General features: G+C 33.2%; 3 protein-coding genes and 1 pseudogene across 7 annotated transcripts; 1 reads left to right on the top strand and 3 right to left on the bottom strand.

Moving 5' to 3' along the window:
• The window catches only part of LOC112039074 (hydroquinone glucosyltransferase-like), a 2,374-nt pseudogene extending 1,841 nt beyond the window's left edge, over positions 1-533 (top strand).
• Positions 534-16,740: 16,207 nt separating this feature from the next.
• On the bottom strand, positions 16,741-24,621 carry LOC111991589 (putative E3 ubiquitin-protein ligase XBAT35). 4 transcript variants are annotated; one of them, XM_065772657.1, is made up of 12 exons: positions 24,499-24,621; positions 24,233-24,414; positions 24,014-24,128; positions 23,300-23,380; positions 23,069-23,157; positions 22,865-22,956; positions 22,583-22,664; positions 20,316-20,418; positions 20,140-20,214; positions 19,746-19,831; positions 17,496-18,197; positions 16,741-17,059 (listed from the first exon to the last, which is right to left on the bottom strand). In XM_065772657.1, the coding sequence occupies exons 2-11, from the start codon at positions 24,332-24,334 to the stop codon at positions 17,529-17,531; spliced, it is 1,494 nt and encodes a 497-aa protein (XP_065628729.1). In that variant the 5' UTR covers positions 24,335-24,414; positions 24,499-24,621; the 3' UTR covers positions 16,741-17,059; positions 17,496-17,528. The 4 variants fall into 4 exon arrangements, with proteins under 4 accessions (XP_065628729.1, XP_023879136.2, XP_023879140.2 ...); XM_024023368.2 differs by lacking the exon at positions 16,741-17,059 and having other exon boundaries at positions 17,350-18,197; XM_024023372.2 differs by lacking the exons at positions 16,741-17,059; positions 20,140-20,214 and having other exon boundaries at positions 17,350-18,197.
• A 10,332-nt stretch (positions 24,622-34,953) lies between these two features.
• Positions 34,954-43,862, bottom strand: LOC111991602 (PH, RCC1 and FYVE domains-containing protein 1). Of its 2 annotated transcripts, none has more exons than XM_065772655.1 (9): positions 43,340-43,862; positions 41,596-41,682; positions 40,754-40,855; positions 40,547-40,633; positions 40,347-40,451; positions 37,653-39,725; positions 37,368-37,514; positions 35,918-36,336; positions 34,954-35,468 (listed from the first exon to the last, which is right to left on the bottom strand). In XM_065772655.1, the coding sequence occupies exons 1-9, from the start codon at positions 43,385-43,387 to the stop codon at positions 35,201-35,203; spliced, it is 3,336 nt and encodes a 1,111-aa protein (XP_065628727.1). In that variant the 5' UTR covers positions 43,388-43,862; the 3' UTR covers positions 34,954-35,200. The 2 variants fall into 2 exon arrangements, with proteins under 2 accessions (XP_065628727.1, XP_023879156.2); XM_024023388.2 differs by having other exon boundaries at positions 40,754-40,843.
• Positions 43,863-48,787: 4,925 nt separating this feature from the next.
• On the bottom strand, positions 48,788-53,672 carry LOC111991596 (uncharacterized). Its single transcript, XM_065772654.1, has 6 exons — positions 53,329-53,672; positions 53,152-53,247; positions 52,913-52,996; positions 51,582-51,742; positions 49,636-49,753; positions 48,788-49,232 (listed from the first exon to the last, which is right to left on the bottom strand). The coding sequence occupies exons 1-6, from the start codon at positions 53,545-53,547 to the stop codon at positions 49,047-49,049; spliced, it is 864 nt and encodes a 287-aa protein (XP_065628726.1). The 5' UTR covers positions 53,548-53,672; the 3' UTR covers positions 48,788-49,046.
• Positions 53,673-72,089: the final 18,417 nt, after the last annotated feature.

Below are 72,089 nucleotides of genomic sequence, written 5' to 3'. Positions count from 1 at the left end.
CTTTAGCGTTCAAAGCATTAAGGACCCCTTTGATTTTCTTCCCAAGGGGTTCTTGGAGAGGACCAAAGATGTGGGGCTAGTTGTGCCCTCTTGGGCTCCTCAAATACATGTCTTGAGCCATGGTTCAACCAGGGGGTTCTTGAGTCATTGTGGCTGGAACGAATCCTAGCAGAGCATTGTCAATGGTGTGCCATTGATTGCATGGCCACTCTATGCGGAGCAAAGGATGAACGCTACATTGCTAGCTGATGATCTTAAGGTTGCATTTAGGGTCAAAGTGAACAATAAGGGCTTGGTGGGACATAAAGACATTGCAAACTATGCGAGAGGCCTAATTGAAGGAGAAGAAGGGAAATTGTTTTGGAACAAAATGAAAGAGCTAAAGAATGCAGCTGAAAAGGCATTGAGCAAAGATGGGTCGTCTACAAAATCACTGGTTGAGGTGGCTAAGTTATGGAAGAGAGAAAAAATGATGTGCTAGCTTACTAGAAAATGATAATAAAGGATTAGTATGATGTGATTTCTTTGTGCTTTGTCTTGAATTCATTTCAAAGTATATGTTTTTTTTTTTTTTTTTTTTTGGGTCAAATGCTAATACCTGTCTTTGCTATAGCTTCAACACCCAAACACACAGATAGTTAACCTAACGGCCAAATGGCCAGTTTGGATCGAAGGGGAGAAAGAGTGAGATAGAAAAAAAAAATATTCCTATTTAAATAGTTTTTCATTTTATTTACTTAAGAATCCGAAAAATATCAATTGATGTCGTTTTCAAAATCCCTAATGGTACAATATGATGAAATTAGACAGAAGGATGTTGAGGACAAAATTTTCACACCACACGGCTTTATTTCATTGGTAACCTGCACCATATCAATATTATCATGGATTTTGGGTAAATTTATTTCAAAGCCCAAAAGAGCCCATAATTACCAAAAATGACGCCAAAGCCTACGGTACAATACCCGTGGCAATTTTATCTCATCAAAGCCCATGGTTTAAGCTTATGGCACATCATCTCATTTTCAGCTCATGAGTCTTATCGGGGAAACTTTGGGAGTCATGGTTTGGAGGGTCAAGAAGTATGTTCAGGAAAGCTCCAGTAGTTCAAAGTTGATAAAGAAAACATGTTGCTTGACATGTCTTCCCCAATTCCCTGAACTCTGATGGGTTAGTGTGCAATAGGTAACATCTGGTAAGCCTCTCATATCACATAACACTTAAAATGATAAAACTCACCATTGCTCTTTACCTAAAACTTAATGTTCATCATATAATCTAATTACATTATTTAAATCAATACCAAACACATGCCTAAATTCTATTAGCTATCTCTATCTAATATCTCAGCAACATCAAATGCTCTCCTTGCTCTCCAAACTTTGGTCATAATACAAAGAGACCATAGTTACATCTCTAAAGCTTCATCAAACATCAACCAATGAATTTATTACTTACCAAAATTATATTGTAATAAAACCGTTGACTAAACATATTATTTTCCAAAAGAGAAAACTTAGTAAAAAAGTATTAGTAACAGCTCCAGTAGAAGTTGTCTTAATTCCAGCAGCAACTGCCTTAACTCTAGTAGAAGCTACAACACCTCCAGCAGTAGCTTAGGTAGTTGACATATCCAAAGTGACATCATCAACCCATTAATGCCCAATCCCAGCAACTATCTACTATACCAAAATAAGTAAGGATCACATAAAAGAAATCTCACCATTTTAAGCCATATATTTAACGTTCAGCTGCAATACCAGAAATAGGAGGATCCCATAAAAGTTATCTTATCATTTTCAGCCAAACCCATGAATTTAATGCTAAATATTTTCTCCAGTGAAAGCTATCATTCAAGTGACATCATCCAGCAGTGTTAACTGCTACAATAGCTACTACTGTATAGCTAACAGCTGTTTTAGCTACTATATAGCTATGACTGACAGCTGTAACAGCAACTCCAGTAGCATTAAAGTTTCAGACTTTCTTCTTTTAGCTAAAAACCAAAAATCCACTAAGGAAATCATTCATTTTGCTTAAAACCTTTCCCTATTTGTTGATTTTCCCTTCAACTAATTCAAATTTAGTTACATACTTGGCTCTATATAAAGAGGACCAAGCAACACACAACTCGCCACACCATTACCCCATCATATACTTACTCTCTCATCCTCAATATTTTGAAATTTCATTATTTTGCTGCCCATAAACACATATACATACTCCTCATTTTCTTACAAGAATCTCCTAGTAAACAACCACGCAACACAACACACCACCACTAACCATCTTATACTTATTCCATTTCTTTCCATATTTAGAAAATGCCTATATTTTTCTGCTCATAAACACATTTCCATCTCTTTCTCCATTTCTCTTACAAAATCTCTTTTCTTAGAAAGCAATATAACCCATGACATAACACTAGAACACCACTACTACCCCATCTAATGCTCATTCTCTAATCCTCTATATTCTGAAATATCATCATCTTGCTGCCCATATCCCTAAACATATCCTTCTCCATTTCTCTTACAAAATCTATTCTCTTAGAAGGAAACATAACCCATTATCATAACACAAAAGCCACTTCAGTAGCAACTACAATCTCATGTATTTACTATATTTAATCTCAATATCTCTCACACTTCCATATATTTTACAAATACACTCCTCACAAAATATTCAAACATACTTCTCTTATAGCTTCAATAAACTTCATATCTCACAAAGTATCTATATACAATATCCATATTCAACAAAGTATCTATACATACTTCTCATACATATTACAAACACCATTTCTTACAAAACATATATATTTCTTACCATCTCCATACATTTAAAAAGATATCAAACACTCTTCCAAAAACATGTTACAAAGCCCTTCTCATGGAAAGAATATAATTATAATGCTAAAAACTCCATCTTATGAAAGGCACAAACTTATAATACTAAAAGTCCTTCTCATGGAATGCAATATCACTTATATTTGGTTAAAAACTAAAAGAGCATTACATGGGAAAAATCATTTAAGTGCATGATAAATGGATAAACTTAACCAACTTATGCACACCGTTGGACATATTCTCTTTCCCACTAGTAGCATCCATTTTTCCCTTTCAATCATGAAGTCACCATGAAAGGACTTATAATATCATACTATACTACTGGACTCATTTTATTATGCTGTTGAAATGTATCTTACTTCAATTATTGAGCCACAAACCAATACATTTAACTTCAATGTATTTTATTAAGCCACAAACCACAATTATTGAATATATTTTACTTCATTATCATTGTACCGCTAGACTTATGTTATTATGCTGCTGGAATGTTGTCAACTCACTAGCGCTATACGGCTAGAGCCATAAATAATATAAAGCAATGCAATAGTTGGAGCCACAAACCATACTAAGATAAGTCGAGGTTTCTCTATCTTTGATATCACATTATTAAGTATATGTTAACTCATTATCACTATACTGCTAAATGCAAGTTACTCTAAGAATTTCTTACTATTTAACAAACATGGATTCACTAATATTTCACTAATGAATGTAAAAATATTGACAAATTGAACCCATCTCGCTGTTGGACATACATTGTTGGACATACATTATTTGGACATAAACCCCCACTGGACATATATTACTTGGACATGAACCACGGCTGGACATAAACTATTTGACATTATTTGGACATAGATCATTGCTGGACATACCGTATTATGTTGAACATGAATGTACCATTGCTGGATATGGACTATTGGACTCATCCCATTACTGGACATATGACATTTAACTAATTATTCTCTAATATTGGACATCACTTAATATATATAATAATGATATTCAACTCATCATTTAATTAAAGCTATTATGCTAAACATATTATTTATTTATTTTAACCATTATCATGATTCTTAGATTTTGGGCTTTATCTATTTTGTAGGCTTAAAAATGCACCGGAAACCATTGGTCTATGTGGCCTAATGTCGAGTTTCGGATTGAATTCCCCAAAACAAATTCAGGTCTAGCAAAATCACCCCTCCAGTGGAAGACATGTGGCTACGCGCAAAAACCGCCCCCGACAAAGGATTATATTGAATATGTAAAAGTTATAGGAATAAAATAAATAAAGAAGATCCCTTACTGTTCAATGTGATGAAATTAGACAGAAGGATCATATTGAATATGTGAAAGTTATAGGAATGAAATAAATAAATCAGAAGTTACAAAATTATATTGTTGAACAAAGTTAAAACATCTAATTTTTAAATTAGCTAAAGAGATATTTCTCTATCACATGAAAACTAAAGTATGAGGTGGTATTTTCAATTAAATTGTTGAACGAAGGTAGATCAGCTAACTTGTAAATTAGCTAAAGAGATATTTCTCTATCACATGAAAATTAAAGTATGAGGTGGTATTTTCAATTAAATTGTTGAACAAAGTTAGATCAGCTAATTTGTAAATTAGCTAATTTAAAAATTAGATGTTTTAATAATAACTCACTCACATAAGAGCATTAGCATCGGTTGTAGTAAAAAAATTGTTATTTTAACACTTTATAAAGTTTCTTTATCTATTCTTAACACACCATTTAGAGCACTAGCATCAAGTGTATTAAATACTGAAGTAACTTTAGCATTAGCACACCAAATACAAAAAATCACCTTCACAATATTTGTTAAATGAAAATTGGCATTTGTTATAGTGATGTTGTTATAACAGAAGTGTGCAATGAGATGCTTTATTAATATTTGTATACTTGTATATTTAAACTTTCTCTCTCTTTTATGACAATTGGAAACTGAAGAGGGGAAAAATCATCCTCGTCTATGTAATAGCTGAAGAAGAGAAAAACCAGCATCGTCCATGTAATGGACAACCACAACGAACATTAAATGAGTTCCCTATAAACGACATGAGTAATAGTTGACATGCCAGACAAGCAAAAACGTAACCAAAGGACCAACGAGCAAAAGATCATCGAATTCTATAATGCTCTAGCATTCATTACCAACAGATCCATAATCATAAAGAGGCATTTACTCCCATCCTGAAGGCAGAGACCTATAAAAATGTATACACAATTAGGGTAAAGGTAAGCAACATATGCACAACAACTCTCTAGCTAAATAGTAATTTCTCTATACAATTGAGTTTTGATCTTACTAACTAGCTCGTCAGAGGCTTCTTGGCACACATCACACTGGTTGAACTCCAAGTCTACTTATTCCTTTTTGTAGGATTTCACGGCTGCTGACTTGATGTTGCCCATCTGTATTGACAAGGAGTTCATATGGCGATTTTCTATATCATCAGAAGCTATGCAAACTTTCTCTCTCTTCTATTAAGAATAAAATAAGAATTAAAATAAATAAAGAAATAATATTTAAATAAAATAATAATAAAAATTAAAAAAATGTAATGTGGATCTAGTTTATTGTAAAGTAGTGTGTTAAAATAGATAAAGTAGTATTTTAATATTTTAAAATAATATTTTTTTTTGAACATTTGAATTTTGCTAATGCTCGGCTAATGCTAATGCTGATGCTATTAAGAGTAATCCCAAACTTATGGAGCACGCGGGGTGTTTTATATCCGTATAATACAAAATAAAAATTCGCAAAGTATACCCTAACCCTATACAAATAAGATGCAACGGAAGCCATATGCATCATACATTACTTATCTCTTTCGGTTATGGGAATTCGAATAGTACTTCTAACTTTTTTTCAATGCAACTATTCGATGAGGTATTCCACGAGTGCCTCGGTATTATTTATATTAAGAAAAACAACAATCTATCACTAACAAGTAACAAAAAGGTTTTAGTCAAAAAATGTCTCCTATGCATTTTTTTTTTTTTTTTTTTTTTTTTTTCCTATGCACTTTACTTCTTGAAGCAACTACGGACAAAATTGGCCTCTGCCCTTTTTGGGCAAAATAAGTAGCATTCTACCCCCCTTTCCAAACTAAATAGGGAAATGCCAATTTTTTGAAACTCAACTTACTCAAAATCGAGTTTTAAAAAAAATTCTAGAGCCCTATAGTGATGTTTTAAGTACTTATAATGGCGTTTTGTAACTCGAGCTCTATGAAATTGAGTTATATGCAATTTTTTTTACGTTTAACTCGAGTTCATGGAGCTCGAGTTACAAAACGCTACTATAGTCCTTAAAAATGTCACTATAGGTCTTTAAAAATGTCACTATAGGGCTTAACTCGATTTAGAGAAAATCGAGTTTCAAAAGAGAGGCATTTCCTTAATTAGTTTGGAAAAGGGGGCAGAATGCTACTTATTTTTCCTAAAAAGGACAAAGGCCACAACTACACCATTCATCTTTGCTTCCACCGAATTTCTTCCTATTCTCTAAGAGGCCTGTCTCAACCTTCTTAATTATTTGTTGAAGTGAACTGTCATCATAATTGCCCTCCCTACTAGTTTCTAACATCTTAATTATTTCTTCCTATTCCTTTTATTTCCCTACCACCAATAATTTGAAAGGTCACATTTAAATTTTTTAAAGATAATGTCGTCATATTTAATTTTAAATCATTTTCAATCATATAAGGTGAAAGAATGAACTCAAAACACCATAATATTTGTAATTAAAGCTTCATGAACTCATGTGATTATGTCATTGCTTCTAGCACTGATTTAAGAAAATAAAATTTAATAATTAAAAAAAAAATAATAAGCTCTGGAAGTATATCTTACATGCTAGTCATCCTATACATCATTTCGAACTAAAAAGAATATTTGCAAAAAAATAAAAAAACATTACTTTTTTTTTTAATTAATATCAATTATTAAGGTATAGATTGCTCTGAGAGATTGAAAATTTTAATTGATGGATTATTGGGTTGAAGTGGTTTGATGATGGAGCACGTGCACAGTACCCCATATCATGCCTAGTTGTAATTATCTGAAGACAGCCCAATGGGACATTTTGGCCTTTTGCCCCTTTGGTCAAAAATATTTGGCATTATGCCCTTATTTCGAAACTATATAGGTGCGTGCCCTTGTTTCGATACTCGATGACCCTAAAATCGAGTTACTTAAAGTACTCGATTGGTTTAAAATTGAGTTATGCCTGATCAAAATTAAAAAAAAAAAAAAAATGCAGGAACTCGATTTTATGGAAATCGAGTTACAAAACGTCACTATAGGTCTTAAAAACGCAGCTATAAGGCTCCCTAAACTTGCCATGGGACAATCAAACTTAGGAAAAAAAAATTTGCAGGAAAACGCTGCTATATGGTTTTAAAACGTCATGATGGGGCTTAAAAACGCTGCTATAGGGTTTTAAAACGTCATGATAGGGCTTAAAAACGCCGCTATAGGGCTTTAAAACGCCACTATAGGGCTCCATAAACCTACTAGACAATTACACTTAGAATTTTTTTTTTGTTGGAAAACGCCGCTATAGGGATTTAAAACATCACTATAGGGATTAAAAAACGCCAATATAGGGCTCCCTAAACCTTGTATGGGGTGATGACACTAAAATTTTTTTTGCATGGAACTCGATTTCTAGGAACTTGAGTTCCATGCATTTTTTTTTTTTTTGGGCATAACTCGATTTTAAATCAATCGAGTACTTTAAGTAACTCGATTTTAGGGTCATCGAGTATCAAAACAGGACACACACTTATATAATTTCGAAATTGGGACATAATGCAAAAAAAAAAAAAAAAAAAAAAAGAAGGTAAAATGGCAGAATGTTCAAGCCCAATGTAATGTAATCATGCTTATTGGCGTTATTGCTCTGTCAACCACTTATTCTTTTGTAATAAATTTTACCTTTGGTCAATTCACAAGGGTGACCGGATCCAAGGGCCATATTAGTCAACAGCACCTTTTTTTTTTCCCCTGGTCGATCTTGGTTGTTTTTTTTTTTCAATGCAAATATTCCATGAGGTATTCCATGAGCGCTTTCAGCATTACTTTATTATTAAGAAAAACAATCTCTCACTCACCTCAGTATTACTTTTAATCACTTTTTTTTCCCCCCATTACCATTCACGTTAGCATTCCATGCCATGAGTGGACCTAAGTATGATTGCAATTTATCCATAACCCCTGTCTAACTTCTCTCTCTCTCTTTTCTCCCATAAAAAAATTTATTAAAAATAATTGTCTTTTCTTTATATAAAAAATTAAATAAAATTCCTCTCTTTACTTTGGCTTATTATGGGAATAATACCTTTAACATTTCTAATTGCATATATTCGACGAGCACCTCAATATTATTTTATTAAAAAGATCTACCCCTCTCTATCTCTCTCGCATAAGCACATGTAACTCATGCATGACTTAATAAACACCCTTGCCATAAGGTTCATAACCCATCAAACTACCGATAATGTTGCAATCATGTACTGCAATAATGTTACAAATATTAATTTTGATATGACCTTTCAACTACCAATGATGTTGCAGTCATGTACTGCAATAATGTTACTGCAATAATGTTACAAATATTAATTTAGATATGACTTTTAAAGTACCAATGATGTTGTGACAAATATTAATTTGATATGACTTTTAAAGTATCAATAATGTTGCAGTCATGTACTGCAATAATTACTTCAATAATGTTACAAATATTAATTTTGATATGACCTTTAAATTACTAATAACGTTGCAGTCATGTACTGCAATAATGTTGAAGTCAATTTAGATATGACCGATGACCGTACTGTAATAATTTACAAATATTAATTTTGATATGACCGATGACCGAAATCTATAATTCAGTAAAAAAAAAAAAAAATCTTAAAAAAATCAGCATTTCCCTCTCTAAAACAAATTGTGTCCGGCGAACAATTTTTTATTTTATTTTTGATGAGAGTCCATCGAACTTTTAAATGCATTGTTGGTTGGATGTTTTTTAACTTTTTTCAATTCATAAGTTAAATATTTTTTTTAATTAAAAAAAATCATACACCAAACTCACCAAACTCAACGCTATATATTTATACATTGTTGTTATTGATACCGTTCTGTTCCAGTTGAAACGGCCAGAATTTTTCTCACCGGTAAGCAACCGACATCAGAATACCCCACGTTCCACCTCGAGTCAAATTTCAGGTCATTTCGAGCTATTTCAACCAATTTCAGCTAATTTCGACCAAGATATAAATTCCGGCCGGTACAGGATTAGGCTTGTTATTAAAAAAAGAAAAAAAAGTAAAGGTCCAAACAATGCTGGCCCGTTGTGTTGACTGAATGAACCCAGCGTCCCAGCCCACTTTTTCATCTTCTTCTTCTTCTTTATCGTCTTCTTATCCGTTTTGTATCCACTGGTTAGTGGGATTGGTCTTTTGTTCTTTTATTTTCTATTGTCTTGACTCGCGTGTATTGGTGTCTTCTAGAGTCTAGTTCTTTTCTATCCTCTTTTATTGATTTCAAATTTCAACTTTTCTGAGCCCATCACGTGAGTAACTTTGGAAATGACAAAGAAAGTTAAAAAAAAAATCCAAAAGCAAATGTCAGTAAGTGGTATTATTTAAAAAATATATATATTATTATTAGAAAAATATTATATTAATAATATTTTTATAATATTTACACAATATATTGTAAATAATAAGTTGATATTAGCTGTTATTGATAAAAAAAAATTAATTCTAAGTTTAAATTGAATCTAATAACAACTAAACACTTGTAATTTATTGTGAAAATATTATGAACGTAGCACTTCTTTTATTATTATAGTTTTAAGATTCATATACTAATTAAAATGTTAAGAACTTTTGTGCTTTAACTTTCACATTTATTGTATTTTTTAGAATTATTCAAAATATGAATTTTATTTGTAGACAATTATAAATAAATAAATATTTTTTTTAATTTTACTTTATTTAATTTTAAAAAATTATTTAATTTTTTTTTTATATAATAGTAACACTTCTTTAAATTGAAACTTTTATGTAGTAGCTGTAAGGCTGAAAGCTACTGTTCAGGTATCACCTCCACATTAATGCGGTCAGACAGTTAGCTACAGAGCATTTAATGCGGTGGTCTCGGCTTTCTCCTTAGATAATCTAGGATTCCCCCTTGTCCTATGTTTTTGCAATGCTTATCTATACCAACAAAACTCCCTAGAATGTTCCCTTAAATGGTAGACCACCTATTCGGACCTCAGCTTTGGTTAGCCAATGAGACATTCGTCCTCGGCCCAACCTACCAAGCCATTATGACTAAAACTAACTTCTTCATCTACTAACACGAACTCCCTTGACAATGTTTACTCCTCATTGGACGACCTTTAGTCCTCGACTTGGGCCTTAGGCCCAACATATACATAGATAATGAGCTCCTAGGCCTAATACCCCTACAATATATATATATATATATATGATATGTGTGTGTGTGTGCGTGTTTTAATTGTACTCATACGTATGCATTAGATTCTAAACTAGTTCTTTTTAATGGAACCCTATTTCACAACATCAATAGACATGATGTCAATAGTTTTGTAGCAAAATTGACACTTTTTAATTTTGTAAATAGAGACTTTAAAGGTTTAAATCCTACTTATCCATTATTGTAATTAGTGTGTAACCAATGCATATGTATGGGTATAGTTAAAAATAATTACAATTATACAGTTCAAATTATACATTTTTTTAGAAGGGATTCAAATTATATATGGTATTAGCTTGCACTTTTTTTAAACCATACATTTCTAAAATATGTAATGGTTTCTAATATTATATATATATATATATATATGATTTAGAATTTAATTGGATTTAGACTCTTTGGTACCTAATAATTCACTTGCCACAAAAATTATAAATTAAACAAGACACGTATGTGGCGCAAAATTTAAAATCCAATTAAAATCTAATTGAATTTTCTCTCAAGTTTGATTTTTAATATATAGATATATAGATTATCAAATTATTTTAAAAAAATCAATGTCCTCGATCTATTATGTGGTAACTAGTTCCATAACACCTCTCTCTCTCTCTCTCTCTCTCTCTCTCTCTAAATAAGTTTTTCTTTTTTCTTTTTAAGAGACAAAGATGGCAACTTGGAATATTATTCAAAATAAAAAGAGGAAAAGTCCATAGATGTTGATACAACGAGAAAGTTTATGTGTAAAAGGAAAATTTTAAATTATTTATCTTAAAATTTATATTCTTTAAGAAAGTTTAAATATAGTGAAATATCAAAATTATTTATGAAAAAAAATGATATTTCAATTTTCTAGAGTGGAACTCAATAAAAACACATGCATAAAGAATTTTGTTTTTTGAGAAACACGTGTAGAAAGAATTTAAGAAAAGTAAAACTACACCTAGCCGAAAGTATTTAATACATTATTAAAAGTTGCTTAAAAACTAACCAGTGGTGAATGGAGGGTGGCCAGCTGCCGCCCTGATTTTGTACTCCTTAAATTAAAAGTTCCTTTAAAAATTTTTAAAATGCATTTCTAAAAGTACTATCGAAAACATTATCTGACTTTTGGTTTGTACATAAAATCATTAATGAAATTTATACAACTTCTCAATGGGTTTATTGTCGATAATAGATTTTTGGGTAAATTTCACAATCCTTCTTTAAGTTTTGTGGGGGAATGAGTGAATGACACTCCACCAAAACAACAAATTAGTTCTTCCATTAATAGATTTCTCAATTCCATTGAAGAAGAAAAAACAACACAGAATGAATTTAGGAGTAAACAAAAAGAAATTCGGCAACAATTTTGTTTTCAACCAAAAAAAAAAAAAATCAAATATGTTAGGATTTCTTCAAAATCATTCAACAAAATTTTGCTATAGTTTTCCTCCCCGAACAAAAATATGTCATGAATAAATTTCCTCCATCGCACAACATATAAAAGTTAATAAAATGACACGGTTCATCAAAACAAAATAATTTTTTTTTTTTTGAATTACTTTGAAGTTGACTACATTTATTTAGTTTATTAAAATGATTTCGTTCATGAAATTTCATGAGTTCCATCTATTATGATGAGAGAGAATATAAAATTACTACATATAATTAAAGATGCTATTTAAGTTCTTGGGGAACTTGAACACAAAATTTACAGTAAAAAAAGGTCTTCAATTGCAGTAATAAACTTTGAGTTTTAATAGGTTGAGTTATTTTAAAATTATATTATGCCCATAATAGGTTGCCAAACACACACTAATTAGTAATAAGGCGGACTTGTTTTGAAATTATATTTATGTACAACTTTTTTTTTCTAGATATGACTATATTTTTACTCAACTAACAGTAACACCTAAAAGCATGACTATGTCTATATATTGACAATTCTGCTAATCTGCGTAACAATGAAAGCAGTAATGGCTCCCCCTGTAAGTTGTAACTAACGAATTATCGTTCTGCTTTTGTGGTTGACAATGAAAGGGTAATGACTCCTCCCTCCCTAGCTATGGGGCAAATATGTTTCTGTGCAGTAAAAAGTTTTCACCACTTTAGTGACTTTGGGTCAATGAGTCCTGCAATATATTAAATGTACGTACATTCTTTAAATGTATTAAAGCGAAATTTCAGCGGTTTGTAGCAACCCAGTTCATTCATGCAACCATTTATTTATTTATCTTTTTTTTTTTTGTTAACATTTATTTATTTATCTACCTTTTCACTCAATTTATATTTGACTCGGACTTTTTTTTTTTTTTTTTTTCTGAGTTACTCAGACTTTAAAGTTTAATCTGTTTGAGTAAACGTAACCATCTGCCACAGCAAATTGCTGATAGTACGGGGATGACATTCAAAAAGAGCAACCTCTTGATAAGAGATTTTATGGAAAGTGCAAATCATGCGATTAGGGTACCCTACAACCCACCGACACGACCTTGGATTTTGTTACCAAATGCTATACATATAGGTATGTATCTTTACTGTATGCCTTAAGAGGCAACAGTTTAGGTTTGAATCGAGTCAAATCAAAGTTGTTTTCAGTTTCTTTCTTTTCCTCCTTTTGTCTTTTTATTTATATTTTATTATATATGGAACTTTTTAATGCATAGTAATGAATCAAAATGTCCTCTCTATTCTACCCCAAACAACGATCTTTGAAGTTTTTCCTTTGTTGTGGTCCTCAGGTACCATGTTGATCAGTAGAAAGTAGTTATATACGAACTAAAAAAGAATTTTTGTACACCTCGATGTAGTGTATTCATTGAAGGTAAAAGAAAGTTTAATCAGGTGTTTGAACTAACTCTTTTAAGTTATTATTTCTTTCATCATATGATGTGAAATAACTTTGATTTTCAACATAGTCAGTACTGAATAATCTAGTCTAGGCAGGAAAAGCGGGGCCATGATGCATGCCCACTCAGAATTTTCGATTCTCTTTTACAAACTCTCGCAGAGTTTAGTCACAGTGAAAGCTTTAGTCCTAGCCCACTTAGGCCTAGGCCTAAGACACCCTATGCTCTCAAAATATAATGAAAGGGTCCTCGAGGCCCCTTATTTTATTTTATTTATTACAGAATTGTATCAAATGTAATTTTTAGGATGATAATGATTTTTTTTTTTAAGAAAAATAATATAAGTGTGTTTTGCATCATTTCTTATACTCCTAAAAAGGCCCCAAAAATATTGGGTCCTATAGGAAACTTAATAAATATTATTTAATTGATTTTTAATTTTTTTTTTAACTCTACTTAAAATTATTGCCTTAGGTTTTAAACTTATTGTGTTGACCTTAAGTTTAGATATATCTTGAGAAAGCTCTAGGAAAATAATGTTTTCTCATCGGGCTTACCCTAATAATATATATATATATATATTTTTTTTTTTTTGGTGTGGATATATTCTCACTATATTACATAATTATTGTCTAAAAAATGATTTTTTTTTTTTTTTTGGTTCAAATACAGTGAGGGGGGATGCATGAGCCTCAGCTCATGATAAAATTCAAAACTTATGGATTTGTGATTTAACGTATTAAATAAAAACATTTCTCAAATATGTCTTTCATAGAATTAACTTGATGTTTAGATAGAGAAAGAGAAGGGAGAGGAAAGATGAGGAGGACAAAAGAGTAGGTTTACTGTGTTTAGTTGACATGATCGAGAAAATAAATTGGGATGATGTGGAAGGATAACTTTTTAAGGGACAGAGAGAGAGAGAGAGAGAGAGAGAGAGAGAGAGAGAGAGAGAGAGAGAGAGAGAGAGAGAGAGAGAGAGAGATCCATCCTTTCACATGTACAGTAAATCCCACCAATTATTAAGTTAGTGGGACTCACTACCATGTGAAAAGAAAGAGTATCTTCTAGAGTAAGAACAATTATTTGAGAAGTTAAGGTTGATTTAGTAATTACCTGAGATATTAGGTTGATTTAACTTTTATATCGTTTTCAATATACCCTCAAACTCTCATCAAATAACTAACGCTTTTCACTCAATTTCTCTAAACACACATATAAAACATAAAGGTAAAAGTAAGGGCGGAGCCGGGGCCGTTGAGGGGGGGAGGGGTAATTGCCCCTAGCCCCACCCAAAACTCACCCTTTTTTCATTTTTATTTTATGTTTATATATATATATATATTATCCTTTATATCAATGTTTGTTAGGATTGAAAAGTTATGGAAGAAATATAAGGATATAAAATTAGAAAATGAAAGAACAAGGCAAAAGTTTTAATTCAAGAGAAAAAAAAAATGGTTACCTTTCAAAAGGGTTAGGACTTCATTATTTATGTGGTAAGTTATTAATTTTTTAAATATATATATATATTATAAGTAATAAAATTTGAAACTAATTATATAATATAAAATTCACAAATTGATAAATATTTTTCAAGTTAAACTCAAAAGTTTTAGACGCACAATGACTATATGGTATAAAACTGTTAGAGTTTAATTGTTTTTATGAGTTTAACAAAAAAAAACTTATATACGTTGTAGTTGAGGTTTATGTAATTACCAAAATCATTATATGAAAATTAAGAGTGAAATTTTTTTACTATGGAAAATTTACAACACAAAATTATATAGATTAAAAAAAAAAGTAACAGATAGATACAATATAATGGATAAGCTATCTTTTATGAAATTTTAACATTAAATTACAGCGTAATATTCATTGTAAGATTGGTCTTAGGTATTGCATATATAATGTTTGTGATTGTGATAATACATAAATTTGTATAAAAATATGTTTGTCTATAGGTGTATGGAGACGTGTATGTAATTATAGGTTTCATCATCTTGAAGTCAAATCCTAGCCCCGGCACGGATAAAAGCATATATGCTTATTAGCAAATTGAATAAATTAGATATAGTTGTTGAGAAATATAAAATTTTGTTTCTATTTTTCCATATTTTGTTTACTTTTTCCTAATCCTTTCCTATTTTTTTTTTTTTTTCATTACTGATCTATGTGCAACCAAATTTAAGCGGAAAATTGAATACTCCCTTAGTGCTTTTTGGATACAAATAGAATTCTACTTTAGCATAATCTAAATGTATATGTGTGTGAAATTTCCTCTTAGAGACTTAAACCCCAGCTCTTACCCCCACACCCACAAGCATTTATACTTATAGAGTGACCATCGCACCAAGGGTGTGCGGTGGTGAATACTCCCTTAGTGCTTGTTTGTAGGGTATTTTTGATATTTTCATTGGTTTATTGGACTTAAAAAGATAAATTGAATAAAATATGATTTTAAAAATATCTTAAGTGTACACATGCTAAATAAGCTAAATAAACAAAAAGATGGAAAAAGGGGGGGGGGGGGGGGGGGGGGGGAGGAAAGACTATGACTAAACGATGGGTAAAAATATAATCCCAATAGATGGGATACACATTTAAAAATTTGAATAATTTATAATTCTAGAGTCATACTAATGAGGTTGATTGCAAGTAAACACTTTTTACCCACTCTTGTTTACAAACTCTTCACTTTTAGTCGACCACTCATAATGAATAACATTAACATATTGTAATATTGGGTGTGCCCATAGTATTGCTAAAAATAATAAACACATCTATCCTAGTGACATATAAGTGTTTTCCAGTATTATTGCTTTGATCAAAAGCGGATATATATAGATATATATATATAATTTGAAATTATATGATAAAAAGGAAATTATTGAAAAGCAAAATGATTATTGTGTTTTGATTAATAAACATGCACAAAGTATAAAACCTAAAGTATACATAAGTGACGGAATCACGGAAAGTGTACATAAATTGATGGGAAGTTACAATGACATTCGTGAGCCTCAATATAAGCTTTAAAAAAAAAAAAAAAATTGACTTTGTTAATTAGGAAATGCTTACGAGAGCTCTTAAAACACTGATTAATAATTCATTTTAAAAAAGTTTTAATACTACTTTTATGAGAAATAAAAAAAACTGTCAAAATATTAATTATTTTTTTTTTATCTCCCATAAAACTTTTCTTTAAATAAATTATTAATTAGTATCTTAAAGACCCTCGTTAACATTTTTCTTATTAATATGGTCTAATTAAATTTTTTTTAGTAAGGTACGCAAGGGGCTTGCTTTGAATTTTGTGCTTTAATTAAAGGTGCCAACTCGTAAAGTAGGCATGGCTACGGAGAAAGAAAGAGTTTTAGGGACCCCCCCTATGATATAGACTTCGCCGTGGACGTGCTTCTTCTCCTGGTAGCTGTGCCTGTCACTATCGTTCTTGCTGTTGTTGATGCAAGAAACCACCACAAAATATTGATGCTCGACAGTAACACATTTATAATCGATGTAACAGTTCTGAACACGTATCTCAATCTTTATTGTTTCACTTTCACACTAAGCCATGGCATATGTTACACAACACAAGAATCTTGTACAGTACTATATTATACTTTTCAAATTCTGTTCATGTTCATGTATCCCAATCATGCAGTTCATCAAAAAAAAAAAAAAAAGGTATCCCAATCATTCTCTTCAACACACCTGCTTGATGCTTCATTTCACTGGTACTAACTGCAAGTGTATTGTTACTAGTACAACAAGCTGACTAGCTCGGTAATTATTACTGCAGAAGGCTAATCTGTCTCCAACTGTAACTTCTTTTTCATCTGCATAATTGAAAGCTATGAAATCACTTCTTCTTTTTTCACTTTAGAATCCCACATCTTGGTTTGTCAATATATTAAGCCTTGCCCCTGAGCTCAAGAGATGTCACTGACCTCTCCTTAGACCTAGAGGTTGTAGCACTATATTGTTTAATTCTTGGGAGTTTGCCTCTCAACAGTACAGAAATTATAAAAGAGTTAGGCTAAAGTTCATGCAGCTTAGAAAATGTTTAGGTGGCCAATATATATATATATATATATATAAGGTAAAAAGGTTTTTCCAGCCCCAAAAGTGCAAGTAAGGTAAGTGATATTTATAACAGCACAGTGCAAGGCCACAATATATTCAGAAACCCTCGGGTTAGGTTCCCAAGATTAAAAAATCGTTCTTGTTTATAGAAATACATAAACAAAATTAAGGTGTCCAAAACCCACTAACCATTTAGAGCTTCTCCACATTCTGCTTCAATAGTCAAACAACAAACAGCTTTACAACCTGGTCAATCTTGGCACGACAAACAGGGCAACCCCACTTCTTCTCTTTGATCTCATTCAAACAAGACATACATCCAGCCATATGGCCACAGGGAATGCATGCTCCCTCAACTGGAGCATCTAAACATATCACGCATGATGATGCACCCCCATCCTCTTTCCTTTCACCTGCTTTACCAGGTGCATCCTCGATAATTGGGGATGACACTTCAACAGGACTGATATCAATTGATGGGTAGAGAATAGGACCGTCTTCTGTAATCCCACCAGCAATTGGTGGAGCTGAAGGGATAGAATCAGGGTGGGGATTTGTTTGGGTGGTAGTAACAATGTCGTGGTTCTGGCTTTGCTGACTTGAATTGCCTTCAGGGCCAGTTTCATGGACTGTCCTTTTAGAACTACTTGTGTTTGGAGCAGGGGCTATTGGTACATCCAAACCACTATGACTGCTAGTGTTCGCAGAGTTATTCCAACTAACAGATGAACTTGCTTCAGAGCTAGGGTGAGCATCAAGAATAGGTGGGCTCTCCTGCACAACAGACTGGATTGAGGCATTGATAGCCATTGCCATTTCAAAATCTTCAGCAGATAGCGGTGCAGTGGCTACTGGGGTCTGATTATTACGCAAAAATGCAGGAGGCACTCCCTGCAATTTTCCAAACATTCATTCATTAACAGGAAAAAAGAAAAGAAAATAGAAATGTCCCAACCATTCAAGTACCTGAACAATGAGGCAAATATCATTGATCTTAAAAGAAATTTTCGAGTAATATTTTGAAATTCCTAGCCATGTGAAAATTATGGAAACATTTATATTCTGAATTTTATATTAATTAAAATATTAACCATCAGAGAATAGAGAGAGGAAAATCAATTTGGTACTTTTAGAGGCTCATTCCTAAGCAAGAATATAGATATCAGCAACCATTCTGTTGCTACAGGCTTGACTGTAGGACCATATTTCTATTCTTTAACTCAGGTAGAAATATATTCCTCAAAGACACAAACACACACATTCATATAAATACAAATATATAAATGTCAGGCATTACAACATTTGGCCAAATTATGTCTGCAGCAAGGAGGTAAACAAGACAGCCAAGCTCAACTTTGAGCTGTTAGAAATGTTAAAATTCCTAGCCATGTGACAGAGAACAAGTAATTGAAGAAGAAATGTTAAAATTTCAATTCTTAACAGTAATTTTTATCAATATGATATCTACAAAGCAAATTTTATTAGGGTATTGGTAAGGGTATCGTTAAGGGTTAATAGATACAAGGAATCATGAAAGGCCAATTAAAAAGACTATGCTAGTACTGAGCTAAAATTGAATTCCAAAGAAAGCCTAAACGGGGAAAAATTAGCTTAAGGTAGATGATAGGGCATGAATGTCCTTTTATCACATTGAATGGCACTCACTTTTCCACAAATTTCAGATTAATGTTATTTTATATTTTAAGCAAGGGAAACTAGATAATAATGAGGGCCAATTTGGTTATCTTCACTCTCTCTCTCATGGTATCTTATATTTGCAGTAAAATTTTCACCACTACAGCCTCAATTACTACTGGACTTCCAGAGACATGGCCCAGTATGCAATTTTTTAAGTTGTCAGCATCAGCTACGCCACAACAGTGTATGATACTTATCGGCCAACAACTCACCCATTATTTAAATATAATATAGCCAAATAATTGTTGTTGAACACAACAGTGAAGCAAACTCAATGTACAGTTAGGTTAATTCTATTTCATATTGGGTTACTTCCGTCATGTCTTATGTCATTAGGGCAACAATTAATAAATGCATGTTAAGATTGGCAAACAGAAACATTAAACATAATAGATAGTGTCTGATCTCATCTTGGAATATTCCAATCACTTATCACAGCCACCACACCCTTACGCATTATGGTTATAATGGTTTTAAAAACATATAGAATAATTATCTATTGTGACTTTCCTGAAGGAAAGCATCAAACTTACAGATTATGGAAAGAGTGCTTCCATATTTAAACTTAACATAAAGATTTTCAATTCGTGGCAATATAATCATTTTGATGATGTCAAGTCATAAATACTTTTTCTCCAACAAAATTGTCTCATAATCTCATGTAATTATCATGCATGAGTTCTACTTTTATCGGCACATCAGAGGGAAGCATAACATCTATAAAAGAAGCGTGCATTATACCTGAGAAATTCCCTTGCATGCATCACAAAACCTCTGAAGTTGTTGCTTGTCACTTTCATTTGCAGGTGCAAGCTTAATGCGGGCTTCTGAAACAGAAGCATTCTAATATCAATGCAGGAAATGAAACTGCTAATCCACAATCATAACAGCAACATACACAAAAACCTTCAATTTTTACCCTGGCTATCAAGCAAGACTAATATGAATTGAGGCTGGAGAACGGTACGGGTTTAATATTACTCCCAACTTCTACAACACTATTTAGAAAATACATAATATCTTATGTTTTTTAGCTTCTTAATTCTCTTACTGTCAATATTTTAAAAATGAAATGTTTTGTTCAATTTCATGATTTCAGTATAGGTTTGAACAATTTAACAACCATTGTACTTACGCCTATGTGTTCGAGACCTACACCTCGCCTCTTGGGAGGTGTAAAGACTTCGTCTCCGCCTCCTGCCTCTTGAGACTATGCATGGACATAAAATTCAATTAAGATATGGATCTAGGACATGTATGTGACATCAAATCCAACATCCCTAAGGGAAAAGGTCAGCAATGAGAAATTACTGGTTGAGGTATCTTGAATTATCACTGATGGATCAGACTGGTGTAGCTTTGGTTCTTCCAAATTGGTTTTCCATAATGCAATAACTGTACGGGGTTGGGCATCCTGCTCATTCATCAATTGTACCATGAGAAAACGATCAATATCAATTAGTCAACAACAGAGACAAAACATAACAATGTGCATAATATCTACCATTCAAACAGGTATTAGGTATAGTAATCTATTGTACAGCTTAAAAACACAAATAATATTGTGGAACTGTGAAAGCTAACACAAGATCCATAGTTGGTATACTTTCATAAACTATATTTACTTCATCTTTTTTTAATCTTTTTTTTTTTTTTTAAGTACCTATATTTGCTTCATTTTAAACTCAATAAAATGGAACAATCTTCATCTTTTTTTAATCTTTTTTTTTTTTTTTAAGTACCTATATTTGCTTCATTTTAAACTCAATAAAATGGAACAAAGACCATGGTATCTCATAATTCTAATAACACAGGGCTTAAAGTGAAAATCGATATAAAAGCATGCTAATTAAAATAAGGTTAGTTATGAAAGTGATGAAACCCAGGAGGAACCATGGCCCAGAGTTGTATTTGTAAAACTGTTCTTAAAGCATGAAGCTTTTTACGCTTAAAGCAAAGCACACCTAAAGCATGCTTTTTTGTGCTTTTTTAATAAGCATGGAGTATGCCTTTTTGTGCTTTTCTTTGTTTAAATACACTACACGTATTAAATTTAACCATTAGATCTAAATAATATTGGTATGAGCCCTTGATTTATTGTACAAATACCAAACAGTCCAATTTCTTTGAAAGATATAAAATTATAGCAATGCGTGGTTAACTGGGAAAATAAAAGAAAAGAAGAATCCAATGAATGTGTTGAATACGATCTTGTGTTTGATGATAATTACTTAACATGGAGTAATGTTGCAAGCTGCTAGAGTTGAAGATGAAATATTCAACATGGGATCAAGAATGAGGTCACTAGGGAGGCAAAGGATTCAAGTTGACAACATACTACTGATGAGAGAGGTTATTTATTTAGATGAAGTACATGAGAACAATGTTGAGGCTTACAAATCTTGTAATGAAAATGCTGATTGTCCTATAGTTAATTAGGAAGATGATTATATGCTTTAGGATTGCAATGCGTTGCTTATGGTAGGCATAGAAGTCCCTACTTACCATTCTGGAGCTTTTTTTATCTTAGCCTCATGGGTATTGTTATTTATTTATTTTTAATTTATAAAGCCTCATGGGTAAATTTTGACTCAACCAAGTGCTTCATTTTGATCATGGCTATCAAATATCATAGTTGTATATATTCTGTAAGGTCTTACAACTTCTTAGTGCACAAGACTCCTACTTCTATGAAGCTTGAGAAATTTTTGGGAGGCTGATTCTTGGTGTGTATATTTAGTAAAGTACAAGAGAATTATATAACATTCTATATTCAAATTTCATAAGATTAGTTGATAACTTTATTGAATAGTCCCTAAATAATTATTTTCAAATTTATTACTTTTTTTTGAAAAATGTGTGCTTTACTTCAATCAAGCATGCGCCTACAATCCAGAAGGCTTTTGTGCTTTCACCAACTCTAGGCCAGAGTACCTTGGGGGGATAGCTATAGCATGAGAATGATACAGGCATGATTCACTCATGAGAGAAATGCCCACAAGATGGGGAAAACCTTGCAAATTTACAGTTTGATTGAACAAATAGAAGACCAAGAAGTGATAGCACATTTGAGAGTAGGGTTGGCATTGAGATATGATCTTTACCAAGTGCATCAATCTTGATCCAAATTTCTAAGTTGGATAGATTGATACCAAGGGAAACTCTTCAAAGATATATATGCACAAACAAAAAGAAACCAAGAACAAGAATATAAAAACTTTTGAAATTGAAATCCTAGGGAAAGTGGGAAAAACAAACTCCAAGAATTTAATACTTCAAATCTTTAAAAATAACCACATTGAACTTGAAAACCTATTTGTAAGCCTAAACTCATAAATCAATATTAATTGGAATGAGGAATGCACTTACAGAAGACAAATATGAATCTGAAGGTGACTATTAAAGTTCAAAAGCATTAAGTAGACTTGATCCAGAATTTAAGAAGTTATTTACATTTATAAGCATCCCAATAAGAGAGCTTAAACAGAGCCATAAATCTTGACCGCAATGGAAAAAGTATAAAAATATAGAAACTACATCTTATATGAATCAAATTCTCTAGCTAAATTTTGTTATACCTGCAAACTAGGGTATATGGCAAGCTCCAACTTGAAAGGCTTCGTAGGATTACGAGCACCACAGGGTAGAACAACAACCCAACTGCAAAAAATGTAATAATAATTCCTCAATAAAAAAAAGGGGGTAAATTGCAAATTGCATCAATGAAAGCCTAGCCATTTGGCTCTATTACAAAGCCAAGACAACTTGCTTCTTTTTTTGTGTGTGCGCGTGTGGGGTGGGGGGTATAAGCGAAAATGGATAAACAAAAATAAGTGAACAGGATATCCCACAAAACCTACACTTTTCTTGTGACTAACACAGGCGCCAGTATTTCAAGAAAACCTGGTCCGTAAAACTCCCGCAGCCAACCAGAGAATAAGCAAATATGACTCTACAAAACAAGAAAAAAGATGCTTAAAGATAAGGAAAGGAAAGGAAAATTCTTGACAAACACTAGAATTTGCATAATATTAGGATGAAAATACAGTATAATTTTAGTATACCTCAATAGCACGAACAACACTGCTGTGCCCCTTCACTCTAGCAACATCAAGAGCAGTATAACAATCATCATTCATTAACAATGCATTCGCTGAAATTTATGACAGCAAAATCATCTATTAATGTACTGAAAATGGCCATAAAAATGATATTTTTCACTGTACTATAAGATTTAAAATCAACTGATATTACAAAAAGAAAATCTTTACTAATTTGAATGTAGTACAGCACACCTCCATGTGAAAGTAGTAACTTCACAGTATTTTCAAGGCCTCTTTTAGCTGCATGATGTAAAGCAGTCCCAGCATGACGACCTAAAACACATTAAAACAAATGACAGATGAAGTTAATCCAAGATGAATCAAGTGCACATATATAAATACTAATTAACAAAAGCAAGCATGAGCTATTAAGCACTAAAGAAGAGTTTCTGCACATAACTTAAGCATTAAACATTTAAAAAAACCAACCACGTTTAGCCAAATAGTGTGTCATGTATTAAATAAATTAACAGAAGAGAAAGCAAGATCAAAGGCTTATTTTCTTCTTAATGTTTGTTTAGTGGGTATCACTTATCAGTCATCACACAAAGTGGACATAGTTGTTTCAAACCCAAAATCCAACTTCACCTTAGCTTTTCTTATTTATTTATTTTTTAAAATAATTCAATCGTTACAACAAATGGGGGAGGGGGAATTCAGGATTCGAATTCGAATCCTGATTTTCCTCGTAAAACAGACCAGCCAATACCACTGAGTTACAAGGCCCTTGGCACCAATTTCTAAGCATAATTATCTTAATTTCACAAGTTTAGCAAAAAAAAACTAAACCCCAGAACAAAAAGTAATCAACTTGTATCATTTCTACAAATAATATATGAAATAAAATAAAACCCAGATCCCAAAAACTAATTTTTAAAAAAATTAAAAAAAAAAAAAAAAAATCACCTGGCCTATACGCGTTGACATTGGCACCGAGCTCTATCAAAGTTTTAGCAACATTATAAAGCTCCGGCTTCATACACGCAACAATCAAAGGGGTTTTTCCCTCTCTATCAACCCACTGCAATCACAGGAAACTCATATTAAATAAAATTGAAAAAAAGGTCAGATTGATTTGGTGGTGGAATAGTGATTAATATATTATAATAATAATAATAGAATTACCTCAAGGCTTGCACCTTCTCTGCGAAGAGATTTGATTCCATCTGCGTTGTCATAACTCACCTGCTGGTAGAGCAACTCATCCTTGGATTGTTGCTGACCCATTTTCCAGTTTTTTTGAATTCAATATATATTTTCCAGGAAAGTTTGCAACTTTTTGTGTTTTTTGAAAGAATTTGTTTTTCCTGGAATAAATATGTACAGATCGTAAGAGGGGAGAGCTTTATTAAGGGAAATTTAATGAATAGGAACAAAGGGTGTTTACTTACAACACTTTAACCGAAGAGATTGCTCCAAAATCCAATCCTAAATAGAGAATCACAAAAATAAAGATACTATCTATGTATGTTTTTTTTTTTTTTTTTTTGCATTAAATTATTACAAAGTAATAAAAATAATAATTGGGTTTTTTTTTTTTTTTTTTTTTTTTTTGCATTAAATTATTACAAAGTAATAAAAATAATAATTGGGTTTTTTTTTTTAAAGGAAAATTTGGGTTTGAATCTATGATTGCTTAGCAGAGAAGAGTTTGAGAGAGTCAAAGAGGCAAGGGCAAAGAAAAATCTAGACATGGCAAATCAGGCTGGTCGGGTCGAGTTTGGGTCGGGTTGGATCAATTGGGTTGCAGATTGGATCGGGTTGACATGTATTTTTATTTGAATTTTTATTTTTTTATATATTTTTATAAAGAAAACAACATGTATTTGCCATTTGAAAAGTTATTTAACAAATTACTTGATGTAAAATGTATTATTTTGAATTCATCACTTATATCAAAAATGACCTAAGTTAAACATATTAATACTTATTCAATAATTTTAATATTATACAAATCTTAACATTGCTATCTAAAACAAAATAATACAAAGATAAGTAAAACAAATACACTAGTTTTATTTCTACACAATATCAACATCCCAAAACATAAAATAAAATTACAAATGACTTATTAGATAACTCATTTGATAAAGAATAAAAACATATAAGAAATTTAAAATCTTGAAAATAAATTTTATAATCTATTATCAATTGTGGTTGACACTTTATTTCAATTTGAGATATACATTAAAGTTTGATTGCTTACTTATTTATACATGGTCTTTTTTATGAATACCATATCATTATTAAGCAACACATACTTTAGGAAATATCATAATTTATTTTGAAAAACTATTTATTTTGAACATAAATTGTTAAAAAATAGGTCTAAGCATTCATATTTTATGCTAAGTTGATACTTTGGCTTCACTATTTTCACACTTGTGAATATTTCTCACATATGTCTACAATTTTAAATCTATATTTTTAACTCTATAGATTATTTTGGCATGTACTTTGCTATTTGATATCTAATAATCTGTACTCATTACAGAATGCTTAACCACATGTATTTTATCTTTCAATTAATTTGCATGCAGTTATGTAAATGTATCAATTATTTCCTTAAAACTCACAATAAACAATTAAACTAGTATTTTCTTAATTTTACTATTTTTTTGACCCAAAAAAAAAGTTTTAAAAAATTTTTTTGGGTCAGGTCGGATCACGGGTGAACTTGTTTTTGTTTCGGGTCAAAAAAATCGAGTTCAGGTCGGGTCGGGTCAAAAAATTCTAATCTGTTTTGCCATGTCTAGAAAAATCTCTTAGTGTATAAAGTCTTTTTCTTTCTTTCTTTTTTATTTTTTAATTTTATTTTAGAAATTTTTGGCATTGAATTCAAGAGTTGGGAGAGGTAACGTTGGCCAAAGAAACTGTGGTGACACGTCAGAAATTGCGTTATTGGAAAGAAACTAATCAAGGCAATAACCATGGAAGTTGGGTTAGGACTTAAGAGTAGGAACCATGGATTAATTATTAGGTGAGACTTCCAGAGATATATGAATTCAGAAGGCATAATACATGGCCAAATTATTCAGAAAAAAAAAAAAAATACATGGCCATATTGGTTATTTAACACTTTTCACTTTTTTGAAATTCGAGTTTAGGAAATTCAAGTTTGCTGTGTAAATTAAGTTTTAAACACTCGAATTTCATAAAAAAAAACTTGTGCTGATGGGAAATTTAATGAATATGAACAAAGGGTGTTTACTTACAACACTTTTTTTTTTTTTTTGGAGAAAGTACTTACAACACTTTAACCAAAGAGATTGCTCCAAAATCCAATCCTAAATATAGAATTACAAAAATATAGATATTATCTATGTATGTATTTTTTTTTTGTATTAAATTATTACAAAGTAAGAAAAATAATAATTGGGTTGTTTTTTTTAAAGGAAAAATTCGGTTTGAATCTTTGATTGCGTAGCAAATAAGAGTTTGAGAGAGTCAAAGAGGCAAGGGCAAATAAAAATCTCTCAGTGTATAAAGTCTTTTTCTTTCTTTCTTTTTTATTTTTTAATTTTATTTTAGAAATTTTTGGCATTGAATTCAGGAGTTGGGAGAGGTACCGTTGGCCAAAGAAACTGTGGTGACACGTCAGAAATTGCATGATTGGAAAGAAACTAATAAAGGCAATAACCATGGAAGTTGGGTTAGGAATAGGACCCGTGGATTAATTATTAGGTGAGACTTTAAGAGAATCAAGAGATATATGAATTCCTATCAATATATATATATATGAATTTAGAAGGCATAATACATGGCCAAATTGGTCATTTATCATTTTTCGCAAAAATTATTAGCAACATACCACTGTTTACAAAATAAGTAGCAATATACTTTTTTTTGAAACTTGAGTTTGCTGTGTAAATCAAGTTTTAAATGCTCGAATTTCATAAAAGAAAAATTGTGCTGACGTGGATTTTTTTTTTTTATTGAAAAAATGTCACATAGAACTCCCACTGTTTACAAAATAAGTAGCAATATACTATTTTTTTGAAACTCGAGTTTGCTATGTAAATCGAGTTTTAAATGCTCGAATTTCATAAAAGAAAACTTGTGCTGACGTGGATTTTTTTTATTGAAAAAATGTCACATGGAACTCGAGTTTGGTAAACTTGAGTTTCATGCAACAAGATACTCGAGCTTACCAACCTCGAGTTCTTTGTAAATACAAAACTCGAGCGTAATGCTCATTTTTTTTTTCCTTCTATGGTATTCAGGCTTGCCAAGCTTGTGTTCCTTGTAATATAGAACTCGAGTTTGTTTAGCTCGAGTTCCTTGTACATTTTTTTTTTTTGGATAATCAACAAATAAACATAAACATAAAAATAAGTAATTTTTTTCATTTGAATGCACAAACATATTTTTTTATTTATTTAAATAGAAACATAGTAAAATATAGAAATTTTAATTTCAAAATATTAATTTTTAGGCCACTTATACCCCTTGTTCATTCATGTTTAATACACTCATCAATTTTTGACTTCTCGGAAGCATTATGGTAAAATTGGTTAAAATATTGGGGGTTACAATGAGAAAGTAGAACAACATGTAAAAGAAAAATCTCACTCCATTTCTGTTCAGTATTATTTAAAAAATTGTTCACTGTTTTTTTGCATAAAGTATTCTCTGTTCAGTGCATAAATTGTTCATTGTTTTCTCATAAAACACCTAGTGAAAATTATGTTTTCTAAATTTAAAAGCCAAATCTAAATGCTTTTTCATGTTTAAATTTCACAATAATTGAATATGTTTTTCTGCACTGATAAAAGCTGTTTCTGCATTAATAACATTTGCTTTCTGCACATCACGTTTACTGTATATTCAAATCTACTTACTGCATTCATAAAATTTGTTTTCTGCATTAATTAAAAATGTTCATTGTTTTCTCATAAAAATTGTTAGCTGTTTTCTGTATAAACTGTTTTTAGCATTTTCCATAAAATTATTTTCTGTTTAGAATTATTTAAAAAATTATTCACTATTTCTTTTGCATAAATTATTCACTGTTCACTGCATAAACATGTTTGCAGTAAGCAGTTTTAATATTGGGTTAATTAAAACTATTCACTGTTTTCTCATAAAAATTGTTCAATGAACAATTTATGCAGAAAACATGATGTGTAGAGAGCAAATGAATCAATATTTAATGATGCGTTGAATTATATTAATATTTATTTGATCTAGAAATGAATCAACAAAGTTGTCTTATTTATTTTCAAGTGTTTTTTTTTTTTTTTTTTGGTGAGTGCAAAAATAGACCATACTTTGTGTATAGTATATCCTATCCGAATACAATTTTAAAATTGGATTTATTATTGACTACTAAAATAAGTAAGTTTGTTTGATGATAGTGGGCACAATTCAAATAATCTATGCAGCTTCAGCATCTCCTGGTCAACGTAATTTAAAAAAAAAAAAAAAAAAAAAAAAAAAAAGCCTATTCCACCGTATCTCATATGGGTTTCATAATTATAGGAATTGGCTCTCTAAGCGATATGGGCCTCAATGGAGCCATTTTACAAATAATCTCTCGTGGCTTTATTGGTGCTGCACTTTTTTCTTGGTAGGAACTAGTTATGATAGAATACATCTTGTTTATCTCAACGAAATGGGTGGAATGGCGATCCTAGTTCCAAAAATATTTATGACTTTAATTCAAAAGGTTCTTAATGGTGTACACGATGTTTTCTTATATAATATATATAATGTCCCATGTTTGTTTGTATTTATCAAATCCTGTTTTCAATTAGATGTTAGTGTAAATGTACCATAACTATATGGCCTATTCCTAATAGATTGACTCCCAAATAGCATATCCAAATTATAAGAAATCCCAAGGAGGCTACAATTGCAGAATTTACACCTTCTAGATTTGGATTTGTTTGAATATGTAAATAAATCACAAATATAGTCCAAGTAATAAATGCCCAAGTTTCCTTCGGATTGATGCATTTCGGTTAAAAAGCAGAAGTAGCAAAGCCTTGGGTAAAAATAGGCATTGGCACAGTTATTGCACTTAAATGGTTTTTGTGTTTTTTTAAATATGTAAGCATATGAATAATGGACAAACTCCATGAAAGAAAAATGAATGATTTGTATAAATCACTTAATGGTAAATACCTCGAATAAATCCAACAAGTAACTAATAATCTTGTTGTATAGACAAAAGTAGTTATTATGCATTTTTTGGACGAATCATATAGTCCTATAGTTGTATGTAAACATGTTTGTTGTATGTAAACATGCAGTGAACAGTGAATAATTTATGCAGAAAAAGCAGTGAACAATTTTTTAAATAATGCTAAACAAAAAATAAATTTATGCAAAATGCTAGAAACAGTTTATGCAGAAAATAATGAATAATTTTTATAAGAAAACAGTGAACAATTTTAATTAATGCAGAAAATAGATTTTACGAATGCACTAAGCAGATTTGAATATATTGTAAACATGATGTGTAGAAAGCAAATTTTATTAATGTAGAAACAGATTTTATCAATGCAGAAAAACATATTCGAATACTGTGAAATCGAAACAAGAAAAAGCATTTAGATTTGACTTTTAAATTTAGAAAACACAATTTCACGAGGTGTTTTATAAGAAAACAGTGAACAATATCTAAAAATGGTGTGCTACAACTCGCCAAGAAAAAAAGTTGCCAAAGCAACTTTCACATCATCAGCCAAACATTTAGATATATATAAAAAAATGTTTCACATTCCTCTTAGAAACATTGCAAGTCAAGAACTTACATATCTAGACGTGGTAAAACATAAGTTCTTCTTTATGTTTGAGTGGTCCACTTTTTCTGCAGTACTTATCAATCATTTGACCATACAGTAATTCGAAACAGGATTGATAAAATAACATATTATCTCAGATCTTGTTGGAGATAATATGTCACTTAATAACATGGTGTGGTACAACTCACCAAGAAAAAAATTGCTAAAAAAGCAACTTTCACATAATCAGCCAAATATTTAGATGTACAGAACTTACATATCTTTAACATTCCTCTTAGAAACACTACAAGTCAAGAACTTACATATCTAGACGTGGTAAGACGTAACTTCTTTTTTATATCCCAGTGGTCCACTCTTTCTGCAATACTTATCAATCATTTGAGCATACAGTAATTCGGAACAAGATTGATAAAGTAACAATATGTAGTTTAAACTTCTTTCGGTGTGCCCATGGCTAAAAATGGAGCGAGATTTTTCTTTTATATGTTCTAATTTCTCATTGTAACCCTCAATATTTTAACCAATTTGACTATAATGCTTCCGAGAAGTCAGAAATTGATGAGTGTGTTAAAAATGAATGAACAAGGGGTATGAGTGGCTAAAAATTAATATTTTGAAATTAAAATTTCTATATTTTACAATGCTTCTATTTAAATAAATAAAAACATATGTTTGTGCGTTAAAATTAAAAAAAAAAAATTACTTATTTTTATGGTTATGTTTATTTGTTGATTATTGAAAAAAAAAAAAAGTATAAGGAACTTGAGCTTAACAAACTTGAGTTCCATATTACAAGAAACTTGAGTTTGGTAAGCTTGAGTACCATAGAAGAAAAAAAAAAGAGCATTATGCTTGAGTTTTGTATTTACAAAGAAGTTGAGCTTGGAAAACTTGAGTATTGTGTTGCATGGAACTCGAGTTTACCAAGCTTGAGTCCCATGTGGCATTTTTCCAATAAAAAAAATCCACGGCAGCACAAGTTTTTTATGAAACTCAAGTGTTTAAAACTCGATTTACATAGCAAACTCGGGTTTCATGAACTTGAGTTTTCAAAAAGTGGTATATTGCTACTTATTTGGCAAACAGTGGTATGTTGCTAATAATTTCCGCGAAAAGTGGTAAATGGCCAATTTGGCCCATAATACATAGTTTGTAATAAACCCAGGTGAGTTGGCCAAGTGGTTGGACACTTGGTCTCAAAGTGCGCGCTTGTCCCAGGTTTGATTAGGTGTGCTCCCCAATTTGAGTTCGGGTACCTGTGCTTTGAAAAAACTTCCTCGGCCAGTGATTTATACTTCTAGGGTCCACCTGTCATGAACAATAATTAGTCTCTGGTTAAAAGTTTTGAGAATACACTACGGGAAAAAAAAAATACATAGCTTTTAATGAATAATTTATGATTGAATACAAATCTTCTCTCCTATTTTAGCATTGCACCAATTATAACTTATTATATATTTATTTAAATTTCTTTATAATATAATATTTAAAATGAATGCTCTACTAAAATTTATTGGCAAAATTGAAGTAAAATCTATTAATTTACTCGAAAGAAAAATACGGGTATGAGTCATAAATTTTTGGACCCGAAAAAAAAAAGGGATTAACTCGGACCTGAACTAATGTAAACTATACAAGTTGATTCACGAACTTCTCATTTTGAGGGATTATTTTTTAATAGCAGAGTAATCTACATTTCTAGATTATGTGATAAAATAGCTATAGTTACAAAATTTTAGTTATTTATTAGCTCATTTTCATTGTATTCTAATATTATATTAAAATTTGTAGTTGAAAATTTTGACAAAATAACTAGCCAACTTGAGGTGTAATTCTCAAATATGAATATTTACATTGTTGGATCTAATATTGCAATTGAGTTGATAGACATGCAATTTGATCCTATTAATTATTTAATTTTTTACCTAGCATGTAGTTTAAATTCAAAATATTATTTAGTCGGTTTGTGTCCCACAATTTTTTCGATTTGCTTTTATTTTATTATTTTATGAGCTGAGCTTTTACTTATTACAAGATGGTAAAATGGTTCATGTTTTTGGGAAGAGAGTAAGACTAAATTGATCACTATTCACTGCCATACAATAGAGAGTATTTATAGAGAACCTAAACTAAGCTTATTCTAATCCTAGTAGACTAAGTAACTTGTTCAGTACGTTAGACTTTACAAATGTTGGGTTTATAGCATTCACATTTACTTGTGCAAAAATTCATGTTTATTTTAGTATAAAAACCTACATTTTCTATTTTACATTCTCACTTTTAGGGGTGTGCACAGTGCGGTCCGCCATTGATCTTTTCTCTCTCCTCAAGCTCCAGTCTTCAACACCACTACACTCATAAGCTTCAATCTTGGGTAAGTTTTTTGTGTTTTGATATGTATCTTGAGGAGAGAGAAAAGATTGATCGGTGGTGGCAATTAGGGTTTGGTGAGAGAGAGAGAGAGAGAGAGAGACAGAGTAATGAATTTTCTGAGTTAGTGAGTTTTATAAGAGAGAGAGTTTGGTGTGTGAAGCTGAGTATTTCTGAGTTTTAATATATAGTGTGATCAATGTTGGATTGGTTTGGTTTTGCTTCGGTTTTGGTATTTTGTCTCTGACAACTTCACCACACTAGCATCGAAGCAAGTCAAGATCTTCACTTGTTGTATTTGGCTCCATTCAATTCATTTTTTGATGCAGTGGCAATCGGTTTGTGCACAATTCTACTCACTTTTGAAAATCCTCTCACATCACATTGATTGATGTGGGTTATTTTTATGTAAAACTGTGTAAATTTTACACTTTTTTCTATTATACACCCACTGATGTGAGTGCTCTTGTAACATGTTTAAGCCCCCCAACTACTAATATGTCTAACATCTCCCACAAATTCAAGGTGACACTCTAAGACCAGCTTAAGTTTGGATAGAAGCATTAGAAAGCAACCAAGAGAAAGAGTCTTGGTGAGAATTTTATCAAGTTGTTCCTCGGGAGACATAAATTGAGGTTGGAGGGGACCATGAAATGATGGTGATGAATGAAATGACATTTAATCTCAATTTGTTTGGCCTGATCTTAAAAGATATTGTTATGAGTAATCTGAATAACACAATAAATCAATGTGCCAACAGAAATAGAGATGCTCTTGTCCTTGAGAAGAGAGTGCAACCAAATGAGTTCAACAATGGTGTCAACCAGAGCACGATATTCAACCATAACAGTTTGCTTCTTACTTTGCAAAGAAATTAAAGCATCCCGGCTATAATAAGAAACAATACCTAGTAATTGTAGGACGGTTAATGGGTCTCTTGTGCAATTAACATCAGAATAGGCATGTAAGACTAAATCCTTGGTGGAAGAAAAGAAAAGCCCATAAAAAGTTGTGCCTTTCAAATAGCATAAGGTGTGGAGAACAACAGTAAAGTGAACAGAGCGTGGGGCAGACATAAACTGACTAACGAGGTGTACAACATTAAAAATGTTAGGTCAAGACCGCTAAATATTTGGCTATAGAGAGTAGTATCATGAAGAGTCTTGGCACTAGTGATATAATGCTTGACATTGGAGTCAGAACAGAAGTGTTAGAAATTTTAAAATCAATAGATCCACATGAGAGCTAAGATTTAAGTCATTTTGCTTGAGAGAGATAGTAGTCCTCATCAGAAGTAGTCACCTCAAGATCAAGAAAGTAACTTATTAAGATTGCCCAGAACCTTCATTTCAAAGTAGGGTTAAGTAATCGTTGAGTTTCTTAATCCCTACGACACCACCGTAGAATATCTTTTCTAGGTATAGGTTTTGATGTTCTCTTTGAATAACTCTAAAACAAATCTGCCTCAATAGTCCCTTTGAATAACACACAACCAACTTTTCAGTTAGTAATACATGTCAGAATTCTCAATTCCCAATTCTTGATCGAACAAGCCTCAGTCGAGGGTTTGTTGTGTTGAGAGGTGAGTCAAGATTCTCGAGAATTCTTGGACACTTGATCTTGATCTTGTGATTTGATTTTTACAACTCAAGCAAAATACAAGTCATGGAATTTGTTAAATCTAAATCTAACAAATATGTGTAGCATTACTGCTGCACTTTTATATGTGTTGCTTAGAGTTTGAAACTGGTTCTTTCTACTTGATCACCAAGGTCCAAACCCATGAATATGGCATTATTGCAAATGGTTGATGGCTACAGCTGCAAGATAACTTATCCTTTTTAAACTATATATGTTGGATATTTACAGTTTTCTAAATCTTCAGTTAGGATTTGGGTGTACAAGTTTTGGTTTTAGTGGTTGAGTACGTAGTATGATCTAGCAGAGAATTTTAGTGGTAGCAGGCAAAGGCAGAACGATAAGGAGAATTTTTTACTTTTACCTAACTATAGAAATTTAAGAATCTGAATTCTAAATTAAAAAATATATATATAATTTCTGAATCTGGCTACACTCTACATACACATTTTTATTTTTTGGATAATGTCTACATACACTTCTTGAGATAAACTATAATTACTAAGTTTAAGTTTGTTTTTTACATTGTATTTTATTTATTTATTTATTGAGGTGAATCACATTGTCAGATATTTTCCTTTCATTTTTGAGAGTCAATTTGTATACAGATATGGTAATTTATTTTAACGTTCAAAAAAAAAAAAAAAAAAACTGAAGGTGCCATGTATAGTAACTGTGATAGTATGGTGATCAAACTCTCTGAAAATTCACCACACCTCAAGAGCTTCAATATATTATTCAGTGACAACAAAAAGTCTTGGAGATCCTGAAAGGCCACATCAAATGTGAAAGATACCTGCATTGACCCCACAATATGACATATAGGACCTGCAACATTTTTGGCAAAGAGAAACAGCCTGATTTATTAAAAGATCACTTTCCACCCTCAAAGGGGATTTCTGACCCAAAGATGTACACGTACACACAGTGCTGTGCAGGTGATAGAACATCACAAACAGGCTTTAACAATGGCATTGTAAAAACCTAGGAAATTCACCTACTGTACAACGACAATGGTAATCACCAAGTGCCAAAAATAGCGTAGCAGACAAAAGATTAGAAAAATAAAATGAATGCAAGAATAACAGGTAAGCTTTTAATCTAAATTACATGATCTTCATGGTCCTGTTTTCTCCACTTTGAATGAGGAGTTTGTTCTTTTGTACCAATTTCAGAAATGAAGTCCTCCCTAATTTGTTCTGAACAAGCATATGTTTAAACCTAATGGATAGTCAATGCCACTATTCTAAAGCAGGTCGCAACATACATAAACTTTTTACACGGCATTGGCAGGAGAGACTAAGTTATAAAATTAAGTTTGGGAAGATGCCAATGCCTAATTATTTTCCTCTATAGGTGCTGGAGTTTCATCGGCAGGTGCTGAAGTGCTAGATGATCCTTCATCAGCAGGAACTGAAGTGCTAAATGATCCTTCATCAGCAGGATGTGCATTAGTGCTAGTTGATCCCTCATCAACAGGCACTGAAGTACTAGATGATCCTATTGAAGCAGGGCTTGCTGTTGGTGGACCGTATCTCTTAAGCACTCTATCTTTGTTTTTACTCCACCAATCTTCCGCCTGGTGCTCGTCAAACTTTCGTTTACTGGAGAAATTGAGAATGCAGATGTAGTGAAGTGACATAAACAAGAAATGTTGCATGAAAGATTATTGAGCTAATTGAGTTGCATTAAATTATCAACAATAATTTACTAATTAGAAATGGTGGAAACCCAAGGGAACAGACAAATACAAGCAATACCAACTAGATGGAGCTATGCCTGCATTAGACCCATATCAAATGCAAACAATTTTATGCTTAATCGAGAGCCTCATACATGCCAACCATATCCACGACAGAAAAACGTGTTGAATATAATTTTTACTTTTGGATGGTTAGCTTACATGCAGTGAACAGTACACACACGAGCACACACACATACTCACATGCTGCAAAAAAAAAAAAAAAAAAAAAAAAATCATGCACGCGCGCACACACATTCTATGTAAAAGTGAATTTTCTACTTTAATTTAGATAAATATTTACTCAAGTACCTGAATCTCACTCGCTTGAATATTTTTGTACCGTTTTGAAGTAGAATGACAGTAACATAAACACCAGGCTCAAATTGTTCAATAACCTCTTTCTTTCCATTCCTCATTGTAGAAGATTCATCTGAAATTGAGCCATGATCTGCGCTATGATGAGATCCAGCACCTCTTGTATTAGAACCAGATGATCTATAACTCTCCTGAAGAGAATTTCTCCCATTCTGAGACAAGTCTGTAACCCTTGCAACATCTACATGACTGTGCGTCCTTTTGTCTTTCACTTTAAGAGACTCAAGGACTGTGAGAGAAGAATGATGAGATGTTGCAGTTGTGTGTAGAAAAGCTTCAACTTGAGAATGCATGGCTTTAAAAGTTCCACTGTCCGAAACCTCTGGAGGCAGCTTCTCTGTTACTTCCTTTAGCTGGTCAAGAATTGCAGCATGAACACAGTCTAATTAGCATGATTCACTAATAACTAAATCATTATCACAAATTTCCAGTCATAAGAGAGGATTCATGCCACTTAGATTTTGCAATATGAAAGAGCTGACCTAATCTAAAACAGATTATTACGGAAGACAATCAAGTAAATAATAATTTAGCCTAAACTAGGAGTTCAATCGTTTCAAAATAATTTGGCCCAGAAAAAGAAATAAAAACTTTATCAAATAATCCTTGATGTGGTCCATACGATAATCAAATGAGCTAGGAGGTTCCACATCATTCATTGATCAGTCTGTTTCTTATAATTTCTTGATGTCAGATAGAGTTTGGAAAAAAATAACTTAAAAAAAAAAAAAAAAAATCAATGATTAACATTTTTCAAATGATGAGGTATGTTTTAATGAAAAACTGAACTTATAGTCAACCCCTACCCCCCAAAAAAAGAACAAATGCACCTTTTAATTAATTATTTTTTTGCTTTTTGAAGCATTCTTTACATTTTTTAAATCAGCAATTTGTATAGTGTTGGTTTAATTACATGATTACTTGTTAGCACTAATAGGTACACATTTGGTGCATTGAAATAAATCTGACATCCCAAATTGATTAAAAAATTCCAAGTAAAGAAAAGTTTGTAATATACACTGGTGTCAGAGCACATTGAACCTATTTGATGATTGTTCTAATATTTTCTGTGGGAACATCAGATCATATTTGTTACATGCTGAGATTATTTAGTTTACAGTTGAGAATTACAGCAGCCACTGTGGGCTGCCTCAATCAGCTCTTATCTATGAAATGGGAAAAGGATTTCTTGGATGAATCCCAAATTCATGATTATAATTTTTCACCAAAATTTACAGTAATTTTCAATTCCCAATCCTATAGGAATTCATTTTCCTTATTATTTTTGTTAATGTAGCAATTGTGCTACCACTGGGGACATTCTTTATATGTGAAAGACCCCTCAATATCATTTACAAAGTTGGATATTTAGTAGTTAAAATACCTGTTCTGCAACAGACTTGACGAGTTCTCTAGCTACTCTAATTTTGGAAGATTCCTCCTCAGCAATTGAAGCAGCTCGTTTAGCATTTTGATTTAAATTCTTAAGCTCCAAGTCTTGAGCATCGCACTTTTGCTTTAAACTTCTCACCTGAAGTGAAGGAGAGAAGAAAAAAAATGAATTAGTTATTTCAGAGCAACAGCTTCACATTTTTCAATTACAAGCCAATAAAGTAATAGAAAGATGCATCAAAGAACATAATGTTTACAGAAGGTGCATGATTAGTACTTGGTTCTGCAACTTTGATAATTCTTGATTCAGGAGGTCATTTGTCTTCCTGAGACTATCAATAAGACTCCTAGAAAATGCTGGAGTGGCTGAGGGTGGAGGGCTTGGTTTCCTAGAGTACGGTGAAGCAGGTCTTGAGTTTAGAGAAGAACGAGGCGATGATGGCAGAACAGGCCTGAAAGCATTTTGAAGAGCACTTAACGAACTTGGAAATGCAATATCTTTCAGTGGTAAAAGTGATGGAACTTGGGAAGTCCGGACTATAGAAGGAGATAAAGATCTGGAACCATGCTTTCCTGAATTAATCTCAAGGTATTTGACTTGTTCTGAAGTGGGAGGCAGCAAAATTCTTGAAGACCTTACTTCTCTACTATCAAATCTTTCCCTGCTGCTATCTATTGAATGACGAGGGGCTGTAATTTTTCTACTTACATTAGAAGCGTTACCAGCCTCAGCAGCTTTAAGTTTTACAAAGCAAGCGTCACATACACGATGGGGTTTGCCAGGAGTTGGAGCCAATGCTGCTTTCAATGCTTTTCTGGAACTACAAGCATGGCAATGCACCAGTCCACAATTATAACAGTTGTGTCTCTTTCTAGTAAAACCAAATGCTTGCCTACAACCAGAGCAAACTGATTGGTCTGCTCCAGAGACCCATTTATGGATGCATATACTTGAAGTAAAATTTGAGCCACAGAAGATATTTTTTACATGTCTATCTTTTAAAGCTTCAACTAGTGTTGGAGATTTCCGATCTTCTATGTCTCCATGTCCCAATCTTCCATTGGCGCCTCTCCCCCAAGTGTATACTTCATTTCTAGATGTCAGGACAGCAACATGATAGGCCCCACAAGATATTTCTTCAACAAATTCACCTACTAGTTTATCTTGTACCAAGCAAGGTACCCTTCCATCAGATAATGGATTGCCTAGCTGACCATATGCAGTGCCCCCCATGGTAAAAACATGACCTGATGTTGTGAGGGCAATAGTTAGCGTGTGTCCACAAGCCAGCTGGTGGAAGTTATAGTCAATAAGTGAAGAGACACAGGTGGGAAGAAGATAAGTATCCTTGTTTCCATGGCCCAAACGGTGTTTGTCACCATCACCCCAGGTGAATAACTTTCTAGATGAAACATTTGCACCAGACTGACTCATGACCTCTACAATGGCTGCAGTATGCCATACTCCACATGCAACCTTAATAGTCTTCAGTCCGCTCAGTGATTGTACCTCCTTGGGATATGGAACACTCTCGCGATCTCCATGTCCCAAAACACCATATGTTCCATCACCAAAAGTGAACATTTTCCCATTGGAAGTTGCCAATGCTGAATGCCAAGTGCCACATGCAACAGATAAAACCTGAAGTCCTTCTAAAGGACCAGCAATCCTTTTAGGTATCCAATGACTAACATCTGTGCCATGACCAAGAAGTCCAGAATTATGGGTACCATCACCCCAAGTAAATAAATCACCTGATGTAGATACAGCACATGTATGGAACTCTCCACAGGCAACAAAATCTATATTAGTAACTGCTAGGAACTCAACAAGACGAGGGTGGCTAAAGTCTTTATCAATCCCATGACCAAGTCTTCCTCCAGATTCCTCCCCCCAGGTAAAAACCTCACCTTGCCTTGTTACAAGAGCAACATGCCGCACACCACAAGAAATTTGATGAACATCGAGAACAACATTTGTCTCCAAGGGCCTAGGAATCAGCACATCAGTTTTAATAGGATTTGGGCTCAGAGAGCCATCAGGAAAAATCCCATCACTCCAAACCTCTCCCCACACATAAACATCACCCAACGATTCTATGTCATCTGGTCCAGATCCTCCACTAGAACAGCTAGGACTGCTTGAAACACTAATACGGACACCATCTCCAGTACTTGTTCTTAGTTGCATATTTGCACGTTTTGACCCCACATCTGAGCTTTTTGAACTAAATGTAGATTCACGAGAATTCGAATCAAGAGACGCCCTGCTTCGGGAAATACTTGAAGTGAATTCTAGAGTCGCACCAAAAGGACGACCATTCTGAGTAAAGCTACCACCTTCACGTGTCTTAAACAGAAAGAAGTAGCTAGGTTAGATGCTCTAAGAATATATCACCACCCCCCAAAAAAAAAAAAAAGTTCAAAATAGCTGAGCCAACAATGCGTTTCTGAAATTGCTTTAATACGCAAGTTTAAGTGAAAGAAATCATCAAACTAAATTTAATGTCCCCAGCCAATATCTAATATAACTTGTATAACCCTGTATTTCATACGTAGTTAAATTGACATGGAATACCAAATAGAGTCAATTTCAAGCTAATTTTCACTTTTTTAATTAGAAAAAAAAGAATTACATTTGACCTCTCTCAAGGTTTTGTGCAATTGCTACAACTCCCCTTTGATTCAACTCAGACATTAACATCCATTTAAAAAAGGATTGTTCACCAATAAATTTTGAAGGCACTGTTCACCAATCATTCTCAAGGCAAGATGCTGGGGTCAATTCTTCTATTGTTTGACAGACTAGTTACAAGATCAACATTAATATTAAGTGCAAGGCCTGCATATCTCCCTAGTATATTAGACTACGAAAGAAAGATAAAAAGAAAGAAAGAAAGAACCTACAAAGCATTCAAATTGAAGAAAAAAAAATTAATATCATAAATAGATGTGTTGAATGAGAACTCACATCAGAAATATCACTTCTAGTACGTCTAATATTCTGTTTTCCAGAAGAAATTAATGCCTTAAGTCCTGCAAACCATACCTCTGCCTCAGCTTTGTCCTTGCAGATCTATAAATATGAAAAGTCAAGTGCAGGCACTGGATTCAAACTTCTCATCAATTTGAAATAAAATCAATCAGTAAGAATAATTGATCTTTACTAACCAAATCAAGTGATCGTTCACCGTTGTTATATAGAAGTGAAAATGATAAGTAATCCTTTTCAGGACGCAAATATCGTCTAAAAACAGCCTGTAAAAGAATTGCAAATACAAGTTATTTCCTGCCAACTTTAGGAAACAAAATCCTTCACCTATCAGTAAAAAAGTGATGGTTCCATCAATTGTGGACTTATATTGAATCTTAACTCACAGTTCTCTGTCCAGGGACAATCCGTGAGACGGAAGATAATTTCAGATTTCTTTCTTCTCCACGTGAGAACCAGATCAGTGTCGTTTCATCCTGTTTATACAACTAAATTTGAAATCATTCATACGCTTGAGATATCATAACTATCCATAGTGGAGAAGATGAATCTGATGCATATAGAACATAATAGATGAGCAAGTTTCGAATTCAAATTCGCTTGCATCACTAATGCATATGTAATGTGTTTACCCCCACCAAAGATATACATAAATACATGTTTCACTATAACTTAAATCATTCAAATTCAGTTCATTAGTAAATTATGGATAGTTCACATATGCTGCCTGAATTTAAAGTTGAGTATATGAAACCAACAAAAAATAAAAGGAGAACCCTCAACATGGGTGAAATTATAGTCCAAATCTATAAATTAGTAGGAACTTCTAAGGAAACAGTTACTGGATAAGACTACATGAAAATAGGCCCTGAGAGCACTATAAAGCAAGCAACGATTTTTTGGCATCAAATCTGTATGACATCCAAATTGAGAAATCCTACTTTTTTCTGCATACATGCAGTATCCAACAAACATGACACATTACTAAGAATTACAGCAAGCACAAATTCTAATTGCTTCATCATTAAGCAAATATCACTTGCTTGCTGATGCATGAAATATTTTTTAGCCTTCATTAAAAAGGTCATCTCTCTAAAAAATCAAATCTGGATCCTTTTTTTCTTCTTCTTGTCATCTGATAATGGTCTATCCATGGATGGCACATCATGTCTAGATTGAAGAATTTTAAAAGATGTAATAATATTCATACTTATAGAGAATAACTCACCGCAGAAATTCTGAATGGGCAAAACTTAGGCTTCCCTTGTCGGCTATACTTGATTAACTGAGTACCTTTTTTCAAAGCAATGATTGCCTTCAAAACAGGTGAAAAAGAAAATCAAAAGATTAAAAATAAGATAAGGACTCAAATATCCCAATTCCAAGGTTTGTAAAAGATGTAACAAGAAATAACTAGTGAAACAGCAGGCTCATATAATACTGTAGCATCAGATTCGCTCAGAGTTAGAGTTCCTGTATGGATACTGTCAGTGAACCTTTTTGTTTTTTTGGGCTTTAATACTTTCATTGAATATAACTATGTATTATTTTATCAAGAATTTTGTCAATTAGTTAATACTATCTGTTTTGTTCACCTTTGCTAATCCAACACAGAAGTAATAGATGCTGTTCATTTCTGTATGGTAGTTCTTCCATTTCAATTTGTCCTTCCTAAATTATATGTGCTAGTTGTTAACTTTTTGGAGGAATTTTTTTTTTTGGGTGTGTTTTTCATCTCTGGTTCCATTGTCAGAGTTATAATTACTTTATCCCCTATTACACAACATGTGATTCTGAGATTTCTCATGATCAGTGTTATATTACTATTAGGAAAGTATAGTTTCATTATACATATCTTTCCTACATATGCAACACTTACAACTAGAATTCTATGCTTTCTACTACAACAATTCACATTACATAATAATAACTTTACAAAATTGCTATACACAATAACGAATTTTACAAAAAACCAATAGAAAAGTTTTAATTTTTTTTTTTTTAAGATTCATTTGGAAGAAAAGCCTTTTCCATAACTTTATCCTTCCCTGTAGACTCTACTTCAGAGCCAAGATTTCTTTAACAAACATTGCTTCGATTGACAAATTAAATATTGATAAAATACTAATTATCTCAAAAGCTCAAATTGTGAAGAAATAAAGAATTTAATTATTTAATCATTATTCTAACACTCTTCCTCTATGTGTGAGCCTCAAGGCCACTAGCTACCAATTCTCTCAAAAATTTAAATTATTATAAAATAATGAAATTAAATATTTAAAAATTATTCTAACTATGTCTATTAATACTTTCATATAGTTGTTACCATAGTAATATCACCATGTAACAATTCAATTTTCCAGAATTGGTTTTTTGCAATTTGTTTTTAGGGTAAAATTTAAGTACAATACCTTAGGATTAGGTATTAGATTTCTTAATTAAATTCAAATTCAATATCAATAGTATTTGAAAATGATAACATTTTTTTAATATTTTATTTTTATATTTTATTGGTAAATATAACCAGATATTTAATTTTTTTCAATTGGGGAATCTAATATACCATACCTAAAATATTTACCTAAGTTTTACCCTTTTTTATATGGAGTGTGTGCATATTGAACAGGTTTAATTACATCTAAAGATTTGACCCTAGATATGTCTTGAGATTCATTGAAAACCTCTTTGAGCACATACTTCTTCCCCATTCTACCAGATTTGTACATTGTTCCCAAAAAAAAAAAAAAAAAAAAACTCTTTGGACTATCGTTTCACAAAACCCATGTTACATGAAACATTAGATTTAAAAAAAAAAAAAAAAAAAAACTCTTTGGACTATCGTTTCACAAAACCCATGTTACATGAAACATTAGATTGGCGAAAATCACAAATCCTGCAGTTTTGTGGGTAAAGATAGGATTTTATATTTTATTTGAACAAAGAATTAATAAAGGAAAAAAGAGAGAACTGACTTGCTCAACGTCACGCTCATGATTTGCAGAACTAACAGGATCTGCCATTCCATCTGTAAAGAAAGCGGAGAAGAAGACGAAGGTCAACCGAAAACTGCATCAGGCGGTAATGCGGTGGAGGAGACTTCCCTGCCTCTGTCTTCATAGATGCATATGCTGCTGTCTACTTCTTTTACTTTCACTACTTTTTCTACTTTGGCCTCTCATCAAAATTCAATTCCCCACTGCCCAGAAGATTTATATACAGATAAACATATATGTTTTGCAATCTCAAAAATCACAAACAGCTTCAAAATGGGTGTCTTTTTGATCTATGAAAAATGGATGAGACAGATGAGATGAGAGAGATTTCATTGAACGTTAAACATGGTGCATGCATGCATGATTTGATTTTCTGAGGAGTGTTTGAGCGACCTGGGTTGGTTTGGGTGGGTCAAAGAGAACATGAACACAATGCAGAGAGAGAGAGAGAGAGAGAGAGAGAGAGAGAAGGCGAAATGAGAGGGAAGTAAGCGGTCACATTGATTAGAGAGGGAGGAGGTTTTGCAGCTGAATAAAGAAAACTAGGGTGAGATATTGGCGCTTTTCTTTACCTGCCTTCCACGTTGACCAACGCACCAACTATTACTATAACATTTCCTTCTTAATATATATACATATATTCATATGTTTTTATGAGACAGAATTAACGAAAACAAACACTCACCAGTGTACTTATATTTTCATTTGGACATAATTTAGTTATAAAATTGATTGTAATCTTATTATATATTTTGAAAATCTAATCGTGGAATTATATGTTTTTTATGCTCTTAATATACATGTCAAAATTTGTGTCAATCAAATATTATTTACTATATGATCTATAAGCTTATATTTTACGTATAATTTTAAACTACTAAAACTTTTAATTTAAATAATTTAATAATGACATAACTATAGATATTTAATTTTCTAAAAATTTTACAATCATAAAGGATATAAGAAGAATATATAATTCAATAGTTGATTTATCAAAATTCATCCCAATAAAAAAATATTGAGTCATTTTGTAGTCTAAAACTATAACCAATTTTATAACTAAACTTTGTCATTTTAATTTTACAATAAATACTTAAATTAGATATGTAAAGTGAATTTGATGTTATTAGAATCAGACCTAAAAAAAACAAAAATGCTTATATTTTTAGTGGTCAATTGGCTTTGTAGAAACCTTATTTTGTAGAAGTGGGTCCTCTAAATACAAAGAATAAAGTTTAGGTACAGTACATTAAGTGTTGTTTCTTAAGTTCATCTCTTAAGATTCAGCCATATAGCTACTTAACTAAAAATTACACTTCCTTTTCATGAAGAAAAATTCATATAACAAAATCTTAAAAGGAGAACCTAAAGAACAGCATCTAAATTTTTATCAAAGACAAATCATAATTCAACCTCATTAAAGGGTAAAATTGTAATTTGAATTGTTCAAAGAACATGCAATTAATTCCAATATACACAGGACTTTACAATGATCAAAGTGACAAATTGGATGCAACGATTGGACCATCTGATGTAAAGATTAAACCACATGAATATTTAACGGTTGATATACATTCTTGTAATTTAAAGCTTAAACTAAGTGATTATGATCAGTCAATTTTGATTGGACCCTAATAAGATTTATTCTTTATTCTTTAAATTAATTAGATGTCAAAATTTTATTGGTTTAAATTTTAGGACAAGAATGTAATTAAAAGTGTTGGATAATCCTAAGAGATAATTATAAATTATTAAAATTCAAAAAGTGTTGGATAATCCTAAGAGATAATTATGATTTATGAATTTTAATAATTTATCTAGTAAAACATATGATAAATTTGAATTACCATATGGAAAGATCCCAATGAGAAAGATATACCAAATAACGCAAGACCCATTCAAATAAATAAATAATAATTGATGACATATTGCAGGAAAGAAATCCAAGAATTGTTAGAAAAAGCTATAAATAGACAAGGCAAATTCTCTAGAAGCTACTCTGTCTTTTATTTACCAAAAAAAAAAAAAAAATGCTGAATTACATATGGGGACTCTTGGACTAGTAATCAATTACAACCATTAGCCAAGCACTCAGGTGGATAAGATACCTTTTTTTTATTTTTTATCTTTATCTTCTTCTTCTTCTTCTTTTTTTATTTTTTTTTTATTTTTTATTTTTTTATTTTTTTATTATTTATAGAAAAAGGCCATAACTTTTATTAAGATAAAACAGACAAGTTGGCTAAGATTACAACGCTAAGCTGTGGAGAAACATACTCTATTCACACCATTAAATCTCTAACATGTCTAGCAAAGTAATGAGTAACATAATTAACCTAATCTCTTAGCATGGGAAAAACTAATATCAAGAAAGGTTTCTGAGAGAATCTTATCATCAATTAGGTGATCATATGATGCATAGGATTGATTTTCCCCCCTCAAAGAATTGAAGACTTAAAAATAACTTCTAAGATAACTGAAGAAATATTGATTCATAATAAGAAGAATCTTTTAAGCCGATCATATACTGCATCAATATTCTAAAAATTAGACATGAAATGTGATTTTTGGCAAATGCAAATCGCAGAAAGGACATAAAACTGCTTTCACAGTTCCATTGGGACATTATGAGTGGAATGTGATTTCCTTCAGCTTTATAAATGCTCCAAGTGAATTTTAGAACATTAAGAATGACATTTTTAATCCATATTCAAGTTTCTGAAAGTCAATGGTCTATATTAATGGTGTTTTAATCTTTTCAATCTCAATCAAACACTACTTAGAAAAAAATGTCCGAATCGTCAAAGAACATGGCTTAGTAGTGTCGGCATTAAAAATGAAATTGTTTCAAACCAAAGAAAGATTTTTAGGACAATATATATCACGGTTCAATTACATGATACTTGGTCATATTATTACGTAGTTATGTTGTAGTTTATGTAGAATGTCCTAAAAAAATCTTCTCCAAAAAAAAAAAAAAAAAAAAGTCCTAATTTGAGTCAATAGTTTTATGTAATCTTTTGACTGCTTAATCTTTTGACTACTAATTTGAGTCCATAGTTTAATGTAATCTTTTGACTACTAATTTGAGTCAATAGTTTAATGTAACCTTTTGACTGCTTAATCTTGGAACTAGGGAGAGTATTGCATCATGGAAGCTGTTACTAGAGAATGTAGTGCTATTTACATGCCGAGTATGGGCTAATGTAAAGCATCCTTTACCAATTAATAAATCTGTTTTAAAGAATCATTCTCTACGGCACTATTTTGGGTTTGTTTATTCATATACTTTTTCTATTCTCTTTCTATTCGCTTTTAAGACCTCATAAGATCCTAAATTCAAAAACCTAATTAGCCTATTCCTAAAGGACTATTCCATTCCTAAAGGACTATTCCTTACCTAGTGTGTGTGAGTAAGAAGAAACTACATACATAAAAGGAAATAGTTTGGGTCAAAGAAACTTGAACATCCACATCAGCAAAAATAGAAAAGATGAGATGACATTTTATCCCTTTTCCCCAAGAATTTGATTCTCCTGAAATTACTTAAATGTTTTTTTTTTATATATAAAAAAATTATTAAAAAAACAAATTATAACTTAGAAGTAGCCAGAAAGAAAGTACAAACAAGATATCCCAAAAACTATGAGCAACTTTAGGATACTTTCAAGATTAGCCAAAGCATTCAAGCTTTCAATTATTTTTACTGTTTCCTTATGGCCTGTTTGGATGGAGGGAAGAAGGAAGAGGAGTAGAAGAGAGTAGAGTAAAGTTGGCTTAAGTTAATTTTGTGCTAAATATACTCTATTTTACTCTACCCCCTCTCCCTCAATCCAAATGGACTATTAGTTCTTATATTTAAAAATGTTCCAGTCTTCCAAAACTAGAAGTTTAAAATAAATGTGAACCATAGATGGCCTTCCTACTTGGTAGGAAATGTTAGATTTTGAACATAAAAGATTTCAAGAGCAGTATTTTGTGCTAATCTTAACATTAAGTTTCCCCATTCCGCTCTTAAGTCTTAATTAATATCTACACTGGTCTTCATCAGTCAAGTTTAGACATTTGAAGAAGAAAATCAAGAACAAAGTTTTCAAATCATGTCAATAAGTCCATAAATACAGAAAAATGCAGGCTTATAAATTATGATTAGGTGAGAGCATTCTACAATTTGTAGTCAATACATATAAACTGAATTATATATACAGATAATGATAATTGATAACAAAATTTCTCATAAGACCTTAGATAAAGCTTTCTTAGGGTGATGTGAAGTTGCTTTGTACACGATCAAACATCCCCCATGTAAAACGTGGGGTGTTCTTTCATGATCTAGGGAGAAAGAGAGAGAGAGGGCGGGGGGGGGGGGGGGGGCTCATGTTATCCCTTAATTTACCCATTGTGGACATGAATGCAAGACTAAAGAAGAGTACTCCAGGAGAAATAGAGGAATTGATGCAATCTGGATTAGAATATGATATCTAACGCACATCTAGAATGACTACTTTAGTAACGTGGCCTGATGGCTAAGTCTTCAAGGCATTACAAGTACATATTTTTATTCTTGGTATAACAATTTAAAGATATATATCAACTAAGAGTAACTGTCAAAGCTTTTTTGACCCTTAAATTTTGGATTTTTTTTCATTTTGGTCCACCAAGTTTGATTCCATTTTCTAAATGGTCCTTTCATCCCTCCATCCATCTCCATGATTGATATGGCTTTTAAGTGCCAATAAAACAATGTTGTTTTTCTTTTTCTCTCTCTAACAGCCAGATTAGTCAGACATGGATGAAATGACCCTTTCAAAAAATGGAATCAAGCTTGGTGGACCAAAATGAAATCAAATTTAAGAGGCCAAGATGAAACAACCCCAAACTTTTAAGGGTCAAAAGTGTAATTTAGTTTTGTAAAAATAGTGTAAGAAAAGATACTGACTTTCAAAATGACATCTAACTAGCAGACTGTAGCTGTTTGGATACTGACAATCTTCGGAAGTCCCTCAACTTTTGTGCATAAATGAACTCCATTACTCCATATGAAGTCTCATTGGAAACACCAATGTAGCGTACCTAAATAGGTTCAAAGCATACCATATCACATCAGATAGATAATTGCAGTGACCTACACAAGCACACAAGCAGCAGGAGAATTATTCAAGAAGGGTGATACANAATCCCTTAATTTACGCCATTGTGGACATGAATGCAAGACTAAAGAAGAGTACTCCAGGAGAAATAGAGGAATTGATGCAATCTGGATTAGAATATGATATCTAACGCACATCTAGAATGACTACTTTAGTAACGTGGCCTGATGGCTAAGTCTTCAAGGCATTACAAGTACATATTTTTATTCTTGGTATAACAATTTAAAGATATATATCAACTAAGAGTAACTGTTAAAGCTTTTTTGACCCTTAAATTTTGGATTTTTTTTCATTTTGGTCCACCAAGTTTGATTCCATTTTCTAAATGGTCCTTTCATCCCTCCATCCATCTCCATGATTGATATGGCTTTTAAGTGCCAATAAAACTATGTTGTTTTTCTTTTTCTTTCTCTCTAACAGCCAGATTAGTCAGACATGGATGAAATGACCCTTTCAAAAAATGGAATCAAGCTTGGTGGACCAAAATGAAATCAAATTTAAGAGGCCAAGATGAAACAACCCCAAACTTTTAAGGGTCAAAAGTGTAATTTAGTTTTGTAAAAATAGTGTAAGAAAAGATACTGACTTTCAAAATGACATCTAACTAGCAGACTGTAGCTGTTCTGGATACTGACAATCTTCGGAAGTCCCTCAACTTTTGATGCATAAATGAACTCCATTACTCCATATGAAGTCTCATTGGAAACACCAATGTAGCGTACCTAAATAGGTTCAAAGCATACCATATCACATCAGATAGATAATTGCAGTGACCTACACAAGCACACAAGCAGCAGGAGAATTATTCAAGAAGGGTGATACACTGATACTCCACTTATTTGAAAAAAAAAAAAAAATATATATATATATATATTCTGAGCTTTTTAAAGTTCATTGTTCTTCAATAAGCATGCACATTAGTACACTAATCATACTATTAGTACACTAATCATAACAAGCAAAGGGAAGAGCAGTATAATGAAAACATACCATTTATCCAATGCTAATACACAATATATGTAGAGAATTATAGTTGTTTGGTATATAGCCAACCATCTCATTTAGCAGGACAGTAAACATAACTATAAAGCCTGAGTGACAAGTTATCTTGATTAAAGTTGTTACCTTTCCTTCATCAATAAGTTCTTGAAAAGCCTTCAGTTGCTCCACAAATGGCACACTTGGCCTCCACTTTGAAAAATCATAAAAGAACTCACCAAACAATGGCACATAGCGATCAGGCCTGGATTAAAAAAGAATGCTTTAAATTTAGAAACCACAACCTAAACCATTTTAAAATTTTTTTCTGAAAAGAAAACAGTAGGCATAATATTACTGCTCCACATTTAATCCACTGAAGGAGAAGGCATTAATATAAGGAACAGGTACAGGTCCTAACAAAGAGATGATTCAAAATCTAAGCACAAAGAAACTTTCCAAGTCATCTATCATAATATATATCTAATATTTATTTCCCTAAAAGGGATTTATCAGTTGTTGAGAAATTTAAATCTCAAGATTTATTGATTCTTGAGAGTTTAATAAAGACACAATAAATAGAATTCCTAAGAATTGACATTTATGTTGTTTGGATATACTTTGAATTTGAATTTATATTGTATTTTTGATAATGTTATATAATATTATACACACTCATTCAGTAATTAAATAATTAATAATTGGCATTATGGATACTTTTTTAAACAACAAAAAAGTGAGAAAAAAAACCCTTGAATATTAATAAATATCTTATTTGGATTAAAAAAAAAAAAAAAAACTTTGTAAAATTAATTGCACAAAGTAAGTTTTAAGGAAAAAGAACAGACAAAATTACATTCTGAATTTTTCCAATCTTACACTTTACAACCTTGTGCATTAGAGTAAAGTGAAAACATTAACCTTTACATTACTATTTACAAAATTACATACTGTGCCACAAGCGTGACACAATTTGGAAACCCTAAGGCTTTAAATGCTCACTCAATTCCTCTTCAGGATAAAAAAACACACACAAACCAGCATATTCCTCACATTTTCAATCAATATCTTATTTTTTACTTTACTGGTTTGGGTGGGCTTTTTGTTCTGAAGAGTGTCGAATTGAACATTTAAGGTCTTAAGATTCCCAAATTCTGTCACATGTGCAGCACATGTGTATAATTTCATAAATGGCAAAGGAAAGGCTAACAATTTCACTTTAGTCCAATGCATGAGGAGGTAGAGTGTAACACATAAAATTTATACAGGTAAAGTCAATTAAGCATATGTATAGTGAGGTAAAGATTATTTTTATTTTCCCATAAAAAAAAAATGCTATAACTTGTCCAAAATGAGGCTCAGAGTTGAAGGGAAGAAAAGAAGCAATGGAATGTTATACCTTCACAAACTATTTCCCAGCCATCCACGTGAGCAGCTATGTCAATTAAAATGTGTAATACCAATAATTTGGGCTAAACCAATTGTTCTTTGACATGTCAAAAATTAAAAATATTCATCAAAGGAACATTAAATGGACTGAAGCTGAAACAGACCATATATTTCCCTCAAGTCTCCATCTGTATCAATATTAAATGATATTTTTTTCATACATGCTTTGAAGGAAAGAGAAAATTTGGTAACACATCTATTGGATTTGAGATTTGAGAAATCATAATATAGACTTATTGAAGATGCTGCAAGGTAGAACAAAGCTTCTGTTTACACCATCTAATCTAATACAGTTAACTGATTGGAAAATTTGATTGAATAGATGGTGTTTGATATAAAACATTGCTCAAAAAACTAAAAACTAAAAGACAGTTCTGAAAATGCAAAGATTCCCGAATAACTTGCAGTTATATATTAAAGCATGTACAGATTACATACATAACTTGAAAAATCACGAACGCGAAGTTTTTGCACAATCGGTTAGGTAACTCACTTATGAAGCGAAGGCTATTAGTTTGAATCTTTCCTTCCCCCACTTATATAAATAATAATAATAATAATAATAATTAAAAAAATTTTAAAAAAAAATCATAACGAAAATATTGTTGTTCACACTTCTATGTTCCAAGGGAAACTTAACTTACCAATGAATTTGCAACAAATCAATGTAATCAGTGCCGAGCCGTTTAAGGCTTTTCTCTACACTTTCTTTAATATTCGCAGCATCAACCCGCAAAACCTTTGCATTGTCACGTAAATAACTTGATCGTTCTGAATAACCACAAACTTTTGTCGCCAAAATAACCTATCCATGAAATGTAAGAGCTAAAGTATTGAAATTGATAAAGCTTAATTCTTGCTTTCATGATTAACACTACTATGTCACTCCACCAAACAATGTCTAGAACTTTTATATGAACATAACATGAAGTCCTCCTTCAGTAACTAAGATATGAATTTGAGAATAAAGTATATCATCACAGAAAATTAGATATGAGAGTATTTAAAAAAAAAGTTAAAAGATAAAAAAGATAAAATTAATAACAAATACACCTTACATTCAGTGAGTAAATTGAAAGGGACATGCCAGCCTGTTTTTACTACTATCCCCTCATTTTATTTTCTTTTGTTTTTCAGAAGGATATGAGTAATTCACAGGTTGTATTACTTAGGATAGAATAAATAAGATTTAAAAAACACGCAGGGGGTTTGGGGGAGGTAACCAAAGCTCAATGAAGGACTCTACTTTATACAGTAAGAACCAATTCTAGGAGACACCTTTTTAATCAACATAATATTGTTTATAATGAAAACAGTGAAACAATAATCAGAGAACTGCTTCAAAGTGTAATGTGTATATCCTGCATCAATTTTCTTTGATTTCCTTTCATGGTGATGGTGAAATGTACCAAATTTAACAATCATGCTCATGGGAATAATTGTGTACACACTCCGTATGCATAAACTATCTCCTTTCTTTTCAATAAAGTTATTATCACTTATCAAGAAATAAAAAAATAAAAATCAGGCTCTACTAAAGGACGATGTATGAACTTAAATTTTATTCCTTCCCCCTAGCTAAAAAGGTATGTCAGGAATTTAAATAAATAGTACGTATTGAGATTAAGCAAAATATATTATTTTTGAATTTCAAAAACTTACGAGACTCTAAAGATATTGAGTGGAAGTTCATCACTTATAACGCTTTCATTACGATTTATTTTTTTGGGAAAATTATGACAAACACCCAACCCTTTCAAGAAGTGACACTCTCCCCCTTATGTTTGTATAAATGCAGCAGATAAGTTCATGCTCTCTCACACTATGACTATTCTGACAAAATATTCCATTTAAAAAAGATTTCTACCCAACCTCAATTGGTATAATTTAACATTTTTTAAACCAAAAAAAAAAAAAAAATCACAAACTCTATCTCAGAATTAAATAGATTTTTTTCCCCTTTTAAATGGAATACCTTGTCACGAGGTTGAGACTTTAGCCAGCTACCAATATAGAGATCAGTTTTTCCTTGGGTCTCCTTCCTCATTGGAATTGGGTACTGCAAAAACAATATTTAGAACAGAACGTCACTACCAAATACAAATACTATTTTTGCTTACTACTATTATTTTCAAAATGAAATGAAGCCTAGCCCAATAAAATGTGAGTGTGTGTTGTTGGGCTAAGAAAAAAAGAAAAAAGAAAAGAACTTACAGCCTCGGCAGTGTCTAAAGCATTAATGCCACGCTCAGTTGCATAGCTAAGAATTTCATGAGCTTCTTTCTCTGTATTTTGCTCTCCAAATGTCATCTGAAAAAAGAAATATGCAATTTCTCACAACAACTAATTAATTAGAACTAAAATTTAAAACGTTTGTGAGAATTTTCTTACAGTTCCATAAGTGATTTCGCTAATAACGAGGTCGGAGTCCCCGACTTTGTTATACTTCAACTCGGTCTTGTCGGCGAGTTTGGCGCAAATGCGAGTCTTGAGAGAGCTCCTCTTTGTGGTGAGCGATGAAGTTCTGAGGGGGCGGCGCGTGAGGGTACGGAGAGAGAGGACGCGAGTGGAGCAGAGGGAAGCAGCTGGGACTGAAGTCGACGAGGCCATTGGAAATAACAATGGCCTTATCGGAAAGAATAAGGAACCGTTTGAATTTTGAGCACTGTTTGTTTATTTGAGAACTGGAGACTCTCTCTCTCTATGACTGTGAGGCAGGGAGGCTGTGTGCGATTGTGACCAAATGGGAAGGCTGGGCTGTTTATTTTACATAAATAATTATCACATTCTGGGCCTCGGACAAGTTTCGTTTAGGCTATTTCTGGCCTTAAAACCGTCCTTTTGGATCTACTTTCAGCCCAACATGGTAATATTAATATAACATCTCATATTCAGTTTTTATTTCCTAGGATGCATTTGGCTTCAAATTAAAAAGTCAGTTTATTCCCATAAAAAAGAAAAAAAAGAAAAAAGTCAGTTTATTTTATTATTTAGTTTATTTTTGTTATTATTTATGGGTACCACTGCACTTTTTGGTACTATTTATAGGTCTTATTGTACTCATTTTATTAACTTTTACTTTTATCTACAGTATTTTCAGCAAAAAAATTTCAATTTTAGCAAAATAAGCGAATTCCAAACAAACCCCTAACCTTAAAAAAAAAAATTTGTTCCGTTATAAAATAAAAGAAATTGTAAGACAATGTAAAGATATAGAAAGATGAGAAAATATATTAAAACATTAGTTAAAATGTAAATTGCAACTCTAAGTTTGAGTGAAATTCATTTCATTTTATAGATTTATAATATTAAAAAAAAACATTTTCAATTTTTTTCATTAGTTAATTGCATACTTAACAGCAAATTTTTAACGAAATTGGAAAAAAATGCCTGAATTAAATGATAGGCCAAAAACGTATGGACCCATTGTGATTAAATTAATTGATTAATTAGTCAAATTATTAATTAATCAAATTAATCATGCAAAGCGCGCGGTAACACAAACAAATCACCAATTAAACTAAGTATACAGCGGAAAATAAATTGACACGGTAATTTGTTTACGAATGGAGAAAACCAACACGGCAAAAACCCCACCGGGTGATTTTAAGGTCACCACTCTCGAAATTCTGCTATTATCACAACAAGTGGTTACAAGTAAAGGAATCCTAGTACCTTATACCAACCTATAGTTGAACCCTTACCCCAATACCCAATTGGACTTGTTCTGTAGTGACAATTTCTCCTTTTGATGCACGGCTCCCAGTGCGTGGCTAACTAATTGCGCGAATCCTAGTACGCGACTTTAATCACCAACTAGAGAAGGTTGTTGGCTGCAAAGTTCTTCAGTTCATCCACGATGAAGATCAAGAAGATGCTTGGTTGTAAAACTTTACGATGCACAAACACGGCAACTTCTACAAGAATGATGAACTAGGGCAAAACTTCGTCTCTAGTCACAATTTGCTTGAACAAACTTTGCTCAATACTTGTGCAACTTGTGAACTCTTTAACAACCCTTAAACTAATCCTTTTATATGTTTAAGGTTAGGAGAAAAGAAGCCCCAGAGACACATTCATGGATCTGAAGAAAACCGAATAGAAAATCTATTTTTCTTAAACCTCGACAGATAGGAGTTGTCGAGCAGGTGTCGAGCCACGGGGCTGGAATAGTTTCTTGAGCTCGATAGATGCTAGCTGTCGAGTTTTAATAAACTTGCACTTTTTAGCTTGTTTCTTGGACATACTTGAATGACTTTAATACTTGATCTTGAAACCTTATTTCTTGAAGTATTAAAAACACCTAGATCTACCCAATTATAAGTAAAGTGCGTTTGTCAAAGGATTAGCCAATTACATAAAAGAATGACATATGTTATTAACAAGTGAAACACATATGTCCTAACATTAAATAAATTTGAAACTTAATAAACTCAATTGGACAAAAGTAAAGTTATAAACTTGAAATAAATTTTAATCAAACTTAGAGAGTGCAATTTACATTTTAGCTGAAAATCTTTAAGTGGTGATTCATGCAATACTGTTAGGTCACAATCTGAATGACCCCTTGTGATTAACCCTAATTAATTAATTAATTAGCCAAGTTATTAATTAATCAATTTAACATGCAAATACGTAGAAGCACAAACAAATCACCAAATACTAAATATGCAGCGGAAAAAATAAATGACACGGTGATTTGTTTACGAATGGGGAAAACTCTAACGGCAAAAACCGCACCGGGTGATTTTCAGGTCACCACTCCCGAAACTCCACTATTATCAAATCAAGCGGTTACAAGAAAGGAATCCCAAGTACCTTACCCACCTACAGTTGAACCCTTACCCCAATACCCCAATTGGACTTGATCTGTAGTGACAGTCTCCACCTTTGATGCACGGCTCCCAAGTACGTGACTAACCAATGCGCGGATCCAAGTACGCGACTTCAGAACACCAACTTAAGGAAGAATGGTTGGCTGCAAAGTTCTTCAGTTCATCCACATGATGAATAGCAGGAAGATGCTTGGTTACAAAACCCTATGGTGCAAATACACAGCAACTTCTTGATGGAAGATGAACTAGGTCAAGAACCTTGTCTGTTGAGCACAATTTGCATAAACAGAGATTGCTCAATGATAATACAACTTGTGTCACCCAAAACGGCTCTTAAAATAATCCTTTTATATGTTTAGGGTTAGAAGAAATAGGTGTCGAGGTAGCTATCGAGAGGTGTCGAGCTTTAAAAATTCTGCACTTCAACTTGCTTTCTCTTGGACAGACTTGATAACTTCAACACTTGACCTTGAAACATTGTTTCTTGAAGTATTAAAAACACCTAGAACTATCCAATTACAAGCAGAGTGCGTTTTGTCAAAGGATTAGCCAATTTACATAACTAAGTGACATATGTTCTTAATCAAGTTAAAACATATATGTCCTAACAAATACTAGGAATTCTTTTTCTTTATAGGGAACTAGGATAATTGAAAAGTACATCATTCTTACAATGGAGTTGCCACTTGTGGTGGCTAATGATCATATCACATTATTCAAGAGTTTATATCATCCAAAACATGTGATTACAAAGAGAAAATATCCAAGAGCATGGTGAAATCCTTTTCTAGACATGCATATATTGTGTATGGAAAGAGATGGTGAATATATCTGTGATGTGTGACAAACGCTAATTCTAAGAGCATGTAAAGAGCATGGGAACTTGTTGATGAAATTGAAAAAATCATAATCATGCAAAAACTAAGAACAACCTAAATCTAACATGCTAATCAAGCAAGAACATGTAAAAAACCTAGAAACTAAACATGGTCGAATCTAGATACCTAAGACATAAAATTAAAGAGGAGGTTTAGAAACCTTACTAGTGTGTACAACACTCCAAAGTTCTTCAAGCTAGGCATTGGCAGCTCCACATTGAGTCCAGGATGGTCACAAGACCACCCTGACCTAGAAAAAAAAAATTTTATTTTATATATAAAATTTAAAAATTTTATGGATTTTTTTTTCCCTTAAAAAATATTTGTGACTGCCCTAAAATTTTTAAGGTCCAACATAATTAAACTTTGGACAAAACTTGGCATCAAACTTGGTTATAGATTAAGGCTACAACTCCACTCAATATATTTTTTATTGGATGTGAATTTTGTCAAATCCACCATTGGATTAGATTTTCTTCTTATATCTCCCATACTTGCAAAATTTCAAAAAGATAAAAAAATCAATAGCTATTTCATCAAATAATGTTTAAATTTCAAGTTTCTGTAGTTTAAAATTATACATAAAAATTAAATTTATGGATCAAATAGTAAATAACATCTGATTGACATGAAATTTAACATGTGTTTCAAGAACATAAAAAATATGCAATTCAATTGTTAGATTTTCAAAATATGTACTCATGTTTATTTGTTTAGTGAGAGTTGTAGCCTAAGGCTACAACTAAGTTTATAATTAAATTTTGTCCTTAAACTTTGGTCTCCTTAGCAATATTTTAGGTCCTTACAAACAAAAATAAAAAGCCCAAGAAAATTTTTATCTATCTAAAATTTTCAAAGAGATGTAACTTGCAATATTAATAATGAGATTATCATGCAAAGATTTCAAAATAAGAAAATTTGTAAGAGGAAATTGTGAGACTTTGTGTCTGTTTGGGATAACTTATTTAGCTGAAATTGAAATTTTTTGTTAAAAGTACTTAGATAAAGCTAAAAAGTAGCTGAAATAGTATAGTGAGACCCATAAATAGTACTAAAAAGTGCACTAAGACTCTTGAATAGTAGCAAAAATAAGCTAAATGTTAAAAAAAACTGGCATTATAAGCCAATGCCAAATGCACACTTTGTGTGTGTGTGTGTGTGTGTTTAATCAATATATGAAGTTCTCTTTTTATTAAATTTTGTATAATTTAAGATTTTTAATGACCACCCTGAAAAATATTCCTAGAGTTGCCACTGAAGCTAGGTAGCACCTCAAGGGGGAGAAGAAAATCTGAAATTTCTGCAATTTTAGAGGGATTCAGTGTCTTTTTGAATTGATGGTGAATCAGTGTATTTATTCTAAGAGTGGGGGAGTTAGGGTTGTGTATTTAGGCAATGTGGTACTCAAGAAAATTAATTTTTCAGAGCAAAAAACATAGGAATCAAGTTCAACTTGTGTGGGGAGCAAGCCGAACCGAAAAGGGAAGAAAACCTAGATCCTCCGGTCTTTTCTTGTTTTGTTTCGTCTGTTTTCGTTTTCAATTCAGATCTGATCCCCTCCAAATTATGACTTCCTTTTTTAATTTTCTTGGTCCTCAAGGTTAGCAAATTAATTCCAAAAAAGTCTAATTAATTAATTAATCAATCAATCAATCAATCAATCAATTTTTGCCTATTCTATTGTAAATCAATAAATGCTTTGTCTTAGATTAAATTTGGTGCACGCAACCTCACCATAAACCCTACCTTTAGCCAATAAGAACAGTACACATAATTTAATTTAAATTGGACTAAAAATAGGCCAATCAAAATTAAGAGATTATAATCACCTATGGTTGGAATCTGATTTATGCAATTGCACATTTTTGTTAAAACTTGTTTCTTTGATGTCTTTTAATCCGATGGCCTAATTAATGCTCATAAACTATCGGTTTGTTTGTCATAACCTCAAGATTTGTTTCATTAAAAGTATTTGAAGATTAGACGGTCAAAATTAAAATCTTGCTCTAAAGACTTAAGATGGTGATGATATGCAATGCAATTCAGGTTAGATTAAATGGGAGTTGCAAAATTGGGTGTTTACAATATTTGATTTTTGTTAAATTAAATTAATTAATCTAATTAGAATGATAATGAAAAATTAATAAAACTATACAGGTTGAGATAAAGAAAATATATTAAATTAGGGTTTTTACCCAAGGTAGCGAACGCTAATGACGTTTGCAAGATGCCAGCTTTGAGCAAAATTTGAGAAAAATCCAAGAGATATGAACATGTTAGGAGAAATTTGAAAAAAAAAAAGGGTGCATATAGCTGGCGTACACCATTACATAATAGTGGTTCCAAAGTCACATACACCCAACACATTAAGTGTACGCTGCTTTAAGAGGAAGCCCTAAATCCACTAAAGTTGAAGAGATTAATCAAACAAGCGTACAAAAACAATTTCGGGTTAAGTTTCTGCAATCTGTTGACAAAAATAGTTGTTGAATAAATACAAAAGGCTATTACTTCACAGCTTTTATTGTAATAGATTGCAAATAATTACAAAAATAATTCAGGTTAAGTTATTTCAACTACATATTTTTTTGGTAATTGTTTATTGCTTTATATTTTTCATTATAGTAGATTGTGAAAATTTCTATCAAGTTATTGCAATGACATCTTTGTTGAAACAAGCCATCACTTCAAGATTTTAATTGTAATATATTGCAAAAATAATTAGTATCATTTTACGGATTAAGAATTTGATGCAATAGCTCTCAATTGCTGAGACTGAGAGTTGAAAAAAGAAAATTTTAATCTCAACAATTGAATAAAAAAAAAAAAAAGTGAAAGAGAAAAAGTGAGTGGGGATGTGGTAATTGCACCACCCGATTCTAATCCGCATTTTGTTACTCTATTTTTTTTTGTTTTAAGTTATTGTAATAAATTTTCCTAATGCAATAAGGTATTAAGGCCTTTACTGCAACTAATTATTATTGATGTAATAATTTATCACTTTTAAGTTACAATCACAATGATAATATATTTTGTGCATTAACACTAGCATGTACTAGACTTATTTTGGTGAAGTGAAACCCAATGGCATTAACCTTTCCGGCGCTTTGAAAGTTATAGGTTCAAAGGATAGTAATTTTTTTCAAAAAAAAAAAAAAAAAAAAAATCTATTTTTTTGGTGGTGAGGCTTTCTGCCTTGTTTACAAGTCAATAATGTTGCCTTTTACGATCCAATAATTCTAAGATCACAACTTATTTCACACACTTTGTCACAAATATCCTATGTTATAGACTATGACTAGTTACATGTTACTTTGCATGAAACATCACTTACAGCCAGCCACATAAGAGAATTGTAGTAAAGTGTGGAATAAGTTGTGGTTCTATAATTATTGTTCACAATCCTTCAACAACAAGGTGACAAATTGTCTCTTTTTTTTTTTTTTTTTTTTCCCCCACTTCCACTAGCCCCAATAAAAAAAGTAGTATAATTTGGAACCCACATAATTTTGACATGCATACCTTTATAATTGATTTAGAACCATCTCTATGAAATGAATGTACTAATAAATATATACAATCTATTGACCTAATATATTATGAACATATAATCAAAAGAAAATATTTAAAGTAACAAAATGCATAATTTGTTAGAAACAAATTTCAAGTTATAGATTTCGACTCACTCGTAAAATACTACAAAAATTGTTCTATTACATTAAGTGCTAATGCAACAAAAATTAGTGTTATTGTAACAGTAACTTAAAAGTGATAAGTTATTGAATCAATAATGATTAGTTGCAATGACTTATAATTTTTAATTGCCATAGAGACCTTAATACATCATTACATTAAGAGAATTTTTTGTAATACCTTAAAAAGAAGAAATTGTAGTAGTAAATTGATATAAAAATTATTTTTGTAATATATAATAATGAAAATCTTAAAGAGATAGCCTATTACAGCAAAGATATCATTTTAATAACTTGATAGCATTTATTTTTCAATCTATTATAATGACAGATATGAGTGATAAATAATTACAATGAATATATTATTGCAATAACTTAACCGAAGTTGTTTTTTACAATTATTTACAATTTATTGTAATAAGAGCCATGAAAAAATAGCCAATTGTCATGAGATTGCAATAAATTGCAAAATAATTATAAAATAATGCCTAATTACAATCTATTTGACAAAAATAATTGTAGAATAATGAGAATAGACTATTACATCACAACTCTTATTGCTATAGATTGCAAATAATTGAAAAAAAAAATTTATAGACAAATTATTGCAATGATATTTTCTTTATAATTGTTTATTTCTTCATGTTTGTCATTATAATAGATTGCTAAATAATAGTTATCAGGTTATTGCAATAATATTTTTGTTATAACAAGCTATCACTTCAAGATTTTCGTTGCAATAGATTGCGAAAATAATTGGTATTAATTTATTGTGACAATTTCTATGTTTTAAGTATGGTTTTAAAAACCAGTATGACGAAAGAACCGAAAAATGGACTAGTTACTGGTTTTTTGGTTGAACCTTGTGGTCAATCTGGTGACGTCTTAAATAATTTAATTAATAATTTTTAACAATTAGTTGTAAAATATAGTATACTAGTCACTAACTCGTGCTATGCATGGGAACCTACCTATTTGTGAGGTAAACTAAAATAATTTTATAAAAATTTAAGAAACTACACCATTGTATGATTTGCTATTGTTTGACTTCAATTTGTGTTACAATTTGATGAAGAAGCCATTGCTTGAACATGTTACAATTTGATGAAGAAATCATTGCTTGAATATGCAATGGTTTAAAAAATTTTCTTAGTTAATTTTAGATACTGCAAAAAAAAAAAAATAAATAAAAATAAAAATTTAGATATTAAAACTTCTGAAATACCAAAAAATATTAAAGAATCAAATAATTCAATGCTTAGAAATTATTTAAACAAAACAAAATATACATGACTAAACAATAGAGAAATATAAGAGAAAGATGGATTACATTCGAAAGAATAATTTCAATTATTGCAAGCCTTTTTATCTTGTAAAAAACAGCTAAAGAAAGTTTGGTGGTTCATGTACGAAACTTACTTTTTTAAAATTTACATGAAAAACCATAAATATATATATATATATATATATTTTTAACAAAGTAGAAGGAAAAAAAAAAAAAACATAAGAAGAGCTCATACTTCTACTAAACTTTAAAAATATATACATATATATATATATATATATTGGGGTTTGCTTTGCTTTTATAGTTTTCATGATTAACCTCGCAAATTTGGAGATAAATTATCTAATGATGCACAAAATTGTCAATAAGTTGATTATCCACATACGCACCAATGGGTGTACTTGAAGAACAAAAAGAGAGAAAGAACCTGCAAAAAGCACCGGTAGGCAGCCGATCAAAGACCCTCCAAAGATTAAGTCAGTGATAGGAAAATCTCCAAGAACTCAAGAGTGCAAGAGCTAAGGAGAATACACGTACCTTGAGAAGTTTAGGGTTTGGTGCTTATATAGTAGTGGAGAGCTGACCCAAATCCCTTGATGTAGGGGATTTCCTTATGGAAAGGACATGGAGTTAAAGGTCCCGAGACTTAGAGCTTCTCTTCCCATATATGGAAGATTTGATTGCATAGTAGGGTCTTTGGACGTGGTGTGCAAGTTATTTCCATGTAAAGGCATATGAGTGGGGAGCACGCAAATCCTATGTGGAGTCTAGAGTAATCTATCGTTGGGGAGGGGAGGTCCTGGCCCGTTGGTCTTCCAAACCGAAGGGTTAGAAGGATGTGTGACATCCCTCAACGAATCCCTGATGACGGAGTCGATTGGCATGGTTATGATTCAATGGGTTAAGAGGATGCATGATGGATCCCTAATGATGGAGTCGATTGGCATGGTCATGATCCAATGGGTCAAGAGGATGCATGACATCCCTCGACGGATACCTGATGACGGAGTCAATTGGCATAGGAATAATCCGATGGGTCAGGAGGATGTGTGTCGGATCCCTGATGACGAAGTATATTGGCATGGTCACGATCTGATGGGTTAAGATGATGCGTAACAGATCCCCGATGACGGAGTCGATCGGCATGGTGTCAAGGAAGGTACCTAACGATGCTTTTGGTGATCAAAGACTCTTTTGGTGAGTTCATGATACTTTTGGTAATTAAAGACTCAAGGGTGTTAAAAACTTTCTAGATGGTGAAAATATTCCCTATCAGTTGCCCTCCATTCCATGGCCGTCACGCAAGTGGATGAGTGTGGAATATAAAGGTTTTCGTTGTAATCATAGAGTGTTAGGGGTTCATTTATTTGCCCCCCATTCCTTGAGCATTTAGTGTAACTTGATCGAATAACCACCACTTACGCATACCAATGATTGGCCAGTTTTTTGGGTGATCTTAGCAACTTAATTGGAGGATAGTTACTCAAGTTGATTGTCATCGAAGGATCGCTACCTGACTTAATCGTCTTTGGAGGGTTACTTGGATCATTTGTCACCTTGGTTACTTGATTGGACAATTTCTACTTGAGTCAATCATCTTTGGAGGATCACTTGGATCGTTCATCACCTTGATGACATGGTTAGACAATCTCTACTTCAGTTGATCATCTTTGGAGGATCTCTTAGATCATTCGTCACCTTAGTGACTTGGTTAGATGATATCTACAATTGTGATCATCTTGGGAGGATCACTTGGATCGTTCGCCACTTTGGTGACTTGGTTAGATGATCTCTACTTTGGTCAATCATCTTTGGAGGATCTCTTAGATTGTTCGTCACTTTGGTGACTTGGTTAGACAATCTCTACTTGAGTCAATCATCGTTGGAGGATCTATTGGATCGTTCGTCACCTTGGTGACTTGGTTCATTTGTCACCCTGTAGGTAGGAGACTCAGATCTTTTACCAAGGCACTCGTGGGTGGCTTGATTCGTCCCTCCCTCCATAGGTAGGAAGACTTAGATCTTTCACTAAGGCACTCACGAGTGCCTTGGTCATTCCTCCAACCGTCGGTAGGAAGACTTGATTCTTTTGCCAAGGCACTTGTGAGTGGCTTGGTTCGTCCTCCACCTATAAGTAGGAAGACTTAGATCTCTCACCAAGGCATTCGCAGGTGGCTTGATTTGTCCCTTCCCCCATAGGTAGGAAGACTTAGATTTTTCACCAAGGCACTTGTGAGTGGCTTGGTTCGTCCCTCCACCTGTGGATATGAAGACTTAGATCCCTCACCAGGACACTTGCGAGTGGCTTGGTTCGTCCCTCCCCCTGTAAGTAGGAAGACTTAGATTTTTTACCAAGGCACTCGTGGGTGGCTTGGTTCGTCCCTCCATCCGTCGATAGGAAGACTTAGATTTTTTTACCAAGGCACTCGTGGGTAGCTTAGTTTAGGGGTGTGCATAGGTTAGGTTGGGTCGGGTTAAAGGGATTTTTTGACCTAATCCATTATGGTGGGTTAAAAAAATTCAACCCAACCCAACCCAACCCAACCCAACTCACATGGGTCAGGTTGAACCCATGGGTTGGACTGTTTTTTTATTACTATTATTATTAAATTGAGTAGAAAAAAAATATATCACACCTGCCACCTGAGTTGATAAACAAAATATACATTAATATATGAACTAATATTCTAACTTAGTTATACATTAATATATGAACTAATATACATTAATATTGGCTTTTATATAGGATAGGAGGAAGAGCTGGTTATTTTAAAATTTTTATTAATTATATAATATATTTTAAATATATATTAAATATATGGGTGGGTTGGTCGAGTCGGGTTTGGTGGGTTTAGAATTTTATAACTCGAACTTAACCTAACCTACTATCAAAAAAATTTTTGTAACCCAACCCAACCTACCAAGCCCTAAAAACTGACCCAACCTAGTGGGTTGGGTTGCGTCGGGTCAATTTTGGCCAGTTGGTTGCACACCCCTAGCTTGGTTCGTCCCTCCACCTGTCGGTAGGAAGACTAAGATTTTTAACCAAGGCACTCGTGAGTGGCTTGGTTCATCCCTCCACCTGTTAGTAGGAAGACTTAGATTTTTTACCAAAGCACTCATGGGTTGCTTGGTTCATCCCTCCATCATCGGTAGGATGACTTAGATTTTTTACCAAGGCACTAGTGGGTGGCTTGGTTCGTCCCTCCACTCGTCGGTAAGAAAACTTAAATTTTTTTACCAACACACTCGTGGGTGGCTTGGTTCATTTGTTTACCCATAGGTGACTTTGGTTGTTGTCTTTTCCTCTTGGGGATGACTTTACTTTGGTCATCATCCTTCCCTCTTAGGTAGGACTTTACTTTGGATTGTCCACCCATAGGTGACTTTGGTCGTCGTCCTTCCCTCTTGGGTAGGACTTTACTTTAGATTGTCCACCCATAAGCGACTTTGGTTGTCCGTCCACTCGTAAGTGACTTTGGTCGTTGTCCTTCCCTCTTGGGGATGACTTTACGTTAGACTGTCCACTTGTAGGTGACTTTGGTTGTTGTTTTTCCCTCTTGGGGATGACTTTACATTGGACCATCCTCCCATAGGCAACTTTGGTTGCCTGTCTACCCGTAGGTAGGACTTAGCTTGCTATAAGGATCTGATGCCTGTTGGCATTTTAGAATGTTGATCAATCCCGTAAGGATGAGGATTAGGTGCCTGTTAGCATCCTTGATCATCAGTCCATCCCATAGGTAGGACTTAGTTTTGGATGAGGATCAGGTGCTCGTAGGCATCCTTTATCGTTGGACTATCCTGTTGGTAGGACTTAGTTTTGNGGAGTCTAGAGTAATCTATCGTTGGGGAGGGGAGGTCCTGGCCCGTTGGTCTTCCAAACCGAAGGGTTAGAAGGATGTGTGACATCCCTCAACGAATCCCTGATGACGGAGTCGATTGGCATGGTTATGATTCAATGGGTTAAGAGGATGCATGATGGATCCCTAATGATGGAGTCGATTGGCATGGTCATGATCCAATGGGTCAAGAGGATGCATGACATCCCTCGACGGATACCTGATGACGGAGTCAATTGGCATAGGAATAATCCGATGGGTCAGGAGGATGTGTGTCGGATCCCTGATGACGAAGTATATTGGCATGGTCACGATCTGATGGGTTAAGATGATGCGTAACAGATCCCCGATGACGGAGTCGATCGGCATGGTGTCAAGGAAGGTACCTAACGATGCTTTTGGTGATCAAAGACTCTTTTGGTGAGTTCATGATACTTTTGGTAATTAAAGACTCAAGGGTGTTAAAAACTTTCTAGATGGTGAAAATATTCCCTATCAGTTGCCCTCCATTCCATGGCCGTCACGCAAGTGGATGAGTGTGGAATATAAAGGTTTTCGTTGTAATCATAGAGTGTTAGGGGTTCATTTATTTGCCCCCCATTCCTTGAGCATTTAGTGTAACTTGATCGAATAACCACCACTTACGCATACCAATGATTGGCCAGTTTTTTGGGTGATCTTAGCAACTTAATTGGAGGATAGTTACTCAAGTTGATTGTCATCGAAGGATCGCTACCTGACTTAATCGTCTTTGGAGGGTTACTTGGATCATTTGTCACCTTGGTTACTTGATTGGACAATTTCTACTTGAGTCAATCATCTTTGGAGGATCACTTGGATCGTTCATCACCTTGATGACATGGTTAGACAATCTCTACTTCAGTTGATCATCTTTGGAGGATCTCTTAGATCATTCGTCACCTTAGTGACTTGGTTAGATGATATCTACAATTGTGATCATCTTGGGAGGATCACTTGGATCGTTCGCCACTTTGGTGACTTGGTTAGATGATCTCTACTTTGGTCAATCATCTTTGGAGGATCTCTTAGATTGTTCGTCACTTTGGTGACTTGGTTAGACAATCTCTACTTGAGTCAATCATCGTTGGAGGATCTATTGGATCGTTCGTCACCTTGGTGACTTGGTTCATTTGTCACCCTGTAGGTAGGAGACTCAGATCTTTTACCAAGGCACTCGTGGGTGGCTTGATTCGTCCCTCCCTCCATAGGTAGGAAGACTTAGATCTTTCACTAAGGCACTCACGAGTGCCTTGGTCATTCCTCCAACCGTCGGTAGGAAGACTTGATTCTTTTGCCAAGGCACTTGTGAGTGGCTTGGTTCGTCCTCCACCTATAAGTAGGAAGACTTAGATCTCTCACCAAGGCATTCGCAGGTGGCTTGATTTGTCCCTTCCCCCATAGGTAGGAAGACTTAGATTTTTCACCAAGGCACTTGTGAGTGGCTTGGTTCGTCCCTCCACCTGTGGATATGAAGACTTAGATCCCTCACCAGGACACTTGCGAGTGGCTTGGTTCGTCCCTCCCCCTGTAAGTAGGAAGACTTAGATTTTTTACCAAGGCACTCGTGGGTGGCTTGGTTCGTCCCTCCATCCGTCGATAGGAAGACTTAGATTTTTTTACCAAGGCACTCGTGGGTAGCTTAGTTTAGGGGTGTGCATAGGTTAGGTTGGGTCGGGTTAAAGGGATTTTTTGACCTAATCCATTATGGTGGGTTAAAAAAAATTCAACCCAACCCAACCCAACCCAACCCATCACATGGGTCAGGTTGAACCCATGGGTTGGACTGTTTTTTTATTACTATTATTATTAAATTGAGTAGAAAAAAAATATATCACACCTGCCACCTGAGTTGATAAACAAAATATACATTAATATATGAACTAATATTCTAACTTAGTTATACATTAATATATGAACTAATATACATTAATATTGGCTTTTATATAGGATAGGAGGAAGAGCTGGTTATTTTAAAATTTTTATTAATTATATAATATATTTTAAATATATATTAAATATATGGGTGGGTTGGTCGAGTCGGGTTTGGTGGGTTTAGAATTTTATAACTCGAACTTAACCTAACCTACTATCAAAAAATTTTTGTAACCCAACCCAACCTACCAAGCCCTAAAAACTGACCCAACCTAGTGGGTTGGGTTGCGTCGGGTCAATTTTGGCCAGTTGGTTGCACACCCCTAGCTTGGTTCGTCCCTCCACCTGTCGGTAGGAAGACTAAGATTTTTAACCAAGGCACTCGTGAGTGGCTTGGTTCATCCCTCCACCTGTTAGTAGGAAGACTTAGATTTTTTACCAAAGCACTCATGGGTTGCTTGGTTCATCCCTCCATCATCGGTAGGATGACTTAGATTTTTTACCAAGGCACTAGTGGGTGGCTTGGTTCGTCCCTCCACTCGTCGGTAAGAAAACTTAAATTTTTTTACCAACACACTCGTGGGTGGCTTGGTTCATTTGTTTACCCATAGGTGACTTTGGTTGTTGTCTTTTCCTCTTGGGGATGACTTTACTTTGGTCATCATCCTTCCCTCTTAGGTAGGACTTTACTTTGGATTGTCCACCCATAGGTGACTTTGGTCGTCGTCCTTCCCTCTTGGGTAGGACTTTACTTTAGATTGTCCACCCATAAGCGACTTTGGTTGTCCGTCCACTCGTAAGTGACTTTGGTCGTTGTCCTTCCCTCTTGGGGATGACTTTACGTTAGACTGTCCACTTGTAGGTGACTTTGGTTGTTGTTTTTCCCTCTTGGGGATGACTTTACATTGGACCATCCTCCCATAGGCAACTTTGGTTGCCTGTCTACCCGTAGGTAGGACTTAGCTTGCTATAAGGATCTGATGCCTGTTGGCATTTTAGAATGTTGATCAATCCCGTAAGGATGAGGATTAGGTGCCTGTTAGCATCCTTGATCATCAGTCCATCCCATAGGTAGGACTTAGTTTTGGATGAGGATCAGGTGCTCGTAGGCATCCTTTATCGTTGGTCTATCCTGTTGGTAGGACTTAGTTTTGGATGAGGATCAGGTGCCGTCAGCATCCTTGATCGTCAGTCCATCCCGTAGGTAGGACTTAGTTTTGGATGAGGATAAGGTGTCGTTGGCATCCTTGATTGCAGGTATCCTTGGTTGTTGATCCATCCTGTAAGGATGAGGATTAGGTGCCTATGGGCATCCTTGGTTATCGATCCATCCCGTTAGGATGAGTATTGGGTGCTCATTGGCATCCTTAGTCGTCGGTCTATCTCGTAGGTGAGACTTAGTTTTGGATGAAGATCAAGTGCCCGTAGGCATCCTTGATCGTTGGTCCATCCCATAGGTAGGACTTAGTTTTGGACAAGGATCAGGTGCCATTGGCATCCTTTATTGTCGATCCATCCCATAGGTAGGACTTAGTTTTGGATTAGGATTAGGTGCCGTCAGCATCCTTGATTGTCAGTCTATCCCATAGGTAGGACTTAGTTTTGGATGAGGATCAGGTGCCCATTAGCATTCTTGATCGTTGGTCCATTTTGTAGGTAGGACTTAGTTTTGGATAAGGATCAGGTGCCGTTGGCATCCTTGATCGTCAGTATCCTTGGTTGTCGATCCATCCCGTAAGGATGAGAATTAGGTGTTTGTCGGCATCCTTGGTTGTCGGTCCATCCCGTAGATACCCTTTTTTGTTGCAATCAATGATTCTATATGGTCCTTCCTAGTTGGGTCCTAACTTTCCTTGTGTGGGATCCTTTGCGGCCGTGGTCACTTTCCTCAAAACAAGGTCCCCAATGCTGAAGTGTCAAGGTTTGACCTTGGCATTATAGTGTTTAGCCATAAGGTCTTGGTAACAGGCCATCCGTTGTTCAGCAGTCGCCTTGACATCACCCAGCAGATCCAAGTGTAGATGGATCCATTCTTCGTTCTTCCCTTTGTCATTCTTCCCTTCGTAGTGTTTAGCCATGAGGTCTTACTGAAGTGTTGGCACTTGTCACATGCTTTTACGTAGGATTGGGCATCCTTCTACATGATAGGCCAATAGTACCATGCTTGTATGAGCTTATGGACCAACTATCGTGCCCTCAAGTGGTTTCCACACACCTCTTCATGGACTTCCCTTATGATGTAGTTTGCTTTGTTGAGGATCAAATGTTGTGAAATTTTAAAATACTCGCAAGTGTACGAACCGTACCGAAGTATAGTTTGACAAGAACGAGGTCGAACCCACAGGGACTTGAATGAACGTAGGAAAATTAATTAAATCTTAACCAAATTAATCCTAATCTAGTTTAATAAAAATTGGTTGTTTTGAAATTAAATAAACTAAGCAAATAATAATATTAAGCAAATAGTTAAACTAAGCAAGGGATATAAAACAATAAAAAGATGTAAACAATCAAGGGAAAGGAATTAAGGTTTTGGAATCCACCTTGTAAGTCATATTAGTATATATTTATGATCATTAATTTTTCCCAACTCACTACATGATAATCTAGAAATCAATCTTGTTATCATGGAAAATATCCTCATTAAAATCCTTATTTTAAAAATCAAAGGCATGTTCTTCTTCGCTTCTTAAGTATAAAACCAAATCATCAATTGTATCCGTAGCCAAACAAATCACAAGATATATCCAATTCTAAAAATCAAATCATAACTTGTATCCATTGACAGACAAATCACAAACGATATCCAATTCTATAATCAAGAATTAATAAACCAAGCATTCAATTAATTAAGACAAATCCTAAATCATGAGAAAAACATGATTGAACTCATATCTAGAATCTCATCTTAGTCAATTGATATGAAGCAAGAACAATTTAAATCATTAAAGAACAACTATTGTGGGAAAAATCAAATCACATAAATATTACTAATAATCCTTAACAAGGTTTCATCCTCAACCTTAATTATAAATTTAGCTACTCATGGTAATTGAAATAAAACAAAAGAATAAAATACTAAACATTAAACTAGACAAATAAAATAGAGAAAGAAATAGTCACAATGCTATCATGGAGAAAAGTTACAGAGAAGCCACATGCGGCACTGCCTTTTGCTCCAATTTTCTGTTTTGCATCACAGCCCTAGCACTAGCCTCCGTCCCCCCTGAATTTTGCCCTAAAAAGCCTTTAAATAGGTCAATGAATCCTATTACAAGTTGAATTCCCGTTTGGAGAAAATCCCAGACTTTTAGGCTTTACTTAACCGACTATTTAGGCCCACTTAACGTCAGAATTAGGGCTTCTGTTAAACTACAAAGTTGTAGCCCTTTAAGTTAACTTTCCAGCCCAACTTGAATCATCTCAATTGGACATCTGAGCCGAAAGTTATACTGAAAATACTAACTGATGTGCAGGCTGGAATCCTAATCCGAATTGGACTTGGATTTGGTGCAAATTTCCTTTGATTCCTTACTCCAATTGGACTTAAATTTAATATTCATGCCTGGCTGGATGTAAATTGGCTTGATTCAATTGGCCTAGCCCCACTTTGCATGTAAAGCCCTTGTTACCTGCAACACAAAGATATTATATAATCAGTCACAAAATAACATAAAAGTAAAGCCAAATATGTAGATATGTGAGTACTTTATTGTATATATTTCATGCACATCATCAAACACCTTAGGTATGATTGAGAGAAACCTCTCTTATACACTACGTCTTCCATCAACACAAAGCGTGATGCCTCAACTTTCAACCTTCAGGATACTTTGTGGTCCTCCGGAAGTGTCCCATTCTTAAGGTAGGAGGTGATCAGAATTATCCAATCAATACCTGCTGGTGTCACTTGTTTTTCCATTTCCTCAATGGCAAGGGAGTGATGGGTGAAGGATAGTACCTGACGATCGATAGTTATGTGTTCGGTAGATGAGGCCTTGGCCGATCGATTAGCACGTTCATTTTCTTCCCTTAGGACTTATACAAATGCTGTTGCAAAATTTTGATATGTCCATCTCTTGACAAGGCTAAGGTACTTCTCCATCCACTCTCCCTTGGCTTCGTAGTCTTCGTTGATATGCCCAATGATAACTTAGGAGTGGCTATGGATGACAACTGATGATGCCCTAGCGGCTTTGGCTAAGTCAAGTCCCATTAGTACAGCTTCGTACTCAGCTTCATTAGTGGTTGTCGGGAAACTAAAGTCGGATGGCATACTCTATGACATCTCCTTCAAGAGATTGTAAGACTGCTCTGATCCCTCCAACATGTTTGTTGGATGATTTATCCATTTAGACCTTCCATGGGGTTGCCCCTCAGCCTTCTGCCTTGTCCGTCGTAAATTCTACAATGAAGTTAGCTAATGCTTGGGTTGAGGAGTTTGTTTGTCTGGACAACTATGGTGTGCGCTTCGAAGTATGGCCTAAGCTTGTGGGTCGTCGTGATTAGAGTGAAGGCCAACTTCTCTATGGGGGGATATCTTTCTTCTGCTCCCCTAAGCGATCGGCTGGTGTAGCGTACGGGTAATTACACACGATCCTTCTTTCAGATGAGAGTTAAACAAATAGCCATAGGGGATACGGCCAAGTAAAGGGAAAGCTCTTCATCGAGTTTGGATGGATTGAGGAGTGGTGGAGATGTGAGATATGCCTTCAGTTCCTCAAATG

This window comes from Quercus suber, unplaced genomic scaffold, assembly GCF_002906115.3.
Source record: "Quercus suber isolate HL8 unplaced genomic scaffold, Cork oak 2.0 scaffold_61, whole genome shotgun sequence".
NCBI classification, from domain to species: Eukaryota; Viridiplantae; Streptophyta; class Magnoliopsida; order Fagales; family Fagaceae; genus Quercus; species Quercus suber.
The sequence above is the reverse complement of the archived record's forward strand: the minus strand, read 5'-3'. Positions and strand labels throughout refer to the sequence as shown.

Excerpts from the sequence above, each read along its gene's own strand:
- LOC111991602 (XM_065772655.1), bottom strand. The coding sequence starts at position 43,387 with ATGGCAGATCCTGTTAGTTCTGCAAATCATGAGCGTGACGTTGAGCAA. Across the intron at positions 40,856-41,595 it reads GCCCATTCAGAATTTCTGCG|TTGTATAAACAGGATGAAAC; the intron begins GTGAGTTATTCT and ends TTTCAAATTTAG. Across the intron at positions 39,726-40,346 it reads CTAGAAGTGATATTTCTGAT|ACACGTGAAGGTGGTAGCTT; the intron begins GTGAGTTCTCAT and ends TTTCTGTTTAAG.
- LOC111991596 (XM_065772654.1), bottom strand. The coding sequence starts at position 53,547 with ATGGCCTCGTCGACTTCAGTCCCAGCTGCTTCCCTCTGCTCCACTCGC. Across the intron at positions 52,997-53,151 it reads CTTTAGACACTGCCGAGGCT|TACCCAATTCCAATGAGGAA; the intron begins GTAAGTTCTTTT and ends TTGTTTTTGCAG. Across the intron at positions 49,754-51,581 it reads GATTTGTTGCAAATTCATTG|GCCTGATCGCTATGTGCCAT; the intron begins GTAAGTTAAGTT and ends TTTTTAATCCAG.
- LOC111991589 (XM_065772657.1), bottom strand. The coding sequence starts at position 24,334 with ATGGGTCAGCAACAATCCAAGGATGAGTTGCTCTACCAGCAGGTGAGT. Across the intron at positions 24,129-24,232 it reads GAGAAGGTGCAAGCCTTGAG|TGGGTTGATAGAGAGGGAAA; the intron begins GTAATTCTATTA and ends CTGTGATTGCAG. Across the intron at positions 23,381-24,013 it reads TGTCAACGCGTATAGGCCAG|GTCGTCATGCTGGGACTGCT; the intron begins GTGATTTTTTTT and ends AATGTGTTTTAG.